Raw genomic sequence first — 72,089 nt, 5'->3', positions numbered from 1 at the left:
AATCAGAAAGAAGTGATTAATCATGATGTAAGACTCGCCAAATTTTATCCTTTTTTTATAAATATCTACCAATAATAAAAAATGTCTTTGAATTTTTATTTTTTTTACAAAAGCTAACTCATATCATATCATTATTAACAACTAAATCAATACAACATGATATCAAATGATAAATGGATGGACTAGCATTTGCAATAGCAGTCCTTGCGATAGAGATTGGGTAACTACATTAGTCTGTGGCGTAATGAACTTAACATTAAAGTTCAAAAAATGAGAAAGAACATCTTGCAATTCTTTAAGATAAATAAGTGTGTTAGAGAATGTTCTTAATATTTTTCATCTACTTAATTATACATACAAAAGTATAAAAAATAAAAAATAATGAAATGAAAGTTTACATAAATTATGTGCTTGGAGAGATTTGAAGGTGATTAATGCTTATTATAAGATTAAATATCACTTTTGATTTATTATGTTATTTATTTTAGTACATTAAATTTTAAAAATTTCATTTTTATCGTTTATATTTTTAAAAGTTTCATTTTAGTATATTAAATTTTAAAAGTTTTATTTTAGTTTTTTATATTTTCAAAAGTTTCATTTTAATTATTTTTTTTAATTTTCATTAAAAATTATTAGTGTTTTGTTAACTTTAAATTTTGAAATAATTAATTTAAAATAATAACGACTAAAAATTGTGTTATGTTCATAAAATGTATTCAATTAGTTGTTTTCTTAACTTCCTTCATTTTCACACGACAACGCAATACAAACATATATAATAAAACTTTTAAAATTTAATATACTAAATAAAACTTTTAAAATTTAATATATTAAATAAAATTTTTAAAATATAAAAAATTAAAATAAACTTTTTAAAACTTAACAAATCATAATAAAAAAAATCCTAAAACATAAAAAAAAGAGTTACATTTAGCCTTACTATAATGGTTGTCCAACTCCAACTCCAACTCATCTAATGTTTGTCCTTATCCAAGTCCAACTCAGCCTCCCACGTCTTTGTTCAGAACTATTCTCATTCATAACATCCATTTTCCTCACAGCTGCAAGCAAGTCTTTGATTTTCCATGGCTATGCATAGGATTCTTCAAAGGGGTCGTCGATTCTTCAATCCTCCACCGCAACTTGTTACTGCTTTCTCAGGTTCTGCTGCTTTTCACGCATTTCCCTCTCATGGGGTTGAATCTCCTCATGTTCGGTAATTCTTCCGGTAACTCGTTTCCTTCTGTTTTCTATGTATTGGTGGTCTACGCGGAAATTGTTTCACGAATGACCCTCTGATTGGAAGATCAGTTTTTTGAGATAATTGCTTGGAGTGAATTGGAATGAGTTTGCTCTTCTCTGGGTTTATTGTTGAAAGTGAAACCATTTGATTGTTTATTGATTTCTGTTTAATTGAATTCTTATTCAGCTGAACTTGAATGTTGTTTTGTTTGGTTGTGAACGCATGCATAGTTCATTCTAGAAGTTGAATTGATGGTTTATTTCGGTGCTTCTGAACAGGGATAGTGAGGATGCACACAGGAAATTTTAGCTTATATTAGTCTATATTAAGTTATGCTGTAATTTGATGTAAAAAAGAAAGAAGTTATGCTGTAATTTGAAGATTTTTCTTGGTAGAAGTAGGATGGGTTGATTATTATGTGAATTTTCGCTAGGTTTGGAGTAAAACCACTCAGATGATGATGAACTATATGTGATCCTCTTTTTCTGCTGTTTACGAGTGTTATGAATGTTGATATATGTGTGGTATTTGGTCACTAGGTAACATACAAATTGATGGGTAGATGGGGGCAAGTTGTATCTTTATGCATGACTTATGTTTGGGAATGATAATGGTATAATGGAATATATACTGCAGAAGGAAATGTTAATGTTGATAAATTAGTGTTTGGGAGAAGTGTAAATGTGTATGTATGCACTGTAGAAAGACTCTAATATAATTATGTATTGTTCAGTTTTACACTTTTACTCCTTGTTGATTTAATTAATTATGAAAGTTTGTTAAATTTTTTTGAGTAATGGCTATTACTTTAAACAATGTTCTTTACTTTCCTAATCTTGAATGCACCAGGGAAATTACAAACACAAGAGAAGTTAAGAATGACTTTGACAAATACCATGTAAAGGGTTTATCTCGATGCCTGAACTGGACTTCAAGGTCAAATGCCAATAGTCAAGCATCCTGCTATGTGGTAAATCGTCATTTTGCATCTGATTGCAATGATATATGCTCAAAGGAGTTCTCAAGTAAGGTGCAGTTGATCTTAAGTATATCATTTTTCCTGTTTGTTATGTATTTTAACTTGAATATGTTGTTAAGCAAGGAAGATAATGCATGCTTAACTTAGTACATCATTATAGCTGTCATGTTGAGCCTATAATTTACATTTCATGAAAAGCCCAAGTCTATTATTTTTCATTTTGATTTCATACATTCAACACTAAAGAAAGTGCAGAAAGCAATAGCCGAACAAGTCTCAGGGCCGGGCCTGACTTCTAACAAGTGATTTATTCGGATTTCGGACAGAACAACATGCACCATGGAATGAATAAAAATTGAAAATAAACGAAGCATGCCAAGCGAAGATTCTAGAACCCCCTTGTATAAACAAAAATAGTATAAAATCAAAAAATTAAAATAGAACCAACATTAACCCTTTGTAAAACCCTAACAAGGGACCTCAAATTTCTCAACAAGAGGCTCTCTGTCAGTGTTCTCTCCCTTCCCTTTGGTGTCGTGTCTTCCAAATGGCGAAGCGTTTGATTCCACTGTTCAATCGGGTTTTGGTGGAGAAAATCGTGCCTCCATCGAAGATCACCACTGGCATTTTGTTACCCGAGAAATCCACCAAGGTTTACTCTCCCAATCCAATTCATTCATACCCTTTTCAATTCCTCCTTTTGGGTCTTCTATTTTCGTCTCAAAATTTCATCTTGGCTTGATTTGTTCATATTTTACTCATTCCATTTTCACTCCTTTTTTTAGGGGTATTTTAGTTGTCCAATTTTCTGTGTGTGATAGTGTGATATGATATCGCACCCAGATGGGTACTAATTAAGCTGATGCATGATGTCCAATTATGAAAGTAATGTGATGTTTTGGTTATTTTGTCTTGTTGAGCATTTCATTTCTTCTTGAACATTTTTTATTCTGAAGATCTCATTCTTGGAGAATTTATGGCTAACAATATATGAAATGCTTCAGCTTCTTACAAGTATTCCAGACTATGTAAAGATAGTGGAAGTTGGTGCAAGGGATGGATTGCAAAATGAGAAGGCCATTATTCCTACTAATGTAAAAGTTGAGTTAATAAAACTGCTAGTTTCTTCTGGGTTGTCAGTTGTTGAGGCGACAAGTTTTGTCTCACCAAAATGGGTACCCCAGGTAAGAGTATATTTATTCTTTATATAAATAATCAATCATTGGTGATTCTCCCTTAATATTGTCATTCTGGCACATTCTTTTGACCCTACTTACATTCTATTTATTACATCTTATATGGCCTGTTATTTGACAATTTAATGTATCCAGAGATATTTGATTAATCTTCTTGCATTTCTCTGATAATTTTGTTTTTTTCCGGGGGGGTGATAAGGAATAATGATTCATCCTTTTCTTTGCTTGACATATGAAGTATTCTTCAATTTTTCTGCAGAAGGTTGTTGGAAAATGAGTGATCATGAAGGTCCATGGCATCAGTTAGTAGCTTAGCTTCTATCAGCTTAAATAAATTTATGAATATAAATTATAAAGTAGGGAAATAAGTGTCTCTCTTTTGTTAATGAGTGTTGTCCTAGTACTGGGTATTTGTTAATGAGTGGTGCTTCCATGAAAATGTGTTTTTTGAGTTTCTGTCTGTTTAAGTTCATGTTTGAGCATTGGTTCTTCAATATCTCTGAGAATGTCAATAAAATTCACATTTTTAGTTACAATGAGCTATTGATTAGCTGGTCCATGAATAGTAAAATGTGCACTTGTAGATAGCGAGCCTTGATGTTGGATTAGATGGCTTGCCTCATACTTGCAAAAGAAACTTTACTGGGTATTGTTGTCATCGTTATACTCGAATATAAGCATGATGTGCATGTTTGAACTTTTAGTAATTAGTGACTTGTTTTTGGAAAGCTTGGAGAAATTGTCAATTTTTCTTCAAAAAAGATTGACCAACTGCACATTCATTCAAACTGATTAATTCAGCTACATAACTGACTAATTGTATGACAAGGAAAAATGTTGATTCTCCAAACTTTTTGCATTCATATGAGGTAATATCTTACAAAGTCACATGTTTTCTTTAATATTTTGAATTGCCTGATTCACCATTCAAATTGCACAATTCAATACAATATGACAAGCTAGCATTTTGTATCAGTATCATGTGATGAATAGCAGATAGCTTTGAGTTGTGTGGCACATGCATGAATTGTTACAATTCCATATCACTAATATAAATTGCTTGATTTAGCAATTTGTTTTTTTTTTCTTTTCTTTTTTCCTTTTCTTGTACCAATTCTCAAATAATAAAATGAAGAGTCAGATAAGCTTAAATGATTAAATTGAAAAGGAAATGAAGGAGCGCTGAACCACCCTATTTGATTATCACATTGCTCTGTTTTTCATCCTTATGGATTAGGGTTTCACTTTCACATACTCACTCATAGTCTTATGACTCTATGCAATCTATATGGTTGTTCCATTGCTTTGTTTTCATTGTTTTGAAAAAGAAGTTTCATACAGTCACTCACTTACTCTATGTGCACCTGGGAGATACGCTGAATTGTGACTTATGAGTTCACTTGATTATTTATGTATTATGGGCTTTGTTATTACTTAGCCTGCATACAAGTATCAAGATTCAGTTGTGACTTATGATTTGTTTTGTGAGATTTATGGTTAAGTTGTTTGCAATTCCTGGTTTAAAATGATTACATTGTGATTTATGATTCACAATTCATTGTGTTTTAGAATCAAGCCATTTTTATATAATTCATTTCAAGCTATTTTACGTTGTGTTTCTGAATCTTACGGTTCTATAAAATTTATGATTCACAATTCAAAAATTAGTTTGGCAATTCATGATTTGAATCACAATTACTTGATGTTTTCCACTTCAATTCTTCACATGGTCTATGGCCCGAGGTTGAAGTGTTGGTCATGATTTCTGTTGTGCTTTCAAAATTGTGTTTCAACTGTACACTTTTTTTTACTCAATATTTAATGAAGAATGGGATCCCCTGACCAACTATTTTCTCATATTTTTTACTGAATCCAGTTGGCAGATGCAAAGGATGTACTGGCAGCAATTCAAAATGTTGAAGGTGCTAGGTTTCCTGTCTTGACTCCAAACCTTAAAGTAAGAATTATATTGAATGGTAAAAATGTGATTTTTTAAGAATTTGTGGATGGACATGGTTATCTGAGCCCTTTCTTCCAGGGCTTTGAGGCAGCTGTTGCTGCTGGAGCTAAAGAAGTGGCTGTTTTTCCTGCAGCTTCTGAATCATTCTCAAAAGCAAATCTGAATTCTAGCATTGAGGATAATCTTGCTCGTTGCCACGATATTGCTTCAGCTGCTAGAAGCCTCTCGATCCCAGTTCGTGGGTATAACTTTCAGTTCATACTTGTCCATCTCTACAGTAAATAATGGATAAATTTTTGTGTTTTCTGAAATTTTATGTGTATATACTTCTAGTTTAAACAGAAAGGATTATTGATATATATGGTTCATTTCTTTTATTGGACACATCCTGATTTGAAGACAAGAAGGGACTTAGAATTAAAATTTTAATAAAAATTTTGAAGCATCAGTTGTTGGCTATCTATTTTTCCACTTTGACCTGGATTTATATGGCAGTGTAATGGTTTGGTAATTTAGATTTCAGTGGAAAAATAACCCTGGAGCTGAAATATATTGGCATGTTGACAGATTCATTTAGCTGTAGGATTTATAATGTTTTAGTGGACTCAGGTCAAATGGTAGGCATTAATTTCTATTTAATTTGAAATTGAAATAGACACTGATTTGTTTTGTTTATGACAATATTTGGTGGTATTCTCATCATCAGATTGTTGTCAACCATAAAATCTCCATATTGAACTTACATTTGATTGGATGAGGTCATAGATTGAAAGATGGTTTTGAGTAGAGAGATGGTTTTGCAGATAGTAGAATGACTCCTTGACTCCTAGTTGTCCTTACTAGAATCTACTATCTTTTCCTTGAAATTATTTGAATAATCTTCAAACAGTATTTTGTTAACCTTCACTTTAAATTTCAAAGTCATAATAGTAAATTATATATGATCAGTTGTGTGACTGATTGCATACTTCAGATATATATCATGTGTTGTCGGATGTCCTCTGGAAGGAAATATTGCTCCAGCAAAAGTTGCATATGTGGCAAAATCGCTTTATGAGATGGGTTGCTCAGAGATTTCACTGGGGGATACAATCGGTGTTGGCACACCTGGTAATGTTTCTTTCATTAGCTGTCTCATGTTTTGCAAAGCTATTTTGGCTTTGGCTGCAGTGCTGGTGTATCTATCTCATTTGTTAAAAGGCAATGGATCTTGTTGATCTGACTGATTCGATAATTATATTATAATGTTGTTTCAACTGTGCATATAGAGGATTCTGATTATTAAAAACAATTCTTTAGTTCCATGAGGTCGTTGTATATGTTTTCTAAAAATAGTTCCTTTTTTCTTATTTGAATTGAGATGTGGTATTTTCTGAATGATATATGAGTATCTAAGGAGATAGAGATATTTGAAGTTTGAACTGATAAAAAGGACTTGTCTCTCCCGAAAAGCCATTATCTTTATTAAATCTTGTAACCTTAATGGAAGTTAATGGTAGTTTCCTATCAGCTTTTGTTATAAACAACACAGAACAGAAGACTAACTGATTGTCTGTTGTCAAAATATATACAGTGAAGCATTGTTTAAAGAGTTCTTGCATATTATCTAATATACTTCACTTTTATGGTCCTATGCTGACAGATTTGGTTTATCTTATTTTCAGAGTTTTGACTTTATCTTTTACTCATATTTACAGGTACTGTCATTTCAATGCTTGAAGCTGTTCTTGATGTTGTTCCAACTGACATGCTTGCTGTCCACTTTCATGATACTTATGGTCAGGCACTTTCAAATATTTTAATTTCACTTCAGGTAAATAACTTTTTTGGATGCTGTTGGAACTTGGAACAGCCTGTATGCTTAGGACTTTTTTTTTTATGTTTTTATAATCCCCTCACAGTCACCTGATTGATTACTTCTTCTAAGCAAGATAATATTGTCTTTGCAGTCTAAAATATAACTTTTTCATACTTCATGCATAAACAAGGAAATGCATGTACAACTATCTTGGTACTGCCTGGTAGAAAGAACTGAGAATTCACAACTGTTGTGTTTGTTTCAGAAACAATTCCTACTTGGTTAAATCTGGTCATTTATTTTATAGATGGGGATCAGCACAGTGGATTCATCTGTTTCTGGTCTTGGAGGTTGTCCATATGCCAAGGGTGCAACTGGGAATGTAGCCACTGAGGATGTCGTTTACATGCTGAATGGACTTGGAGTGAAAACAAATGTGGACCTTGGAAAGCTTATGCTTGCTGGGGATTTCATCTGCAAGCATTTAGGACGTGCATCTGGTTCAAAAGCAGCTACTGCTTTGAGTAAAGTTACAAGTCATGCCTCCAAACTATAAGTTACTATAGCTAGTCATGCACCTGCATGATAGGCACATTGTTTGGCCACTGTAGAATATGTATTTATGTTGGTGTTTACTGTCCCGTGGGCCCTGCCTATAGAAAAGAGAGAGCCAGCAAACACAATTGTAATGCTGTTCACTTCTGCTTGTGTTCTGAGTCAGTTTAGTCGCTTTGATTATTGAGAAAAATCACATGTTGAACATGTACTCCGGAACACACTTATAAAATTGCATAGAATGTCCAAGTTCAACAATTGTCATCTTTGACACATTTGCTATAATAAAGTAGTTGAAAAAATCACTATTTTTCATTTCTGGTTTGACCTTTTCCTTTCCTTCGCGAGTTTTTTGGATACAGAAGGGGCTGTCATCCAAATTTTATTTTCTTATATCCAAGATTTGGAAGCTTCTAATGAAGCTTAGTTGGCACTTATGTTACAATGAACTGAAGTGAACTTTATATTATCCAATTTACTGTATGAGATCACGTTATAAATTTATATGTTCCTAATTGTGGCAGTTGGTTATAGCATGTTGCACCAAAGAATTATCCTTATACTTTTTGTTACTGTGGTGCTGGGTAAATTGTTTCTTCCTTTCTGTCAGTCTGCTTTTTACTAGTTTGTGGTAAAGTGTTTTATACTATTCACTCCGTCTGTAAGATTTTCTAACTGATTCATGTTTTTTTAAGAAAAATAATTAATTATATTAATTATATTAAATTTATCAATTAATTGTATTATTATTTTAAAATTATAATTCTTTTAATTTTTTTTATCTACTTAATTACTTCTCATTAATGTTTAAAGAAAAAATAATTAAATTAAAATATATAAAAAAATAATTAATATATCTAATTTTTTTAAAAAAAATCTTATAAAATAAGACACAGATTTTTGGAAAGGATCTTAGTATTGAGTGAGTATATTGATACTGATATTGATGTCATCTGTACACCTTACTTCTGGAGCACATAAAGAATCTCATTAACAGGACTAGAGCTACTCACAAGCAAAGTACTAAAATTAGTAAGTAACAAACTAGAAAGACGTTCTGTTCTGTGTTGTCTGCTTCCTCCCTTGATTTTCTCCGGAACAAAGGATCTGTGCACTGTGACAACTGAAAAATTATTAGTAGTTGAGAGTTGTTGATGGCATAAGTCAGACAGTTATTGCACTTTTACATTAACTTAAATTTCAATCTATGCTGTTTCATTAAAATGCCTTAAATGCACTGAGGAGTTTGTCTCCTTGGTATGTTTGACTTGGTTAAATATCACCCTCTCAAACGTACATGGTGAAAAATTATCTGGTGAAAGACAATACCCGACCCAATTGGCAATTACAAAAAGGGAGTTGTCAGGGCATTAGAGAAATTTAAGGGTTTTGGCACAATTATTTTTTTGGGCTCATAGTTGAATGAGTTTGAACATTTTAGGAAAATACATTTATCAGAAATAGAAAAGAGGGCCAAAATAGTTTATCATCAAGAGTACCAAAATCAATAAATTTGATTCATAGAATTAGAAAAATTTATTTCACAAAAGGGGAAAAATATAACAATTTTAATGTTACTTTATATGTTATGCCTTCATATATTAGTTCATATTTAGAGTTGTCATTTGAATTGATGACCCAACCTAATGGTTCAATGGGTTGGATTGGGTCAAATTATCAAATTAGAAGCCCAAAAATAATTGAGCCAATTTGATCTGGTATTTTTTATTATATTTTTTCTTTTAAAATTCATATAAATTTAGGCAAAAAATACGGCCAATTTGGCTTGACTTGGTGAGCCAACAAAATTCATATAAAAAATTGGACGAAACCAGATCAATTAACTTTTCATGCTTTGGCCCACTAAGTTAGGTCAGATCCATTTTGATAAACTCTAGTTATATTAAATCTCTAACACCTCTTATGAGAGAATGAGATTATTAAGTTCTAGATAATTTGATCAAATAAACTCTAATAGCATATCATGAATCAATAAACACATTGTTTAAACTGTTAGATGTTAGATAAGGACACATGAATTACTTGAATCACCATTTTTCTAGTGTGATCGCAAGGTTTGGTTAGGCTAAATCTTTCTGGGTCTTGCTTTATAATCTTTTTTACCAAAACATAAAAGGCTTACTCATAGATTACAATTCTAATTCACAAGTGATTTTTCTTTTAAAATAACTATCCCAAACTCGTATACAGCACTCACGTAAATAAAATTATTGTATTATTTTGGTCAAAATAATATTATTTTAGGGTAACAATGGACAGTATATGTCCGTGTATCAAACTGTTTGTAGTACTACCTTCTTTTTAAATGGTCAGAGCCCACGGATCCGATCTAAGGAAAACTAGGAACTTTCCTTAATGAATTGATGGTAAGTTTAATTTCACCATTATTATCATTATAATTTTGTTAATTATTACTTTAGGATATTGGTTAAGAAATTAAAAAATATATTTATTGTAAAAACATAAGAGAACATAAAAAAATTACGAGAAGTACAATTTTACGTATCTTGATAAAAAAATTGTTTAATTTTTTAACTAAAGTTCTAAAAATACTAATTAATATTTGCCTAATCTTATATATTGAATGCTATTCCATTCAGTAAGCCTTGATATCACAAATTAAGCAGTTGTACCTAATTCTCCCCCGTTTCCCATATTTTATTAAATAAAGCTTGTAAGGAATAATTTTCTTCTGCATATATTATATAGGTGTCCAAGTACTTTCCTGTCTCCAGCAACAAATCCAGCATGCAAATGCCATATGGAGAAATTAAAGATATCATTACTATATTTGTGATATAGACAATTAATGGACCCTCCTTTCCTCTCTCTGTGCCAGTGCATTGGGTAAAAATGCTAAATTTTCTCCATCCTAGTTCCACTACTACTACTACTACTAGCATTGCAAATCTTTGCTCTAGTGTGTCCTAGTTGTCCTGAAATGAGTCTCTTTTTTTTACCCAACTTGCCTTATAAAAATGAGAGTGAAATTGAGCTCTAGATTCAAATGAAATGAAAAAAAAATAAAAAAATCTCTTGTCCTCTCAAGTGCCATTAATGCTTGCTGGTTCCATTTCATTAAAGATACTCAAATGAGTCTCTCTGAACGTGGAACCTTACTTTAAATGCCAGCCTTGTCGTGTGCATTTATGCTTACTGTGACATTCTGTTGCCCGGAAAATGACTTGACATGCTCGTGAGGTGATCTAATAATATATTGCCTTGCTGAGAGATTTGTGTTTTTCTTTCTTCTTTTTTTATTTTTCATGCACACTACTCATTAGCAACTGTTAACAAAATTGTCATTTTTTTTCTTCAAGTTTCAACATTTCAAATCTTGCTCTTGTCCCATGCATTCATTTTAGGATATGATCCAGGTCCTATGTGGCCATATGTGCCAATGTTATGTAACGTATATAATTCTAGAATTTTCGAACGAGGGTACGTTTAAAATGATGATGTGTTAATTAATTTAACGCCACAATTATTGTTTGAAAATTCTATAACATCAATTTTATTATTTCAACAACTTGACGCATGCATAGATTTTATATTCATAATTTAAGACTCTAGATTTTAAAATGCGTACATGTATTTAATTTATCATAATTTCAATAATTATTATTTTTAATGAACAATGTGTTATATCTTTTTATTATTTTTTTAAATATTTTATAAAAAAGATAACTATATTTAACATTTGAAAATATTTAAAAAGTAATCAATACATTTTGTTTTTTATTTTTTATTTTTTGGTATCATTGTAATTAAGACCTTAAACTCTCCCATAATACTCTAAGGTGTTTTTACAAATTTTGGTCCTTTGATTCAATTATAAAAACAATTTTTTTAACGAAATTTAGTCACATTTAAAACTTATTATTCCTTTCAAAAGTATATTATTTTAAGGTCAACAAATTATGCTTCCATAAGCTTAAGTGTATGTTGTAAATTAAATTACATCCGGTTGAATTTAATATATATATATTTGAACTACTACGTACTAGGAAGATTAGGAAAGGACTAATTTGAGGTGGCGATGGCTTATAGTCGATTAAAATAATTACTGCTCTCAACAATTTGCTGCTCGAAATTGACAGCGGATTTATTTTAAGTGTGCATTAAATGTCAAATTTGGCTGTTTGTGCAGTCTCCATAATTCTGATGCAATTGGAGCCAAATAGAAATTGTTCACACTGTGCAAAAACAGTTTGAATGATGAAAGACAAAACATCTGTTCTCAAAATAATTGTATGATCTGTACCCAAAAAAATTATTGTATCTTCTATAATATGGCAAGAAGCCAAGAAGGATGTCCTTAAAATGAAAACCTTATCACTATTAATTATTGCACTTATTGATGATTAATTTAAGGTTAAACTCAGATTAAAATGTTTTAAACATTAATTACAAAGGAAAATTGTTTTAGATTATGGATAGCTAATGAAATTAATGATGAAACTTAAATAAATTGAACATGATTAATGTATATATAACCAAAAAAAAATTACGGACTAGTTGAGCCGTAAATATTCACATATGTATGCATTAATTAATTTTATAATTAAGCATGAATTTTATTTTTTTTCTCTTCCAGTAAGTGGATATATGGTTGGCATAGGCAGAATAAAAAAAAAAATATGAAACTTGCGTGGGGCCTGGCTCATAATCACGAAAGAGAAATTAAGATGACTGGACGGCTGTGGACATTTGATTCTTGCTCAGCTTCATGATTAAAAGTGTTATTGTAGGTTGAAAATTTTTATGCAGATCCGTGGCTCAGAATTCATCTCATCACATGCACGGTTGATTTCACAAGAATCACTGTATATAGGACATTAGGACACCTTTAATTTTTTTAACTTTCTCGATGAAATTATATGTTGACTAATTTTCGGGCCCCAATAATACACATATATATATCTACATATTGCCATAAACCTGAGTACTTTGTGAAATTAAGGTTTAATTTTTAGCTGCAGGTAAACTTTATGGTGGTACGTACCAAACCAGCTAGTAGAACTATACATATTCTGGTCATGTAGATCATTGTATAATTAAGATAAATTTAGTGGTTCAAACAGTAAAGTTTTCTTAGTGTATTCATAAAAAAAAAATTAGCGAAGACAAAAAAAAAGGATCAAACTTTGCTGTCACCAACGAAATGGGCATTTTAGCAAAGAGGGTCAAGTTTAAAATAAACTTGTTAGCATTATTCCACATAGAAAAATCAAAGTAATAAAAACACAGACAAACATATAAACTTATGAATAATTGTAATAAGGAAAATGTTTTTTTTTCTTTCTTTTGGAAGAAATTAATTATTTTCGTTCCAGTACAGAAAATTGAATCAAATTAAAAAGGGTTTTGATTACAAGGCAATAAATGTAAGTAAATAAAGTTACTATCACAATATTCATTACTAAATAATGTATTATTATTGTCATTTACATGCGGGCTAGCCAGCCATACACACTTTCTTCTGTAAGCCAGCAAGACCTTAGCTAAATATAGAAAACCTGATGATGTCTGCGATGAGAATCCTGAAGCATGCAAACAAATTAACACATCCATCATCATGGCATTACCTTACCCTTACCTAACCAAAAGCACTTCAATATTCGCTCCAACAACAAGGCACAAAAAAATAATAGTTTTCATATATCTGAAAACTCATCATCATCATCCTATATACGATATCTTCAAAAATAGTTTTAACTATATTCTCTCATCATCACAATATAATCTCAACCCTAAGAATTTTTCATATACATCTGTACTGAACTTAATTACCGGGGAGGAAAAGACTTATAAAGCACCAAAAATGCTTTCAAAATGTAATAATAATATAATGAAAAAGAAAAGGAGAAAAAGAGAAAATTAAGAAAACTAGGATTTGATTTGAGGACACGAAACATTGTGGATATGTCTCTTCAGGTAACTTATCTGTTGTGTAGAGGATTAGGTCCTGTGTACACTTTCCTTTTGTCTGCACCAAAAACTTGGTCTCCATCTTTTTGTGCATTGTTTCCTTGAAGGCCAGCACCATGGAAGTTATTAGAGGGTTTGAATTTGAACTCATCATCAGAAGAAGAACCACCTTTGAGTCTGTCAAATCTGGTTTTTCTTGCTGCTGCGTGACATGGGGTGGTGCTCAATAACAAGAGCAGAAGAAAGAGGATAACACAACTCATTTTTTGTTGGTTGTTTCTCTTTACACAAATCATCGCATAGGGGGAATGTGGTGCTACTACACTACACACTTGTGCTTTTGGTTTTGCTATTTTATGTGTGGAAGAGAGATGAAAATGAAACTAATTAACCACCTTTTGGTTGTGGTTATGTTATCAAGAAAACAAAAAGAAGCCTTTTGGTTTTCTGTAGGAGCCTAGGAGTTTGAAGAGTAGGAAAGTCAATGCAAGGAGAGAGCCAACATAACATGCATAGAACTTGCTGCAAGTCTCCTTAGTATATAGAAAAATGTTTGGTACAGATTTCAGAGCCAAGTTTTTTGTTTTTGCTGAGAAAGAAAGTGAGAAACACTAAAACTCTAGGCTCTAGGCAAAGACAAACACAACACCACAGCACAGCTCAGTGAGAGAAACTAATACAACTCATAGCAAGAGAGAGAGAGAGAGAGAGAGTTGGCTTGGTGGTGTTCAGTACTGTGAGTAGAAGAGGGAATGAGTAAGAGAAGAATGAAAGACGGAGAGAGATATGGGGTTTTGAGTTTCTTAAACTGAGACTCATGTGAGATGAATCATTTTGTTAATCTACTTTTTCAAGAGATCAGCTAAATATTTTTTTTAACACACTTTTTCCTATTGGCTGATTTTTTACTATTATTGTAAAATTATGAGTGAAACGTACTCTTATAAGACATTTGGATATCAATCATATACATTAATAAAAGTAATTAATTCAATTGATTTTATTGAAATTTTAAAAAAATATTATTAATGTATTAATTTTGTTTTTATTAATAATTATTAACTTGTTATGTATGAATGATATGAAAACATTAAGGAGATATTTTTAGGAGAGAAGTTTTTCTTGAAAATCATGATTTACAAAAATTGTGTTTGTTGAAAATAAATAAAATTTATTTGATTAATGAAAGATAAGTTTTTTAGGAATTAAATAGTTATTCAATATTTTTATCATATTAAATAATTTAATAAAAAATACGATGATATTTTTATTGTTGTAAAAGAAAAATTACTAAAAAAGTAAAATTCTCACATTTTTTCATAGAAAAGTTTTTGTTTGAAACTCATTTAAAAACGTTCATAGAAAGCATCATTTCCCATGTATGTTATTTTTTTTAAAAAAAATACTGGGAAACTAAATTTTTTAACCTATAATTTTCAAAAAATTAAAATTTTTTCCCGTATTAAATGTTCCCTAAAGTATAGGAGTACTTCCTATTATGCATCATTATCAATAAAAATTATAAATAGTTAGAATATTTAATAAGAATAACTAATGAAAAGAAAAGATTAAATATCTCATAAAAATTCTAAAATATCTTATAAAAGAGACCATCAATTACAAGTGAATTGATAAAAAAAAAGTTATGATTTCTAATAAATTTTAATAAAAATAGAATATTTAAAAAATATGATTTATAGTAGAGTGTATTTATAAATAGAGTGTGATAAAATTAATAGATAATCTTACTTCTCCAACATGGTTAAATATGAATTCCTACGTCAAACGAGATTAACTCTTCAAAATTCAAATAAATCTCAATGTATCAATAAATTAGTTTTTAACTTTTGGCCAAAAAGATATATACCCTCTGATTGACCAAAAACAGTAGAGTGTATTCGTAACGTTTTCCCTGCTTCTTTCCATTTTTTTCCATTGATATATTCTCTTATGCTGGTCACTCTATTGAGAATGTCTTTTGGCCTCTATTCTCACACTCCTGAACGAAGATATGCCCAAAAAGAAAAAGATACGAGCCTTTACTCAGTAGCGTGCGATATCTTGATTGAAAATTGATGTTGTGCTCATCACGCACTGTTACATATATACTATATTGTTTACTTTTTGTTTTTGTTTTTAAAAAGTGAGCAATCTCTACTTATTTTGAATTATTTAATTAATCATGTTATTTCTTCTTCTTTTGTTGTTACAAAACACGTTATGTGTCACAAAATATAAAAGAGAATATATACATAAAACTGCAAATCCTATTCAAAACATTTTATACCAAATGATCATTAACTAATCTACTATCTGTCACTGATGATGGAGAGCTTGGAAATTCAATGATTTAATTCGTTTAACCAAGATGCAGCCTATCATTATAAACAAGTAAATCACGAGCATTTAACTAATTTTCCAAGACTACTTTCCTCTTTAATTTTTCTTATAAAATAATATTGTAAAGCATGATGCTAATTAAACACAGAAATCTTATGTTATACTAATTTTCCAAGACCACTATGTTAATTGTAGTTTGCGTTTATTTGACTATTTTGAGATGTGCCTACTCTTTGGACCATTAATTATATTTTCTTCTTTAGAAACGATTGAAGGATTAACTATATAGCAAATGTATGTAGACTTAGCAAAGTTAGTGTAAGGACAATGTAGTCTTTTTAGGAAATTCTGTTTGAATAAACTAATTCTTTGAGGTTATAGTTAGAAAAATACAAAGAAAAAATAATTCAATATATGCGCTAAATTAAAAAATAAATATGTATTTAAATTAACTTATTTTGAATTTTATCAATTTCTTTTTTTGCAGCTAATATAATTTTCTTTCTAGATAAAACTTGGATCAGGTATTTAATGTTGGAAAAACATTTAGATTTTATAATATAATTTACAAACATTTGAACTATTAGATTAAATAAATAAAGACTAAGAATCAAGAATCGCTCTTTTAAAGTTACTTGAAGATACTTAATCCCTCTTCATATATATATATTAATATAATCATGGAGATGGAGAAACTCATGAATTAAATTTGGTACATGTCTATTTTTTTAATCCCATTGCTTAAGTGGTGATTATGTGCTATATTAAGTACGAGAGTTTACAAGTTTGGATAATTTGTGAAAAAAAAATAGTTTAGATTCTAATATTGTTTGGGTTGAACTTGACTTGACTTGTTCAAACTTAATGACTTTTGATCTGGGTAATGAGTTTTTATCTTTAATTCCATAAATTTGATGATCCAATTTGTTGATGTAATGTTTCTTAATTATTATTTATATATTTTTTGCTTTTATTTATTTATTATTTATCATTTTTTAGAAAATTAAAAAAATATTTAAGTTTCTTGGACTCGACCTAACTAACTCGTTATTGATTGGGTTCATTTAGTTTAGGTTTAATAGAAAATATACACAAATCTCACTCAAACCCAAACTATGAAGTATTTTGATCAAGTTGAATAATAGGTTTTACAAAGAATATGAGTTTTCAAACCCTTGATTGCCCTTTTAATAAGTGTTTCTAGGGAGTTTTTGAAATATGTTTCAAACTAACTTGTCCAAGATTTTTTTTTATGTAAAATCCGTTTTTCATCTTCCTTGGGGAGTAATCACGTTACATGTTGATTATTTAGCTCCTCAAACTCAATATTATACAAAATTAATATTTCTCTTAGTAGTAAAAATAATTAATAGTCATGTCTTTCCTTTTTACAACGTAAGAATATTTTTTAAAGGAAACATTATATCTATTATTACACAATTAACTTATGTTTAACAAATCATGTTTAATCCTTTTAACAAATAATTTTCAATAGAAGGTAACAAGAATTTACTAACATTACTTATTCCCACTCTCTTTTTTCATTAATTGACTTTAAATGCAATAGTCTCACCTTCAAGTGATTTCAAGTCTAAGAGAAAAAAGACTTTTCTTCCATCATAATGAGCACTTAAAGAGATATACAACAAGAATTATTTCCTATTCAGGTATTCATATCTTCTTAAGTCCTTTTTCGTTAGTTCCATTGATGTTTCAAGAACTTTGTCCTTTCTTGCAAATGCATGCCAAAACTATAAGTCTAGACATTGAAAATAATGAACAAGACCTTCAGGAAAGAGTATACATTTGATAGATTGTCACATGAGGTGTAAATAGGTGTAAGGATCCTTTGTATCGAAATTTTTCCTAATGATAGAGTCCAAGAGGCGTGTCTTATGGCCGTAAAGAGGTGGATCACGAGAATGCAAGGTACTAGAGCATACTGGGAGCAATGGCTAGGCAAGGCTAAGACAACCACGGTTAAGCTCTAAAGGCCACCATTGGATATACTTGTGGATTGAAAATGACTCCGCTTGAGGGGGAAACCAACATGCGGAAGAGATACACACTTGAAGGAGAAATTGTTGGAGAATAAGTGTGAGGTGAAATTCCACATTAGTTAGAAATGAGAAAGTTGTGCACCGTATAAGTGAGAAGAAGACCCATATAAATCTAAGTCTTAAAATTTTGGGTTGAAGTATGATATCAAGTTCACTTATGTGATTTGCTCAAAGCATATTGGTGAAGATCTCCCCGATGTTAATCCTCCTTGGAATTCCCAACAATTGACATCAAAGCTGATGATTCAACGTGGTGAATAACTCAAACAAGTATAATGGAGTTGGTGGTAGATCCATGTGTAAGGATCCTTTGTATAAAAAGTTTTCTTGGCGATGGAGATCAGGCGACGTGCTTCATGGCCATGAAGAGGTGGAGCATGGCGGTGCAAGTGGGGAATTCGAACCCAAGACCTCTCTTCCCTTCACCCCCCCCCCCCCCTCATCACTAAGTCATTATAACCCCTTACAAATATGATGGATGACATTTCACAACTATTGCCATGATTGTTGTCACAACGATTAGAACTAGATGATCCATTAATCTCTTAGTTTTGATGGAAACAGAGATATAAATTTATAATGACTAGTGATTTATGTGTAAATGAACCAAACTTATTAGTTGAAACAAATGTGGTAAAATCTTAAGTGGTCATTATCATTGTCCAGTCTCATTCATTGGAAATTGTTTTTATACTAAATCATTTTTAGTGTCCAATTGTCCTCAATACTTAAAAATAAATTTGATATATTATTTAAGTGTTATCCATTTATTCCATTTTGTATAAGGATATGATTATAAAGAAATTTTTTTGTGAAATTATTATGTTTCCTTTTATAAATGAATGATGTTTCAAATTAGAATATGAATGATATATTTAGAAATAATTGATTCACGGTCATTCTTGCTTAGGAGAACATGTCACACATGTTATGACTACGCTAATTTCATCTCTTCCTCATTGGCACCAAAAGAACAAGATAAACAATAGTAAAAAATTGAATGCACAAGATCCCACAATGATTCGATCATCCTTCTCCTATAAAAAACGCATCAAAGCTTCGCTCAAGACTAACGAACTATATCATATATTGAGAAGAAGTGAGAAAGAATTAAAGAGAAATACTACTGAGTGAAACACAATGCATATTGAGTCTATTCTTTGCGTAACAAAGTCATTGTATTGAGAATTACTCCATTGTAAACATACTTTTTGAGTGATAGAATTTGTGATTCTACTAACTATTTGTTTGTAAAAGCTAGGAGTAATTAGTGACAAAATAATATACTTTGGTGTTCTTAAATTCATGAGGAATTCAAGGGTTGTGCCAATAATGGCCTAGAAAATACTTGTAAAGTCAGGAGTGATATGTGAGAATAGTTGTTGTAATCAAACATTGATTAGTGAAATCCTATACAAAACTGTAAAGAAGAATTGAATGTAGTTCAGGTTGAGTGAACCAGTATAAATTAAGTGTTTCTACTACTCTCCTTTAACTTTTCTAAGTATTTCTTTAGGCTTGTTATTGACACAACTTTATACACAAGTTTTATATTAAATTGTATTTTGAAAACCTGAATTCTATAACTGGCCGATAGTTATCTGAGAACTTGTTTTGCCTATAAAATCATTTTCATCACAAAAAAGATTTCTAAGTTTATCTAACACACTATTCAATCTCTTATTCTAGTATGATTTATTGTATTTCAACAATCATCACCATGATTACTATCATTGTAACCATCATGATCGTCGTTGCCAACATTACTAACAGTGTGTCAGCTTGGACAACAACGGAGATGACAATGACAATCATAATAATAGTGACAAAAATCATGGCAATGGTGATGGTATGTTAAAACCATGACTCTTGTTGTCATTGTCGTCAATCATAATAGTGGTGACAGAGGCAACACCAACAACTACAATTATGACCATAGTGGTAGTGGCAATAAAGGACATGGTGGCGGACACAATGACAACCATAGTTAAAGAAGAATGACATCATACTTAAAATATTTTAGGACGTGATAATTTTGATATTTTAAATATTTGATTTTTGTTAGTGAATTTTTTGGAGATTTATTAGTTAGATGAAATTTTAATTTGAGTTTTTAAATTTAAATCTAAGTCTTTTATTTTAATTTAACAATTAAAATTAATTATTTCATTCTCCCATATGAAAGACATTTTTATAATAATGGTTCTCTCTCTTATATATATTGAAAATTCATCTTTATATAAACAAAAAGTTTCTTATGAGAGTAAAAAGAAATAAATAGTTTGCAAATATTCAAAAGTAACTATCCTTAGCAATGTTATTGATGACCCATATTAAAATTACACGTAAATCTTACGATGGCATGATTTAAGCTTCTTAATTTGGTTCCTTCCAAATGTTAATTTTGCTTTGTTTTGGGGTTTTCCAATTTTGGCGTGTTGTTAAAAGGAGGAAAACATGTACTTCATCCACCGGAAAAACAGAATTAGGGTTACACGTCTTTGATTATATCTGGGAGAAACCTTTTCATATTCAATTGAATCTCATCTTTGGTAGAAATTTCAGCAGACAAACGTGGGTCAGCGACAGCAATGGTAGGAAAGTTAATTTCTTAATTTGACTTCCTTGTCACTGGATTCACCATGATTATACCTTTAGCGGGTAAGAAATTCCTTTAATTCATGTACAAGTGTCAACAATGGTTGGATATAATTTTTTATTTTTACAAAATTTAAGACTAGTCGTCTACCAAAAGAAAAAGATTAGTCTCTAGTTATGTATAACTATCATTGAGTTATCACTTTTTTCCTAAAATTTCTGAATAGCTTTATTTTAGCATGCTTTTTTTCCTTTTCTGGAAGATTTTAAAATTATTTTCTTAATTATTGCAATTAATTAAGATATAAATATTTGACTCTCTAGTAAGATTTTAAAATATTTCTACAAACTTTGATGTTTTGAACTAATTATAAGATTGGTATTTAAGGTTTAAACACACTTCAAATTTCTCATTTTCTTATTCTAAAAAAATGAGTTCAATTCTCCCTTCACAAATTCAGCATATGTGGTAAGGGCAACTAAGTCTCACCCATTAATATTATTTATTTCTTATGCTTAAAAATGAGTGTGTTTTTTATAGGTAAAAGCCTAAAAGGTGAAGGGTCCACAACAGCCTCTCTCGAGAGAAAGTAGAAAAAATGGCCTTGCCCATGTTTAAATTCATGCCTATGGATAGATCAAGTTACTGAGCAACAATCCAACAAAGTCAAATACTTGATTGAGGTTTAATATTGATTCTTAACAATGTGTACTTATGTAACTCAAATAATTGACCACTACTGCATGTTGAATATCGGAGACATTCTTTTTCTTTATTCTAAGGAAGAAGAAAATGAAAAAAAGAAAAATAATTGAGAACATATATGATTAAGTAAAAAAGGAAGAATAAACTTGTGTATTGGATACATTAGTCAATGACATAATCACTCCTACGTAAAGAAAAGTTTATAACAGTGCCACAAATGAATTAATTGATGTATATTACATAAGTGCAGACGTGGTATGAACATGATCAAGTAGCCCCAAAACCTAATTATCGGATACAGTATGATATTTTTAAAAAAAGGTACAATGTAATATAGGTTGGAGACTAAATTACATATCACTCCAATTATAAATTCATTATACAGGTTCCCCATTTTATTAGTTTCACTAGTGAGAGGGAAGAACAACAATATTTATCTAAAAAATAATTTTAACCTTGCAATCCAGATTGTTAATAAATTAAGGTGAAACGGTGGAAGAGACGAAAAAGGAAAGAGGAAGAGGATGCCATGGCTGATAATTGAAAAGAAGAAGAACAAAATAGGAGGAGCTTGATGTGGGGCACGTATTAAAGAGGTGGGGTGAATTTCAGAATGCATGTAGTGGGTACTTTCTTACTGGATATGATTATGTTCTTGCTCACTTTAATTTTAGAAGAAGATCAGAACATGAAAACCATAGAATTAACACTTTGTTGATCAGAACATGAAAGCCATATATATATATATATATATATATATATATACATATATATATCAAGTCACCAATTAAACTACACATGTCGACATGAGGCACCTAAAAGCATGTATTTAGAGGAAGAAAATTTCAAATCCACGTGTATATTTAAACTATTTTTATAACGGTCCTTATAAATTTCTTTTTTTTGGTTTTGGTCTTTATTATTTTGTTTTAATTCTTGTAAAATATTCTTTTTTTTGTCCTTATAATTTTAGCTAATAATAAAAAATGTGTAATATGTTAGAGAATATGTGTTTTATATTTCTCGCGTAATTAAAGGAGCGAGTTTAATTTTGATATATAATTTGTATAAATATTTTTAAACCATCTATTAATTAAAAATGATTTTGAAAACAATTTTTAAAATAACTATTATAAAAATGAATAATTTTATTCTACCTGACAGTTTATGATTAGGTGAAGTATAAAACACATTTACATTCTCAAAACATTCCAAATATAATTAAATTCAAATATCCATACTAGATTCATATATACAAAAATAAAGAAAATCAAAAGAACTTGAATAACAACGCTGCTCTATCTTCATTTCTCTTTTTTTTTTCTTTTCTTGGATTGAGATTTTTTAATATGTTTTAATGTTTAAAAAAAATTGTAACTATATATAAAAGAAATAAGATGTTTTGGTGTACATATCTTTATACCAATTTTATTCCTAGAATTACAATCACAAATTATTATTTTGTTTCTATAATTATATTTATAAATTATCCACTAATTTCTATTATCTTTTTTTATATAAAAAATGGAAAAACAGTTAGACATTTCGTGTCTGTTTTCTCCTAGTTAAATTGTAAAAAAAAAAAACTAATTAATAATTGAAATTTAAATTAAATAAACTGTTGAAATACCTCAATTTTTTTTAAAAAAAGAGTGAACTATAAAAGTTGTCATAAAATTTAACACTAATTCAAATAAAATAAAAATATTAATTTATTTACCAAAGAAATAAAGTTAGGAGGAATTGATGCTCCATTCCTTGAATAAAATAAACGAAGCATACATGCTTTCGTCTGTCTCTTTCCAGCGAAAAGGACACATGTATAAGTCTAATTCCCCCAATTTATTTGTCATATGATTTCCAATATATAGATCATATAATTGAAAATCCAACCTATAATTAGGTTTTTGGATTTTATTCTCTCTCTAAAAAAAGTTTTTGGATTTTATTTGGTCTAACAAAATAAAATTTTAACATAACCTCAGACAATACTAATTAACCATCGATCGATATCTATGCGGCAGAGGGAAAAGGTGACCATGCACGAGGAAGAGAGTGGGACCATAGTCATTCTCAATTTTTTTGGAAGTCTACCTAAATTACTAGAAAAATAATTTTGTGACCTAAAATATATAGAATATTATTTTATTATTTTATTCTATTTTCCATATATTATTTTCGTATTTAGTAAAATTCTTCATCATTCAAATCTTAATTAATTCTTGGGTATGAAATAAACGTGTTGGAAGAGAAAGAGAAATAGTCATCTTCTGTGTTTACGATTTCAAACAAATATTAGTTTCTATTTATAATGAAAACAATTTTATATTAATATCATGATAAAAGAAAAAAAATAGGATACTTCTTTATTTATAAAAAATAAATAAATATTAGTTTTATTGTATCATATCTTTTTTTTTCACTAATAAAGAATACCTTTTTTTTGTTCTTGGCCTAGTTCAAGCTGAAGCATTGGTGCTGAAAAAAAAAAGGCCTAAGTTTAATTTGGCTTTTATCTGTGCATGAAAGTGTAGTGTGTACGGTAGTTTCCAACTCTGGAGCATCATGGTCGCATTGCAGCAGAGAGAAGGGAAAATATGATGCAATAATCGGACTACAGCCAATATATATATATATAATATGAAAGGGCTAATATTTTGTTATTGCCTTATCAAAATCTTTAATAGAAAATCACAATTTTTTATACACATCACATCACTAATGAAATGCTCAATTAAGAATTTTACTTTTATAATTTTTTATTTATGATTTCCTAAATTCTTCAAAAATCCTCTTATGAAAGTTTGGTAGCTTAATGTTTATCAAGCTTAGACAAACATTTTCTATTATACTTAGAATTTAATTATATATAATCTTAATTAGTATAAAAGAATTTTACTTCAACATCCGTCGATAATTTAATATATAATTTTCTGTTATCCTTAACTTATTAATAAAAAAGTGAAGCATAGTAACAATTAATAATAATAATAATAATAATGGGTCTACCCAGGAAAAATAGGAGTTGGAAGGGTTTTACCTTTTTAATTAGATTTATTCAACTTGATCAATATAGGCCATTGATCAATATAAGAAGGAAACACATGTCTGTTGAATACCATTGCCTTTCTTTTCCTTTTTGAAGGAATATTAAATAGCTTACTTTAAACTAACAAGAATGTAAATGATTAGGAAGGTTTATTCTACTACTACTAATGGAATTAAGACATATTAGGAAGATTATGCTGTAATATATATATATATATACACACACACTAATGAAATAGATGAGTCGACAATGCTACAATAACTTGCATTTTAAAATACAATACCTTATTTAATAAATTTTCTAAAATAATTTTAAAATATTATATTAAGAAGTAGTTATCTTTTCCAAAAAAAGTAACTCGTACATAATTTTTGTGGTGGAAAAGTTAATTACACCATTCACCCGTGCACAAGTTGTTTTGATTCCTACGCAGAGGTTCCATCATACATACTGGAACACTGTGCAATATTGAAGGTGGTATATAAAAGATAATGTAAATTAATAAAATACATGAGAGATGAATTTCAGACAAAATTGACACGAAAAAAAAACATTTGACTTCTAAAACCTTCATTTTTTATGTGATTTGAACTAAAAAAATACCAAAATCCGAGCTCCCTAGACTGTGCAACATTCGGCACCGTGGCGTGAAATGAAAGCTAGGAGTAAGATCTCGCCAGAACCGCAATTGAATGAGAGACTAAAAGTTACAGTGATGTTTTTGGACCTTCCTAAGGAATAGACCAGTCCATAGCCTAAGTGTCTACCATAACAATTTTTCTATGCAATGAAGTCAGACTTTTTCATTTGTTTTAGAATTTTGTAACATTGGCCAATTGAATTTCAATATAATTTAAATATATTTTGATGAATATTTTTACTTTTTTCAATAAAAAAATCAAACAATGCCATTTTAATGATTTAATGTATAAAAAAAAATTGTAGATTTTTTCCTAAAATATGATCGACTGCATGTTTCTTTCTCCCCTTTCATCATCACCTTATACAAGCTTCTATTAGAAGTTGATATGAGATCCCATCATGTTAATTATGTGTGTGCGTGTACTTGGAAGAAATCAGATAAAGAGAGACACACAAATATATATGTGATTTCCTGTGTAGGAAGTGGAGAGGAGGAGCTAGAAAAAGGTAATATAGAATGAGGTTTTGAGACTTTGTGTGTGAAAATCAAAGGTAGAATATCATTATATATGATATGCTACCTACATTCCACAGAAGAGTGGAATCATAATGCATGCTAAAGAAAATAAATAAATAAATAAAGCTCCATGCTGCTAGTTTTTATTTGTCAAATCCTAATTAGTTATGTTCCTGACTTCAATTCTATTCTCTACTGTATGCTTTGCATTATAATGTTGCTCTCTATAATTATTCTAACAAAAAAAAAATACTGTTTCTCTCTAAAATATTCAAACCTTGCAGTAAAAAAAAAAAAAATTCAAACCAAGCATTATATTTCATAGACAACTAGTTTTGTGCGTATAGAAAAGTTTGAAGAAGTACATTCTCCTTTTCCCCCTAAATTGAAGAAACGTCATGTGATTAAGCAGCATAGTTTTTCAGTGTTGGTGTTTAATTTTGGGGTGGAGTTGATATCTTTTTTGGTTCTGTTTTTTTATTAACGCTTTAAAAGATGGGGATTGGGAAATGTTATTGAGTGGCATCTGCTTTGGATTAAAAGAAGCAAAGATGAAATGCATAGATGGGGAATGTCGTCATGAGTACAAGCGATATGATTAGAGAAAAGAATTCTTTGCTCCACAAGCAACTAGAATTTCTCACTTTTTGGTGTTACATTTTTACTTTTTAGCTCTATTGCACCTAGCTCTTCAGTCAAAGCCATGGCCCTTTGCCCCTCATACCATCATTGGGACATAACTGCTACATGAAACTTCTCATTATGCACTAAAAAAATACCCAACTTTGGTCTTTGTTAATCAGTAATCATGCTTAAATAGCCCTTATTGCCTCCCTGCCCTTTTCACAAATCACTACATTAATATGGCTAGCTACCACATTAGTTTATCTTACTAAAATGATGAAAATTCATGTCTAAAAATTCACACTGACTAAAGCATAGTTTAGATTTATTGCTTAATTGGTTGGCATTACATAACTGATTGAGCTACAAATTTACAACCATTTATAAGATTGCTAATTCAAGGTTATGTATGTATTATGTAAACCTTTATTAACCGGAAGTCTTGAACAACTGTACTTTGATTAAGAGTAAATTATATTGACAACTCCTTGAAGTTTTTTGAAATTACTCATAAATCTCCTGCTTTTTTTAAGGTTAACAACAACCTCACTTATAAAGGTACCCTAGATAATATTTTTCAAACAATTAAAGAGAACTAATGTAATGTATAAGAGATATCAGAACTAATGTAATGTATAAGAGATATCAGTGTGGTGCTTTAAAAATAATTAAGAGGGTTAATGTAGTAGGTGTAAAAATATTAGGAATATGAAAAGAAATTTCAATAAATCTCAGAAATTTTAGTATGATTTACTCTTTGATTAATGCAGCTTCTCTAACAGTTCTTGGAGGAATATTATAGGATTGGGTGCATTGTATTTGTGCAGATAAGCCAGGGAACCTTTTCACCCCTCCTTTTTCCCCTAAGAATTCATTTTCCCAATTTACAAGGTCTATAATTTAAGTAGAGTTATACACCTGATTCTGTTTAATGAGAATAAAATTACTTACAAGATTATACACGTAATCATTTTACTGTTTCCTCTTCTTGCATAACACAGCAACCAATAACATATGGAACATGAATGATTGAGGCCAAGATGGTATGATGAGAATCGTCATAAAACTTATATTAATGAAAACTAGTTAGGTTTAAGGTGGTCAAATCAACTATGATTATAGCCAACCTGTCTGTGATTTATTCCAATTCCACTTTTCTCTCCGGGTTTCTTTTTGGTCTTTTGATTTGTCTTGCTGAATCATTATTAAGATTTTAAAACATGGTTTGCTCTCATCAATTAGGTTGAAGTTATACATGTTATATAGCAGACATTTTTACTGACAGAAAATTAGTGTATATTATCTGCATCTGATTTTATATATGCTTTTGGAGAATGGCAAAGGAACTTGAGGGTTATTATTAGCCTCATCAAGAAATCATGTATACCATTCCACGCAGGATTAAATAAAGGTTTCTTTGGTAGGAATGGAATTAAAATGAAAACTTCAAATCAAAAACATAAATTGTTAACCTATGTCTATATATATATATCAACATTATTCTTTTCTTTTAGTATAATGATCTTCCTTCCACTTTCCAGTTAGAAAACGGCTAACAAATATGGGCTTCTCAGTGGTCATCTTGGCCTGCAATTCTCGAGGATGGAAACTGTAGTAGTTTTTGCAAAAAGCGGGTTTTTGTCATATTTAAGGAGGATGAGCCCAAAAGAACATTGGTTTGGTTTAGAATTTTAGCCTGGGATCCAACTCAGATGTCTCTTGATCAAAAATAAAATAAATCTACAATGACTTTACCCCTATTTGCATTCATAAATGATACCATTTTTTTTTAATAAACCCTTGTATATTTTAGTTACCATCTATCTTTATTAGCTATTTAGAGGGCGAACCCTGGTGCAGCGGTAAAGTTGTGCCTTGGTGACTTGTTGGTCATGAGTTCGAATCCGGAAACAGCTTCTTTGCATATGCAAGGGTAAGGTTGCGTACAATATTCCTCCTCCATACCTTCGCATAGCAAAGAGCCTCTGGGCAATGAGGTACGAAGTTTTTTTATCTTTATTAGCTGTTTCAAATTCAAGGTAGAATGCTTGGCATTCTGATAATAGATAATAAACTTTAGAAATCTTTTAAACTTGTGGAGAAACTTTTTCTGCTTACGTTATAAAATATTACATAAAATGATAGCTATTGTATCCATAATTTGTTGGAAATTGGTTGACCGTGGAGTCAAATTTCAATTTTGTTCTTTCCAGTATACTTTACCTTATCAATTTGTATGTTTTAACATTGAGAAAGATTAGTGACACTCTGTTTAACATCTTTCTTTTCATATGATTAATTGAAATTTGTTAAATCATTAATTTCAATGGATTTTACTTTTAGATTAAGTGAAAGAGTCTTCAAATGATAAGTAAACTTAAAAAAATTTATAACTTTTAACAAATTTTAACTAGTTACGTTTAGAATATTAGGAGAGTGTTAAAAAAATATTATTAGCGTTCTTTTTAGTAATTTGCATTCAACAACGTTTAAAAGGAGATCTTTCTCCTTTCACTCAACACCAGTTGACATATGGTAAATGTAAAAAGCAAAAGTAATGCAAGTGTCAAGATCTTTTCTTTTTTAATTTATTTTTATATTAGGTCCTAAAACTAATTTATAACAAAAAAGGAAAAGAAAACAGGATTGCATGATTGCATTTCATTATTTTTATACGGTCGAATCCTTAACAGTTTTTCTATTGCATATTCCTCATAAAAAGTGGAATAGACAATTATTCCACCACATTTGTATTACATTTTTTTTTCGTAATAGCTTATTATTATTATTATAATAATAATTATTATAGAAAGACAAGGAAGAAAGAAGCGAAGTTAGACTAGGATTTGTTAATTATGTTCTGAACTGACCTTGGAAAAAATATATGGCTTGAGATTGATCTATTTACTGGTTAGAGATCTTTTTTAGAGCTTGGTCTACATAGAAACCTGGTCCCATCTACAAACATGTTTAACGGCTTAGTTTGTGATAACTCATTTAAAAGTATATTTTACAATAACACATTTAAATAAGATATAAATTTAATTTTCAATTAACTTAACTATAAGCTTTAATTTGACGACTCTTTATATGGACCAACATTATTAATATTTAAAAAGATAAATAAATATAAAATTTTAATATATTATAACAAATTTAATATTATAATAAATATTTATTTTGATTTTTTAAATAAGTTAATCTGTTAAATCTAAAAAAAAAACTTTTTTAATGACTTAGAATCTGATTTGATTATCTAAATAGACTTTTCTAAAAGTCTTCACTTGATATTTTTTTCTAAAAAGACTTGATCTGATGGAGACTCATAAATTCATAGCAACTTATAAATAATTGGCATATTACACTAATTCATGTGGGTGAAGGGGTGGGGTGAGGAGTCAGAAGTCCATCTTTTAAATTAGGCTTTGTTTGATTCAGCAAAGAGAGAAAATGAATAATCCTGGGAAGACAATTTCTTTTTTATTGTTTGGAACTATCCAACCTAAAAGGAAAGAAGAAATAATGCATATGTGCAGTATTGAAGGCTTATCGAGATTGGTTGAAAGTTCTTGATAAAATTAAGATTGGTGATACCTTATCTTGGAATATGGCAGCAAATATAATTAAAAGAACACACACACAAAAATAGTTAAGCATATTGTGGTGTGTGACTCAAAATTTAAAAAAGCATAAAGTGAAAAGGTTTCAAGTGGTGCTCTCGTAACTGAATTTAGTTATCATAATTAAATTAGTTTTGGCACCAAAGTATAGTCTTTGTTCCTAGGACTAGCATCTAGAGTGTATATATATTTGATCATGTTATTTATTGAGAGAGAGGCTGAAAACATAATAGTTGCAGGAAATTCAAATAGTTTAAAAGGGAGATAGTGAGTTAGGTGATTGAGAGATGTTTTGAAAAGAAAGAAATCAAGAGAGATCAAAGCTAGTTGTTGCTTGTATTGAACTTGTAATCTTCATGATCAATGTGATGATGATGAACTGTCATTTCCCGTGGATGTAGGCACATTGTCAAACCACGTAAATCTAGTGTAGATTCTTGTTTGTTGCTTTGCTGTGTTTTTTTTTTCTTTTTTTTGATCTTGTATAGGTTCTATAGCATAAAGAGGTAGAAGAACCAACACATATGATTCCAAATTGATATCATTTAAAGTATTTATACCTTTAAACTGTACAATGCAAGTAAAAGAGTATTAAGAAATACTAAAATGATATGATATCATAGATAATCTTATTTCTTAATGGTTAGAGGTTTGATTTTAGAAATTTAGAGATTAAAAATATAATTTTAAATTTAGATAAAACAATAATGACCTAAATTTGAAGGATAAAAAATATATTTAATACAGGATAAAATATAAACATATGTTACATAAAAGACATGTAATTTAATTGAAATGATATATTTTATTTCATAAAAATATTTTTTCTACTAAAAACCACACAAATACCAAATATTACATGCAAATGAACCTTTAAATTTTTTAAAATTAAAATTATGTTAATTTTAATGCTTGAATAATTTGAAATTAGTAACTGAAAAACTTTTGAAAAAGTCGACAAAATTAAATTATTATTAAAGGGATTAAAACTTTTTTCCCCTCACATTAAATTTTCTTCATTACTTTTTTGGGCCCTTCAATCATGGGCCTAGTGCCATCAGTCCTAAAACAAGCAGACTATTACTTCCTGCACTCCCCAAGTTGCTTCTTACACTTTTTCGAAATATTATTTTATATTCGGATTAGTTATTCCGAAAGCCAAAAATAAATAAAAATTTCAGAATATATTTTATATTCTGGATTGCACAGTCTGGAAGGCAAAACGAAAGTGCAGAAAGCAATAGCCGAACAAGTCTCAGGGCCGGGCCTGACTTCCGATTTGGGACAGAGCAACATGCACCATGGAATGAATAAAAATAAAAGAACCACGCCAAGCGAAGATTCTAGAACCCCCTTGTATAAACAAAAATACTATAAAATCAAAAAATTAAAATAGAATCAACATAAACCCTTTTGTAAAACCCTAACAATTGACCTCAACTTTCTCGACAAGAGGCTCTCTGTCGGTGTTCTCTCCCTTCCCTTTGGTGTCGTGTCTTCCAAATGGCGAAGCGTTTGATTCCTCTGTTCAATCGGGTTTTGGTGGAGAAAATCGTGCCTCCATCGAAGACCACCGCTGGCATTTTGTTACCCGAGAAATCCACCAAGGTTTTTACACCCCCAATCCAATTCATTCGTACCCTTTTCAATTCCTCCTTTTGGGTCTTCTATTTTCATTTCAAAATTTCATCTTGGCTTGATTTCTTCATATTTTACTTATTCCATTTTCACCACTTTTTTTTATGGGTGTTTTAGCTGTCCAATTTTCTGTGTGTGATACTGTGATATGATATCGTACCCAGATGGGTACTAATTAAGCTGATGCATACTGTCCTGTTCTTTTTTTTTTGGATTGTGATCCTATGGTTCTTTGTATTATAGAGTAGTTGTCTTAGTGTATTTACAATAACAATTAAATTTGAAGAGTGAGTTTTCTTTGTTCAAGGTCTTTTCCAAGTTAGTGCTTCAGCTTCTTTCGATTGATAAGTGACAATTTATCACTGCAAATCATACATTTGAGTTACATTCTTGATTTTTTGAAGTGCATTTGCTGAGTTGGAGTATTTTTACGTGTTTTACTTTAGCTGAATTCCGGAAAAGTTATTGCTGTTGGCCCTGGCTTTCACAGTAAGGATGGGAAGCTAATTCCTGTGGCTGTAAAGGAAGGTGACACTGTTCTTTTGCCTGAATATGGGGGAACTGAGGTGAAGCTTGATAACAAAGAGTATGTATATGTTTTTTCTTGTGATATTTTTTATTTATTAGTTTATTTTTTACCCTCGTAGAATTCTTCAACTTAACCCTAAAGTTTAATATGTAGATATAAATGTTTGAATGGACTAGAATTATTCTTGAGGTCCCGCATTTTTCTAAATACATTTTCTTGTTACAAAGTTGATCCCTTCAGGTCTAAATGAGTAAATGTTATTGACTTATTGGAGACTGTTTTCTTTGTGAATCATTAATACAAGGTAGACCCTTATTGAAGAAGGAGATGCTGTGCTTGATATTGTTTGTCCATTATTTAGAATTGCTTTGTTTGATGATTAATTTGAACCAGGCAGATGTTGAAAAGTACATATCTTTTTCTCTATGTTAGAAAAAGACAAGAAGTCACAATCCAAAATTAAGAGGATAGGGAGTGTCTTGATTTTTTATCTGTTAACTTGCCATTCTCAAACCCTCTCAAATTGTGGGATTTGAGTGTGGCAAAGTTAACAGACGAAATATCGACATCAAGGTTTAAGGGATGCTAGTTTTGGAAACATTTTATTGATATTAAACTACTTAGCCACCAATTAATTTCTCTCCTTTTCTTGTACTATGTAAATGAATTATATTGGACGGATTTAGTTGGTTCATCCTAGTTGCAATAGCTGCTATCTATTTCTCAAGTCTTGGCTAATTAAATGCTTTTTGTGTAGGTATCATCTGTTTAGAGACGATGATATACTGGGGACATTGCATGATTGATGTCAAAATCATTCGTGGAAATTTACATGCTAGGTGCTCTGCTACATTTGAGGAGTTTCTTTATGTTCTGATTTTTATGTATGATGTCTAAATCAACATTTTGGTGTGGAGCAAACACTTGGAACTTTTTTTGGGCTTACCATGAATGTTATTTTCTGCAACAACTGGAAAAACTATTTTGTAGCTCATGAAATTTATTGCCTTAACATTTTGTAGTTCTGTTTTTTTTTTGCTTGGTTAAGAGTATTTATTGTTGTCACATTTTCTGTTGCATACTCGTGGATGGGGATTCCAAATATTTTGTAAAGGTGATAATTGTTTTTTAAAATTCTTTCTTACATTTTTTTGATTGGGACGTATCATGCAAGTTCGAGCACAATCAAGAAGAAAGCAGTTTTGTTTGACAACGTTAAGGATTTAAACAACATTCAGTGCACGTTAAATTAAAATTGTTGCTGCATCCATGTCAGCAAATACTATTGATGAATATAATTAAGTTCCATCTGGTTCAAATGTTCATTGATTGTAATAATTTCGTTTTGGTTGATTATATATTGTTCACGTTATTGTGGAATATATTGTTCACGTTTTTGTGGAAACAAGACTACAAGAGATTTTGATGATGTCAACAGTCAAGTGTTTTTCATGGATAGTTCAAGTGAACTTCAAGAAATTCAAGTAATACAAGTTACATCTACAAGTTAGATTCTCAAGTTAGATAAAGATTTGGTCAAGAGGATTTTCTTTCAAAACCTTTTATTTTAAAGATTTCTCTCTGATAATCGATTACTAGAGTGATCAAAATGTTTTCTGAAAAGGTTTTAAGTGTTTTTAAATATTTTTGAAATGATGTAATCGATTATACATTGCTTGTAATCAATTACAAAAGTTCTTGAATGTTTTAAAATAGCTATAAGAAATTTGAATTCAAAATTTTAAATGTGTAATCGACTATATCGATTTCCAGTGTTAGAAATTCAGATTTTAAGTGAAGAGTCACAACTCTTAAAAAAATAAATGTGTAATTGATTACACTAATATGGATAATGAGTAAGAATTTTCGAAAAATATTTTCAACAGTCAGATCTTTTCATTTGAATTTTGAATGATCATCAAAGGCATATATATATATATATATATATATATATATATATATGACTTTGGGCACGAAATTTGTCGAGAGCTTTGCTTGTCCAAAAAGTGTTATCCTCTCAAAAGATTAAGAGAGTTTTCATTGTCCAAAAAGTTTTATCCTCTCAAAAGATTAAGAGAGTTTTCACTAGTAAAAAACATTCTTATCGTCTCAAATACAAATCTTCATATCTTTAAAAAAATTCCTTGACAAAAAGCTTGTGTCATTCAATAAGGAATTGAGTGCTTCATTATAAACATCTATCACTTTCAAGAGACTCTCATCTTCTTCTTCTCTTTTTAATCAAAGGACTAAGAGACTGAGAGTCTCTTGTTGTAAAGCATCTGAACACAAAGAAAGAGTTGTCCTTGTGTGTTTCAGAACTTGTAAAGGATTTGCGAGATAGAGGAACTCCCAAGAGGGTTTCTTGGAGACTGGACGTAAGCAACAGACTTTATCGAACTAGTATAATGCACTATTTTTCCCTCAAACTCTTTTATTTATTGTTGCTTATTATTTTTATTCATTAAGTTTAATTTGAATTATCATTTAGAAATTTATTTTTAAAAAAATCTTGAGACTTGGGTTAAAGTGTATAAAATTTTAACTGTAGAACAATTTATAAAATCTTAATTCAACTCTTCATTCTTAAAATTTCTGAGGCCATTTGTCTAACAATTATTACTTTCTACCTATGCATGCCGTGCTAACTCATTATTTTATCTCGTGATTTTGTAAATTTCATTTTTGAAAGTTGATTACCACACAGTTAAACGAATTTCTAGCATGTTTGCATTGGCATGTCATTGCTTTGGATGCGCATCATTCTGAACGCTTGCAATAATTGGTTTTAAGTCAATTCAGCTATTGGATGTGAATTCTTGTAAAGACGTGGGTGGCCTTTGGATGCCGAAACAAACACAACGTGGGTGGCCTTTGGATGCTGAATCAGATTGCATATTATTTTTATTCTGCTATGAGTAATTATTTTGTATATTAACTAAATCAAACTAATTTGCAAACACTGCTACATATCTAGTTTGATTTACATTTATATATTGGTTCGTGTTAGTTTGGTTATGTGCCAATGCTTTCTTTAATAATATATTTTGCCTTTTCCATTTTTTTTATATATTGGTTCTACTTTTCAATTAATACGATTGAAGTGGATTTTCTCCCCAATACAAAAACTTTTTCGTGTTTCTTCGGTTTCTGTAATTTTCTGGCGGGGGGAGTTGGTGTTGTTCTAAGCATTATTATATATTTGTATATTAACTTGTAAAAATGATCAGTGTAAGTTCAATTCAATTCAGATTAAATCAGTGTATAAACATGCTCTTGGATTACAAATTAGATAGATTCCTTTCATTTCAGTGGATTATAAATGGCTAATCCTAATGCTCACTTTCAACCCCTGCTCCTCTAACTCGCAATTCGAAAGAAAACAAAATCTAGAAACTTAGAAAGTACTAAGATAACAATTAAAGATGATCCAATAGTAGTAATGAGTTTCTGTGAGGATTTTAGAAAAAAATATATTTATTGTGGTGAAAGGAATTAGGAACATCTGTGTAATTAAAACAGTTCATATTTTATTTAACACCAGGTAATGGCTTTCCTTCTAGAAATGCTTTAAGTAGCACGAGTGATCTCTGTGGTTGAGTAAAGGGAGCTTCATGAGATGCTCCTCTTATGGTGGCATATGATAACATGCCCCCATATACTTGTGTCCATCCTGCCACCTGAAATTCATATACCAAATCAAGGTTGAGTCAAATGGCAATGCTTAGATGTATTAAAAAATTTCAAGGTATAATGATACCTTAAAAATTCTTTAGAAATAATATATATATATATATATATATATATATATATATATATATATATATATATATATATATAACTTTTTACTGAAGTTAAATTTTATTAACCCTTTTATTAGATCATATTATATTATCTTGGTGATCATGAATATCAAATTTTGGATAATTCAGAAATTGCTATATGCATAATCAAAATAGCTGAAATTTACTAATATATAAATTTTTGGAGAGTTTTCAACCAATGGTTAAGATTGATATAAAATGTTATTCAAGATGTTATATATTTATAAATTGTATTCCAAGTATTAACCTGTTTTCCCTCAAACCAGGCTCTATAGGCAACTGTTGTATTTAGTCCAAGTTCCTTGGCTAATCCATTCACCAGAGATCTCGATCCCAGTAATGGGATAACTGAATCTTGATCTCCACTGTACCGAAAAAAAGGACTTGGCTTGATTAAAAAATGTTGGTGAATCATGGTAGGTAGGTAATGGGGTTAGGTAAGTAAATGCAGATGATTCAATAAATTCGCTTACCTGTATACCAGAACTCTGATGTTGGAATTAACAAGTGCTCCTAGAATAGAAATGGTTGGTATCTCTAGATTCCGACGGTCATAATGGAGAACTCTATAACACAGGATAGATAGTGTTAAATAGGAGGGATAAGTCTAAAAAAAAGGGGTCCAAGTCAAACTATGGAAACATAAGGAGTAAAAAAAAAAAGAGTTGCTAGAGAATGCTACACCAGGAGTCTAGGTCAATAATTTAAAGATTGAGTAATAAAGGACACTAAAATAAAGATGGAAAAACATATACTTTCTCTTTTTCATAAAAAGTGTCATCCTAAGTTATTTTACAAAGATAAAAAAAACTAATAAATAGATAAAAGAGAGTGATAATTTTACAAAATTAACCTAATTAAATGGATGAAAGAGGATAATATTAATGCTAGATTCAAAAACTAAAGTAACATTTATCAGGGATATAATGAAAAAGAGTAATTAATGTTACATTGAAAAGTCAAATGTAACACTAATTTAAGAATGGAGGTAATAGTATTTTAGGGTAAAATATATTTTTGGTTTTGGACTTTCAAAAAAACTTGATACCTGTTTTGGTACTTTAACTTTAATCAATTTGATTCTGAACTTTAGAAGAAAACATGATTTTCATCCCTCATCTGAAATGGTTTTTATTATAAGAAAAGAAACAAACCATCATGTTTTTTTTTTAAGTTCAGGGATCAAATTGATCATAATTGAAGTTCAAGAACTAAAATCTAAGTTTCACTGAAACTATAGGGAGGACTGAAAACATATATATATATATATATATATATATATATATATATATATATATGCATCTCTAAATCTAAATGCACTAATTATGTCTCATCATTGAAGCAATAAATAAGACTTACCTGCTGCAAGTTGACCATTTTGAGACTCCAACAAGCTTAGCATGGAGAGCCTTCTGCACATCTTTCCTGTTTAAGTATGTGACTGCTTTATCATCCACACAAACATCTATCTTCTGTGTCTCTTGCTACATCATAGACAAAAGCAAGTAAAAGAAAAAATATAGAACAACACCAGCTGGGAGAAAACAATCAAAATAATTAAGATGGGGTATGCATATATAACAGATGAAGCTTACCATTTGATTCAGCTCATAAGCCTGCTGATTTGCTGATGACAGACACACATCAAGAGTGACATCATATTGGTCTATATAGTTGCTAACCTCAGTAAACACCAGTCCATTTATTTTTGCACAAACGTCACTAAGATTCCCATGTATCGTTTGTCTCCTAATAGTGGAATAGTTGCAGACTCTGGTGAAGAGATCGTAAGTTGAATCTGAAATCAGTCCATGGGACCAAAGGAATTCAGCTTTGGAGTTCAAATCAGTATCAAATTCCATAAGAGGATTCCCTATCTGCAAATATCAAAACATGTATATGAACACATTATACTTTTCAAATAAATCAAATGATTTTTTGTTATATATGCATTCAAAATTTCCCTATGTACTCACTGCTATCCCCTTAAGATTAAAGTTGGTCTTTGTTTGAACAATAAGTTGTGCAAGTTGTGGAGCATAGTGGCCTGCAAAAAACAAAACAAGTTTGTATTACCTTATTGCAGTTTCAAAATGAATATATTATTAACTTATTTCAATTATTTCTGTCTACCAGCATAACTCTCCCCTGTAATGAAGAAGTCGTTATTTGAGTACTCAGGGAATTCAGTGAACCAGCGCTGCAGGAAAACAAGATTATCCCTAGCTGTAATTTCATCTGTCACTAACGTATAGAAAGATGCATTGCTAGAGTAGGAAAATCCAACACCAGCCGGTGATTCCAAGTATAGCACATTTGCCACTGAAAAACAAAATGAAAAATCAATAAGAAATTTTGGTTTCAAGAAAGAAGCATATTTGATATTTTGACCCCTATAGAAACAAAGCATTGGATATACAAAGTTGTTGGATTTTTGGTTCACCTTTGTTCCAACTAAAATGATTTTTCACAAGAACATTGCTGTCTGGTTTGAAAGGGCCATGCTCAACTAAAGCTCCAACTCCAATAGATGAACAACCAGGACCTTCATATATCAAAAGAAAGCACCTTTATTTCTTTGATTAGTTTAAATAGTTTAAACCTATGCCAAAATAAATAAATGAACAATATCTTGTATATACCTCCATTCAACCATAGGACTACTGGCTTGGAAGTAGGGTGTTTTTCAGCTTCAACAAAGTAATAAAACAAAGCTCTCTGATTTTGGTTATCCACGGAAAAGTAACCAGAATATTGCTGAAATTTGACATGTGGCTGCCCCGGCAAATTGCTTATTTTATCAGCTTCAGGAAGTGAATTCACCCCCACAAGTGTTTGTGCAAGAACAATGATTATTGTTGCAATCATAGTAAATGGGTGAGGTAGCATGGTCATATTCAGATGTTGTTGGTTTAATTGGGGGATCAAGGTGAAATGCAAAGGTTTACAACAAATAAGGAACAAGTCATTGTCCTATTAATATAACGTTTGTGTTTGTAGTCCACGCCTGAAACAAATGGTGGCTGTTACACCTGTGGAATTAGTTGTTAACCTGCCTGCCTTGAGAATTTGGGTTATATATTCCCTTTTATTGTTTTTTCATGTGTGGATGCACTCTATGTTTGACTTTATAATATGAATAAAAATGCGTTAGGCAAATCAGTGCAATTTAGATTAGAAAAATAGAATTAAATTTCAGTACACCAACCAACAGTGTACAACATTTTTACAGTGTTAACAGGAAGGAACTGTGAAGATTTTTAAGGGGCCTAGGCCCCCCTATTTTTTTAAAAAAATTAAAACTTTTAAAATATACATCAAAGTTATTATTTTTATTAAGGCGATTTGACTATGAAAAAATAATCCTAATTTATTGCAGAGATAATTGCATTGTTTTCTTTTTCTTTTTAGTCAAAATAATTTACTCAATGATTTTCCTTTTATAATCCATTATTTCAATTTTAAATACTACTTTTTCCGTCTAATTATAATTTATGTCCTAGGTTATTTTACACATAGAAAAACTAATAAATAATAAAATAAAATAAAATATTTATAAAATTAACATTATCATCATTAATTTTTTTAACTCATATAATTAATAAGGAACATGTGTAAGTTCAACTCAACCCAGATTAAATCAGTTTATGAATATCACTCATAAAAAAAAAATCAGTTTATAAATAAGCCATTGGCGTCGAGTTAGTGCCTTGGTGGTAAGGAAAATGGATAAATTACATAAACTCAATTGTTTTTAACGAACATAAATTCAAATTTGATTGTCACTATTTGTACTAAAAATATAAATACCCCCTATCAGTTACAAGAAGTTGGTTGCGTTTCAGTGAATTATACATAGCTAATCCTAATCTCACACTTACAACCCTTGCTCCTTTAACTCATTATTCGAAACAAAAACAAAACAAAAAAAATAGAAAGCACTAAGATAACAATTAAAGGCGATCCAATAGCAGTAATAAGTTTCTGTGAGGATTTTAGAAGGATTTATCTTATTGTGGTAAAAGAAATTAGGAACACCTGTGTAACTAAAAGCTGTTCATATTTTATTCTATACTTGGTAGTGGCTTTCCTTCCAGAAAGGCTTTGAGTAGCCCGAGTGATCTCTCTGGTTGAGTATAGGGAGCTTCATGAGATGCTCCTCTTATGGTGGCATATGATAAGATGTCCCCGTATACTTGTGTCCATCCTCCTACCTAGAATATACCAAATCATGGTTGAGTGGAATGGCTTAGATGTGCAGATTTTTTTAATAATATATTTAGTAACATAAGATGTGATAAAATAATACTTTTAATAACTTCTTACTAAAGTTAAATTTCATTAACCAATTTATTAGAATATATATATATATATATATATATATATATATATATATATATATATATGATTAAAATAAAATTTTGGTTCTTTATTTATATTTTAGGTTTCATTTGGTTTCTTAATTTGGATGACACATGATAAATGGTAAAAGATGTTAGGTTAGTCAGAATTAATATCATCAGTATAAAGAGTTGACAAAAGGAGTAATTTAGTCTAATAGAAATATTATAAAAGATCAAAGTGAAATTTTTATACATAAATGATGAAAACCTAAAATATAAATAGGAAACCAAAGTTCTATATATTCCAACTCTTTTTTTTATACAATGGTCACATAAAGATTATAATCTATTATCTTTTCTCCAAAATCAAAAGTTATGAAACTAATCTCCGGAGAAAATAGAGTACTAGTTAAGGAGAAACTTCTCTCTCCACATGTGATTTTCTATTCACATAGCCTCTGGAAAACTAAACTCTTGACATATGCTTAAAAAACTCAAACTACTTGTCACTTGTGCTATAACATATTTAGAACTCCATAGATCTCAATACCAGGATATCTAGTATCCATTTTTTTTAGAATATATTTATGGACTAGCTTGTGGTCACGAGTTCATTTTTGTAAAAATTGTCGATTATAACAATAAATTTAGTTTATTAATTATAAAAATTTTAATTACTCAAATGTATCATCAGATTCATTTTATCATTTTTACTAATGATTCTAAGAAAAATCCTTTTAGGGGTTATAACAATAATTTTTATTCTCAAATAATATTAAGATGTTTTATCATTTTATATTATCTTGATGATTATGAACATCAAATTTTGGATAATTTAGACATTCAAAATGCATCATTTAAACAGATGAAGTATGCTTAAATGTCAAACATCATATTTTATTGCAATGAAGCCTATAAAAAAATAATTTTAATTATTCTATAATTTTAAATTCACGATTTAGATCTTTTCTTTATATAGACGATTGACATGGCACTTATATGTCAAGAGGTTGAATAAAGTAAACTCATAACCTTTTGTTTAAAGACAAAGCAATAAAAAGCTAAAACATTTATTTTGGTTAATTAATTTTATAAACACTATTTTACATGTATCATTAGTCAAGAGTTTTAATTTTTTTAAAATTATAAAAATTTATAAATTAAGTAAAATATTTAATATTGCATGCATTTATTTTTATTATAAACTTTATTTGGATAAAAATTTGTTCTTACTTAATTATAAATTTAAGAGAAATTACAAAAAGTAATATATAGATTATTTAAAAAAAATTATTTTATGTAATTTATACAAATTACGTAAATTTAAAATAATATTTAAATAATCTAAAATTTAAATTTAAAATTTATTAATTTTATAATTAAAATAAAATTTGTATTATTTATATATAAAAATTAATTTACATAATTTATATAAATTACATGAAATAATTTATATAAGTAATTTACATATTAATTTATGTAATTTTCTTGATTTATATAATTGGTATTAAAAAATTATTTACTAAATAATTTTTATAGTTAAAATTAAAATATTAAGATGTAAGTTTCCTAAAGAAATTAAATATTCAAATTTCATTAATTTATATAATTAGAATAAAAATAATTTATCTTAAAATAAATTTACTTAATTTGAATAATTTACATATTAATTGATTAATTGATGAAATTATATTTATTTATATAATTAGAATATAAAAAATATGTATATTAAAATCAATTTATATATTAATTTATGAAATTTAATTATAAATTGGCTAAATAAAAATAAAAATATGAAAACTATTAAGAAAATATATAAGATGATATATAATAAAATTAAAAATATTTATATATTAAATTAATTTTTTAATTCATAAATTTTTATAATTTGAAAAAAATTAATATTTCTTGACTAATTATACATATAAAATAGTGTTTATAAAGTTAAATAAATAAAACAAGTGTGTCACTGATCTATTATCTTTTCTTTGAATCTTTCAATAAAAGGTTATGAGTTTAACTATTAAGATCTTTTTTTATTTTTTATTTCATTTAATCTTTTATCACATAAGCGTCATGTCAAAAGTCTACATAAACGTTATAACAGTATCAATACGTTGAGTTAACTTTGGATAGTCAACTAAGGAGAGGATCAAAATTGCTTATTTTTAAAAAATTAGAGAACTAAATGTCTTGATTTAGAAATAAGGGGACCAAAATTATAAATTTAAAATTATAGGAAGATTAAAATTACAATTTAGTTAAATAATATTATAATGCAATGAAATATCAATTAATTTTTAAATTATATAGAATTTTGTAGTTTGCAACCAATGGTTAAGATTGATATAAAATGTTATTCAAGATGTTCTATATTTATATATTGCATTCTAGGTATTAACCTGCTTTCCCTCAAACCATGCTCTATAAGCTACTGTTGTATTCAGTCCAAGTTGCTTAGCTAATCCGTTCACCAGAGATCGCGATCCCAGTAATGGGATAACTGAATCTTGATCTCCACTGCACAGAGAAAAATGACTTGAGCTTGCTTAAAAAATGTTATGCCTTGATGAATCATGGTAGGTAGGTAAACATGTAATGTACATGGAGTTAGGTAAGTAAATGTAGATGGTTGAATAAATTCGCTTACCTGTATACCAGAACCCTGATACTGGAATTAACAAGTGACCCTAGAATAGAAATTGCTGCTATCTCTAGATTCCGATGGTCATAATGGAGAACACTGTAACACAAGCTACATAGTCTTAACTGGAGGCATATATATAAAGGTGTCATACTATGGAAGCATTTAGGGAGTAGAAAAATGATAGACTTGCTAAAGAATGATAAACTAGGAAATTAATTTAAAGATTGATGAATAAGGACCCTAAACTAAGATGGAAAAACATATATAGAAGTTTGATTAATCTATTCATTTGATTCCCACGGCTTTCTTCTCATTTTAAATTTTAGTCCTTATTGTTGGGAAATATCCAAGTCTCACATCGGCTGCCTCATTCTTTGGAGTGCAATTTATATATCTGTTGGACAACTTCACTTAATGCCAATTGATTTTAAGATGAAATCTAATACCTATATAAGACTAAAACTAATACTTAAAACAAGACTATATGAATAATTTAACCATGAAGTTTGACCACTTTACAAAGTTGTTGGATTGTTGGTTCACCATTGTTCCAACTATAATGATTTTTCACAAGAACATTGTTGTCACCGGTTTGAAAGGGCCATGCTCAACTTTAGCTCCAACTCCAATAGATTTCAAATTAACTCAGCATAGTGATGTACAGTCATACCTGCAAAGCTACTCCTATATAGGTCCAGGACATTACCTTCGTTGTTGATCTTCATGTTTTTCCATTGTGTGGTGCAAACCTTGTGCTAGGTGTACAATGGCTTAAATCACTTGGCCTAGTGTTGATGGACTATAATACTTTATCTATGAAATTTATTTGTGATGGGCGCATTATTGAATTCCAAGGGGACATAGACTCTTCTCTACATCTCATCACCCCACCACAACTTTGTCGGTTGTTTCGCAAAGAGGGAGTCAGTTCGTATTTCCACATCCACATTACCCCGACAAACCTCCCTCCAACCCAAACAAACACTGACCACCTACCATCTCCAATCCAGAACCTCATCGCCCAATTTACACCCTTTTTTTAGTCACCATTGTCATTACCTCCATCGCGACCCACAAATCACCATATCCACCTCCTCCCATACTCTGAACCAGTGAATGTAAGACCATACCCCTATCCTCATTTTCAGAAACAATGAATATAATAAACAAAGGGATGTAAAATTTTAAGGAAGGGGATTGGGTCATGGTGAAATTACATCCCCACCGACAGTCCACCATTTCTGGCACTTACAAAGCTTATTCGAAGCTTGCTAAGAGATATTTGTTAGATATTAATTAGAAAAATAATAATAACAAGTTTTATGAGCCTTAAATTGTGGAAGATGAAAGTTGTAAGGTTGTGAGTTACAAAGTCTTGAATAAGCAATTATGTGAGCATTTAGTATTCTTGAATAAACAAATTATGTGAGTGGTCACTCTATTTTAGTATAAATAGAGGATCATACTCTTGTATTTGGTGTGACAAATGAAATAAAATCTTCTTCTTCCAACAATATTATGGGCCTACCAAATCTTGGAACGCATAGGAAAAACGACTTATAAACTCCAGTTACCTGAGGGTGCATATATCCACCCTGTGTTCCACTATTCGTTGCTTAAATCGTTTCATCATTCCACCACGAACTCCATTGTGCCCTTGCCTTTAGCCGCCATGGCCACTGACAACCAACCTATCATCGTCCCCTTAGTAATTTTGGGTACTCGCTAGGACACTAACTCCAAACTTCAGGTGTTGGTACAATGGGAAGGTCTATTGCCAGAAGAAACTTCATGGAAAGATTGGGATCAGCTAAAGTCAGCTTATCACCTTGAGGACAAGGTGATTTTACAAGTCACAATGGATGTTACGAAGAAGGAGCAAAAGGGTGGACTAAAGGAAAGGCCCAACAGAAAGAGCACCAAACTTGGGTACCTCAAGGACTACCTCTAACGGCCTTGATAGCTGACCTAACAACCTTGTCTCCTGCTTGCCTTCCAATTCCGTTTCCACTACATTATGTTATTATCATGTTTCTGCAAAATTCCAAAATCTGGTATTTATAATTTTGCTATAAATATAGGACTTATGTAATAAGGCAAGCTAATGAAAAATTACCAAGTTATTTCTTCTTTTGGTTGTGGGAGGTTACTGGCCCTCGAAGTCCAGGCTCTAACCCTGTGTTGTAACAATGTATATACCTCCATTCAACCATATGACTACTGGCTTGGAAGTAGGGTGCTTTTCAGCTTCAACAAAGTAATAAAACAAAGCTCTCTGATTTTGGTCTTTCACGGTAATGTAACTAGAATACTGCTGAAATTTGACATGTGGTTGCCCCGGCAAATTGCTTATTGTATCAGCTTGAGGAATTGAATTCACCCCATAGGTGTTTCTGCAAGAATAATAATTAATGTTGCAATCATAGTAAATGAATGAGGTAACATGGTCAATTGGTCATACACAGATGTTGTTTGTTTAATTGGGGGGATTAAGGTGAAATGCAAGGGATTATGACAAACAAGGAACAAGTCATTAATTGTTCTGTTGATATAGTAACATTTATGTTTGTAGTCCACGCCTTAAACAAAATGGTGGCGATTACGCCTATGTGGAATTAGTTGTTAATCCATCTCCTTGAGAATTTGGATTACATATGGTTCTCTTGTTGTCTTTTATGTTTGACTTGGAAGAACAAAAAAATTAAGCAAATTAGTGCAAATTAAATTAAAAAATTGAATTGAATTTAAAATTCGGTGTAAAACTCTTTATAATATTGTCTAATTATAAGTTCCCATGTGATAAGATTTTTACTTTTATAATAATTATATTTTAAAAATCTCACATAACTAACTAAGGTGCTTTTTAATTAATTCACAATATAAAATTCTTTACATTATCAAAATTAAAGTTAAATTAATTTGCAGGTCCTTATTATCACCGAGTGTGTGAACCAGCGTGAGATTATTTAAGTTCAAAAGTCTTGAGTTTGAATTCCTAAATATGTAATTGCATTAAATACTTAAAAGAAAAAATTTTGTGACTCATAATGATCGTGCTTGATTCAAACAAGATTGTTTCATGTTATCTAGACCAACAAAAAATCTAAAATTCTCATAACTATTTGATCATTTTTAGTTAGATCAAAACGTGGAACTAATTAAAAAATAAATGCAACTTCAAGGATTTAATTGAAAAAAATGGTTCACAAACTTAAAGTAAAAATTATCATTCTGCAATTTAATTTAACCAAAATTATGCTAAAAAAATTGTAAAACTGGTCCTCAAATTATTCATTTTGTATGATAGAGATAGTATATGTGAGTTTGTGCATGTGGGGTAATACATTTTTTGATTGAGTTTGTTTACGCTTATTAGTTAGCAAGTTGATAATGGTCCCAACCACATTATTGCTATTAGCCCAACAATAAAAAGGAAAAAGATCTTTTTATCCTTTCCTCCTTCCTTCACCTTCTTCTCACCTAACCCATGATCTGAACTCGCGCAGCCATCATCACCGCCGACAACCTCCGCATCGCGCGACCGTCATACCCCGTCTCCTCCACGACGCGCACCACCACCACTCACCAAATACCAGAACCACGGCGCACAGCCCCACTCCGGCCAGATCCACGTGGGACCTCCTCAACGCGCACACCCCACCCCGGTCCGATCTGACCCCAACGCCACTCTCGGCTCCAGCCCCGCGACTACCGCAAAACCACCCTTGCACCTCCGTCCTCTCCGCCGCGCGTCCTCACTACCACCATGTCCAAACACCACTGTGGCGCTTCTCCTTCTCAATGAGTTCGGTGCAGCGACATTCGTCTTTTTGCAAAAAAAAAAAAAAAAAACATTACATAACAGTAGTACGATTCTGGTGTACAATATGCAATAAAATCATACTTATGCTGTGTTATTTTCTTTTTTCACCCCACTTGTACAAAGAAAGTACGATCCCATTGCACAATGTAGGAATGAATGGTTTTGAATATTTAAAAATGCGGGTGAAGCTAATAACAATGTTGTTGTGGCCAATAGCAACCCCTTCAGTTATACAATGACAATTTGTTAGAATAGTCCATCCATTACAGGTTGCAATTAAGTAAGCGAACCCATGGTCCATATTTTTTTCTAATAAAAATATAGAACAATATCAAATGATTTTGTTTTAAAGTCACCCAAGAAAAAGGTTGAGATTTTCAAAATTGTTATAAACTGCATGACTGAGATCTACTTAAGTTGTTTTCGAGTAGACTATTGCCTTCTAATATCCCATACAATAAATGAAACTTGTGACAAACCTAAACAAGTCATACACATAAACTTGTCTACACACACATTCAAGGCCTTCAACAGATACTTTGGTGCAAACAAGATGGTAAACTTTAGAAAGAGCAAATATTCATAAAAAGAATAAGAAGAAGAAAGATAGAACGAGCAAAGATTAGAAAACATATTCATATGGATTTTTCATTGTCCACTGGTTCAAAACTTTATGCTTGAAATGATTTGTAGATTTCATTTTGTTTCTAAAACAAGCATGGCTAAAGTATGTCTTTTGTGACACCATAGGGTTAGTAAAAGTTAAATTAAGTTTGGACTATTAAATAAGGTATGATAAATTTTTTTGACATTTACAATCATTACCTTAAGTCATACAAACACTGATTTCCAATTGATCTTCAGTGTAAAAGCTGCCGCATTGATGGTGCATGACCATTAAATCCTGTTTAAATTGTTTTAAATTTTTGGATTTTTTTTCACGGCCTACTTTCAGCAAACACGGGTACAATCGGTTAGATTTAGTATGTTTTGGTTATTGTAAATTTCAGTCCTTGTACTTCATCCTGTGAACCTTCAGCACATTGTTCAGAAAGAAAGTAAAGCATAGAATTGTAGAGAGCAGAACATAACAATCATAAGATGATCCAATAGCAATAATCAGTTTCTGTGTGGATTTTGAAAGCATTTCTACTTATTGCGGCAAATAACAACGCCTGGTGTTAATTAAATCTGTTCATATTTTATGCAACACCAGGTAGTGGCTTTCCTTCCAGAAATGCTTTAAGTAGCAGCAGTGATCTCTGTGGTTGAGAAAAGGGAGCTTCATGAGATGCACCTCTTATAGTGGCATATGATAAGATGTTCCCATATACCTTTGTCCATCCTGCCACCTGAAATTTTATATAACAAATCAAAGTTGAGTTAAATGGCAGTGCATAGAGGCATTGAATTTTTCGAAGATATATTGCATTCCAAGTATTAACATTAACCTGTTTTCCCTCAAACCAGGCTCTATAGGCCACTGTTGTATCAAGTCCAATTTCCTTGGCTAATCCATTCACTAGAGATCGCGAACCTATTAATGGAATCACTGAATCTTGATCTCCACTGCATAGAGAAATGATTTTGCTTGCTTCAAAAGTGCTCTTCACTGATGTATGGAGTTAGCAAAATGTCAGTGATTTAACAAATTCAATTACCTGTATACTAGAACCTTGATGCCAGACTTAACAAGTGACCCTAGAATAGGAATTGTTGGTATTTCTAGATTCTGATAGTCATAATGCAGAACTCTGTCACATAAGGAAGATATCATTAGCAGGAGATGTAAGTCTCAGAAATAAAAGGCGACCAATTGTGCTTGAGAAATGAGAATGCAGAGCAGGGAAATTAGATTGAAGATTGGTGGGCAAAGGACCCCAAAATAAGATGGAATATGCATATATATTAGTTTTATATATTTTGTCAAAATCAACTTTCATGTGTTGCTTAATGATCATGCAAATTATTTACCATATTTAGGAAAACTGAAGAAAAGATATATAATGGAAATGTTTTAGTCTTTTAAGTAACAAAATAATGGAGTCTAATAGATATATAATAAAAATCTCACACCTTAATTACTTTTCCTAATTTTGTGAACATGAACATCTTTGTCTCTAAAAGACTCAAGAATGTGTCAACTTTGAAGCAACAAAACTTACGAGCTGCAAGTTGACCATTTGGTGACTCCAACAAGATTAGCATGTAGAGCTTTTTGGACTTGTTTTCTGTTCAAGTATGTGGTTGTTTTATCACCAATACAAACATCTATCTTCTGTGTCTCTTGCTGAACCAGAGATGAAATCAATTAAGCAAAAGAAATGTGAGAATAATATCGAGAGTGAGAATTAACAAGCCTATGCAGAAAGTAGATGAAACTCACCAGTTGATTCAGCACATAAGCCTGTTGATTTACTGATGACAAACAAACATCGAGAGTGACATCATATTTATCTATAAAGTTGCTAATCTCAGTATTCAATAGCTTATTTGCTTTTACACAAACGCCTCTAAGATTCCCATTTTGGATTTGTCTCCTAATTGAGGAAAAGTTGCAGACTCTAGTTAAGACTTCGTATGTTGAATCTGATATCAGTCCATGAGACCAAAAGTACTCAGATCTGGAGTTGAAATCAGTATTAAACTCAAGAAGAGGATTCCCTATCTGCAATTGTCACATATATATGATCCTGTTATATTTTTCAAACAAATCAAATGGTTTTTTTATATTTAAATTGTTCAGATTTTCCCTTCTCTACTCACTGCTATCCCCTTGAGATTGAAGTTGGTCTTGGTTTGAACAATAAGTTGTGAAAGCTGTGGAACATAGTGACCTACAAACAAGTGTGAGATGTGCATTATTTTATTAGTTTCAAAGTGAATATATCATATATAGTTCATTTATATCTGATTCTTACCTCCATAGCTCTCCCCTGTAATGAAGAAGTCGTTGTTTGAGTACTCAGGGAATTTAGTGAACCAACGCTGTAGGAAAACAAGATTATCCCTAGCTGTACAAAACCAAGATCATAGTCAGCTTCTTGAGTAAATGTCTAAAAGACTTAATAAAATCTCAAGCATGTATGGAAACTATGATTCTTCCCTTTCTAATTAAATGCCATTCTACATAAAATGAAGTGAAAAAGAACCTGTAATTTCATCTGTCACTGAGGCATAGAAAGATTTATTGCTGGAGTAAGAGAATCCAACACCAGCTGGTGACTCCAAGTATAGCACATTTGCCACTGTGATATAAGGATGAAATAGGTAAGCAGTTTTGTTTTTTTTTTTTTTTTAGAGAGCATATTTGATCTTTTGATCCTCAATAAATACAAACCATTGGATTTAAGGTTCACCTTTGTTCCAACTATAATCATTTTGCTGAAGAACATTGTTGTCACTTGGTCTGAAAGGACCATGCTCAGCAAAAGCTCCAACTCCAATCGACGAACAACCGGGCCCTTCAAAAATCAAAACCAAGAAAGCATCTTAATTGATTTGTTGAGTCTTAAAAGGTTTAAGCCAGATTCCAAAACAAATAAATAACTGAACAAAATGATGTATATGATATTGATACATAACAAGACATATATACCTCCATTCAACCAGAGGACTAATGGCTTGGAAGCAGGGTCTTCTTCAGCTTCAACAAAGTAGTAAAACAAAGCTCTCTGATGTTGATCATCCACGGTGACATAACCAGAATATTGCTGAAATTCGACCTGTGGCTGGCCCGGCAAATTGCTTATTTTATCAGCTTCAGGAAGTGAAATCACCCCCACAAGTGTTTGAGCAAGAACAATGATTATTATTGTTGCAATCATAGTAAATGACCGAGGCAGCATGGTCATGTATGAAAAGTTGTTGGTTGGTTTAATTAGGATGATAAATCCTTTGCACTAGTGTTTGTTTGCTTATAAAGATTATGATAAAAATTTGAAAGCATAATGGTCTTCTTTGTTGCCTTTTCTAATTCCTTTCACACACTTAAGCATTCATTTAACACTCTAAATTTAATGTTACCAATGTTTCATTAACTAATTACTCTTCTTAGTGAAAATATATTATTTATATATGTAAAATTTAATTTTTACAATTAGCTACAAGATTATTAAATATAAAGCACTAAACAATCCACGAAAAAGTTGATAAAAAATATTATCAATATTTTCTTTGGTTAATATAATAAGTTTACAACAATTACGAGTTTGATCCCCTCTATATATATTACTTTTATTATAAGTTTCTCTTCATTGTCTTTTGCTCAGAGAAGGAACCAGATCATGGCATACTATCCAAACTTCTATGTACGTGTTATTTTTTGCAGTTTTTAAAATCCAACACCTTTCACATGATATTTTTCTATGCTTACAGTGTCATAATAATCAAGCATAATATTATTATATGTATGTGTATGTGTACGTGAAAGTGGAGATTTCGTGTTCATGTGAGGAGAAAAATGATTGAATTTTGAGGATTGGTTAATTAACCTGTTCGGATATTTCTGGTTCTGGTTGTAAATGGTGCTGGCTTTTCTTGTTTACTTTCTTATCGTTGACCGCGTGGTTCTGGTTGTAAATTGTGTTACACATTGTGTCCCTTCAATATGTCTTCTTTATTATAAAGACTCAACAATTTTTAATTAGGTTCTTTGACTATGACAATTTTTAAATACATCTCTGGAGTATGTTTTTTTCCAATTGATCTAATTTAAAAACAAATACAAGGGACACACTAAAAAATAATAGTTCATTAACCTAATTTAAGAACCTATACATTAATTTAACCTAAATTTTATATTACTAAATAAAAATAGTGTAAATTATGATGACGTCCCCTCTTACGTGAAGTGAATTGGAATCAATTCAAATGTCAATATATATTATACCGTGTTGCGATTGTTGTTCAAATAAGTTTGAATGCTGACCTTATCTTTCAAAATAGGGACAGATTTTTCAGTGGATACATGAAAAGAGGTAAATTTTGTTGTGCTTTATGCATAGTGAATTAATGATGTCCTATGAACACGAATTAGCATAGCTAGCTAGACAAACTTGTCCTCACTTCTCTACCCACCACACATGGATTTCAGATTCTTTCCGAGAGCAAGATCATGCATAAACAACATTTGCTCACATTACTATTCTACACCTGATTGCTTTCTTATTATTTATTAATTTATTCTTGTCATGTGAATAAAGTTCGGGTTTAAGTTTATTAAGGGGAAAATACAAAAAAAGACAGCAAAAGCTTAGATGTCCTCCACATAATCAATGGCAATTCAACTCAACCGCATCTTATTTACTTGAGTTCAACTTTGGAAAAGGAAAAACAAAAGGCTTAGAGTTATTTTTTGCTTAATAGAGTGTTCGTTAAAAAAATTATATAAATATCTACTTACATAATGGAATTAAATGGAATTTTGTTTTCTTAAATAAAAATGTCAACAAGAAAATGTAATTATATTTGCTAAGAAATGAGGGCAAAGTATGATTAAATCAATACAGAATATGATTAAAATTAAAGTTTGAAAACAGCTTTTGCAAAAGAAGATAATGTTTGATTTGTTTCATTCATAATACAACTATTAAATAATTTATATTGTTTATGTCTTGTCTTGATCTATATCATTCTCTAAATATGTTATTTTGAATCCTTCTGCATATAAATTATTTGTCAATTCATACCTTTCTTCAATTAACGTGCTAGGACTTTTTTTGGGTTTGAATATATTTATATTCTTTATGTCTTGTCTTGATCTATCATTCTTTAATTATATTAACTCTTCTGTATATAAATTACTATTATTTTATCTATAAAAATGAAAAATAGTATTAAAGATTTATAATAATTTATACGTCATGTTTAATTAACTCACTTACATCCTCGCTATATATAATTTATTTGACATTTTATACCTTTTTTTAATCAATATGTCAGCATATTTTTTCAACTTAAGTATAATTTTTATTTTTTAAAATATATTCTTCTTTAGTTTTATTTTTTATATTTTTAAAATGATAAAATATTAAAATTTCTTAGAAGCAATTTCAAATATCATATTTTTAGAGATTAAATACATATTTAATATTCTTTTATTCATCCTTTATCGTGGATGATATTTGAATTTATAATAAAAGTTTAGGGATCATGCTTGATTCACGTTAGAGTCAACAAAATAGATTATACTTATCGGCTTAGCCCGTTGACCTGTTAGGTTAAGTCGGATTGGACTAAGAAAATATTGACCCAAATAGAATCAGATCTATTTGGGTTGATTCGATGAGTCCGTGAGATCAGACTAAACTAAAAAGTATGCTCGAATTTAATTAAATTTATTTTAATTTGATATTTTTTATTTTTTCTTTTAAATTTGTATAAATTAAAATTAAAAAAAAAAGTAAAAGGGGTCAATATAGGCCAAGCTGACCTGACCATTTTCTATGTTATAATCCACTTCACTTACTTTTAACCCAATATACATTTCCATTGGGGTGTGTTCGTGTGGAAATGATCAAGAGTTTATATTTATTGTTTTTTGTTATAAAGAAAACCCTAAATTACAACTGAAATTAATAATAAACTCATCAATTAAAACATATATAAAATCAGTTTAGAGGCCATAAGTTGGCGCCCCATAAGGCCATAAGTCTCCAAGTTGGACCTTTTTCCACTAGAAGCATCTGCACCTAACATCTTAGGATCTTCTTCTCCCACCTTGGGCTTGAGCTGGTATGTGTTGATTATCTTTAGATGCTTCTTAGGTCTCTTTAATTTTTCCTCATAAGTATTATTAGCCTAATTGTAGACTTTTCCCTTTTAGCTTTTATTTTCTTAAAGTCTGTTGTTGGCTTAATTGAGGGGTTATTTTACTTAGGTCTTTTTCTTCTTCTTGAAAGTTGCTTGATCTTCATCACCAACGAAAGGTCTCATGAAAATACATTGAACTCTTCCATTTATTTTTAGAATAACAGAATAATTAAGAAGATGTGAACTTTCTGTAATAGTTGAGATTATCCAACCAAATCAAGTTTTCCATGGCAAATGCGAGACAACATGAAACAAGAATATGGGACTGTTTTTTCTCAACCTCACATTAGTTGGACCATATATATATATTTTTACATTACACCATTACCATCATAATATCATATCATACTATGGGCAGCATCCGGGAGGATTAGGACACTTCATCATCTTGACTATCTATATAGCAACTTCTAGTATGAAAACGTTCATTGAATCTTTGTTATTATTAACCATAAAATATTCTTCTTCTAGAGACGGACAAAATTAATACTAAAAATGAGGGACCATAAAATGTTCGTGACTGTGCTCTGGCACTGGATGGTCGACGTATTCAAACCACTCATGACTTTTGCAAGCATTATATATGTAACTCTGCCACGTTTGAAGTAATAAATAATTATAGTATGTAACACGATCGCCTACAGACGTTAACAAGTGTTGATTGATGATTGGTTGTGTTAATATGCTCAGGAATACTTTGTGATGTAATAAATCTTACAAATTTCTTTTCTTTTAAGTTTTAAATGTAAATAATACTATTATAAATTTGAATATTCACGTTATTGAGTGGCATTCTCTATTTCTTTTTTCTACTCTCAATTAGCCCATTTTAATATTTTTTTTCTTTTCCCTCATATACAACTCTTTAAATTATTAATATTATTGTATACAGGATACGAATACGAATGCAGTACTTAAATATGTTTTTCGTATTTATAAAACTCGCAGAACTCAGATTTTGTTCTTGTAATATAATAAGTTTAATTTTTACAATTAGCTACAAGATTGTTAAATATAAAACACTAAATAATCCACGAAAAGTTGATAAAAAATATTATCAATATTTTCTTTGGTTAATATAATAAGTTTACAACAATTACAAGTTTGATCCCCCTCTATATATATTACTTTTATTATAAGTTTCTCTTCATTGCCTTTTGCTCAGAGAAGGAACCGGATATGACATATTTTTTCGGATCCAAACTTCTTTGTACGTGTTATTTTTTGCAGTTTTTAAAATCCAACATCTTTCACATGATATTTTTCTATGCTTACAGTGTCATAATAATCAAGCATAACAATGAATAATGTAGGAAAAAAACCATAAGGTTCTTGATTAAGTAAAACCATAATATTATTATATGTATGTGTGTACGTGAAAAAATAAACATTTTTAAGCTTTGATTTTTGTGCAGTTTTTTTTTTTATTAAATGTGCAGCTAAAATTTTAACCGCGTAGAATCTTGATTTCAGTATATATATGGTAGTTAAAAAAAAACAAGAAACTAGTGATTGTTTAAAAAATTAAAAAGATAAAATGTCTCAAAAATGTTATCTCTATAGAAAATTATAGATATTTGATATTATAAAACTCTTGTATTGTTTGACTTGTTAAGACTTAAGAACCATATTGTCCTTGAAAAGGAAAATTCACATTTTGAACCGCATGATATCTAGCGTTAGAATTTAGAAAACGATTGCATTAAACCGGATGTGATGAGGAAATAGGAATGCAATAATGAGTGCACAACAATTCACATTGCAAATTAAAAGGCCAAAATTAAGCACCCTTATGCGATGTTGACTACTGCCATTTTATCTACATATTCGCTTGCGTTAAGGTTGGAATCTGATTTTATTTTGAACTCAATTACTCAATCATTTTTTGGATCACATGTGATGACTGATGGCAACTTCGACGTTGAAGATGCATGATGCCAGAAAATTGTGGACAAAGTGCTTCTTTCACCAGAAAATCCAAGAAAGAGCTGCACTTTGCAAGTGGCCAGACTCCAGAATCAAATCGTGACTTCAGAATAACGCATCAAAGACGTTACGACCAAAATTACCAATTGGTTAACCAGTTTAATATTTATATATTATATATTATTAGAGTACATTATACTAATTATTCTTAACATTTCATAAAATTATGAACTGGTCTATCAACTTTTATTTTATTTGACATAAACTTATCTATCAACTAATCCAATCCAAAATGACATAAGTGATAACGAATTTTATATCTTAATCAAATGCTTTAGATTTGATTCTTGGTTAATATTTGAACATGAGATAAATCATATTAAGAAAAAAATACTCACCTTCTATATGTTTATGGTCTCTAACAAAAATTAATTATCGTACTAAGTGCATCTCAATAGAAATTTTTTAAGTAAATTTTTTAAGTTATTTTTTTGATCCCACAATATCATGTTATTGTAAAAAATTCATATACAATCTTGTTCCAATGATAAGAAAGTTTAAAAAACTTCAAGAAACTTATATTTTTATATATTTTTATTTTCACTTAATTATGATTTAATTATGGTGTTGTTATGTGTCAAATAAATATCTTACAATTCTTTTTAGAAAATACAAATTTTATTTTTAAGAAACTTTTATTATTGTCACATAGGTTTCCTTTGCTTAAGAAATCTTTTAAGAACCCCATTAAAGATGCTTTAATAGTATGATTAGAAAAAAAAAAACTAATTCTATCCAAACCCGACATGTTGGAGAACCACTAATTATAAACATCCCACTAAACCAATAAAGTAGACAAAGGCTAGTTAGCACTTGGACAAGTGCATTAGCGCATAATCCAAGAGCTAATTATGAATGCTCAGACTTGTTTATTTAGCAATAAAGGGAGCTTTGAGCCACATGCAATTGATTTTGCTGTTGTAATTTTACCTATATTTTTAATTAATATGTAACCAGTTTTCTTTATACATTGTTGTACATTGGTCCAAGGAAGCGGGTCCTATACTATAACTTGGCTTTAGTCGGTCCAAATAGTTTCAAGTCCTATTCCTAACGTCAGTCTTTATATAAGAAGACGTTAATTTAGCGAGCTATATTAGGAATCAATTAGCGAAAATTTAGGATGTGACTGGTTGTTATGACCTATATATCAATTTGGGACATGATTTGTGTTTGTCAGTTGAATTCAGTCGGTGATTATTGTAAACACATGCTAAATACTCGATGTGGAGATTAGGCTTAGGGTGTGTTTGGAAGAAAAGATAGAAATGATAGGTTAATTAAGTTTGTAGTTCTTAAAATTTTTTAGATTTTAATTTTTAGTATTTTAAGTTTTTTTTTGACAATTTTTAGTCCTTTATTAATTTTTTGTCAATATTTTTAGTCTCTCTAAATATTTTGTTTATTTTTAATCTTTTGTTTATTTTTATTACTTAAAATTAATCCTTATTTATTCATTTTTAGTTTCTCATTTATTTTATATTTGAGAGACTAAAAATAGATAATAAAAAATTAGAAGGATTAAAAGTGATTACAAAAAATTAATGAAAAATTAAAAGTCGTTAAAAAAATTTAAAAGACTAAAAACTTAATTAACCTAAAATAATATTAAAGAAAAATTTGCACTTTTTTTTAGTAGGGCTGACTTTTTATACTCTACTCTAATTAAAAGTATTTTTTTCTATTTGTATTCTCTAAACCAAATATACCATCATTAGTGTTCTATTTGACCCAAGAGTTCAACATTATGTTAATAGGTTCAATATTACTTTGACTATATTTTTATGATTGCAATCATATTCTAATAGGTCTAATATTATTTTGACTAGATTTTTACAGCGTTCCTTTATTTAGAAAAAAAAAAAAAACTTTATAAACATTTCTAGCTCAATGCGGGAGATATGTGTTTTACCTCAAACAAAAAAATAACGATTTTTTTTTTCACATCCCTTAAGAGACGAGACACAGATAGAAAGGGAAGAGAGGGACAAATGAGATGAGCCATGTAATAGAAAATGAAGATTGGTGCACAACATGAATGTGTTAGAGCTCTGTGCAAGAATGGAACCCAGCTCTTTAAGCTAACTGAAAATTTACTTACAAAGACAGGCCTTCAAATGCGAACTTTAACAATGCAAACACACACAATTTTTTTACATAAACAACTCTCATTATGAATGTTCTTAGTATCATTAGGCTGTTGGCTAAAAAAATGAGTCCTATCTTGTAACGTGCCACCTGGGCCTATTGAGCATTGAACAATGTTAAACTTCATTTTACCCTTTGAACGTGGCATCTCCCCTCACCTGAAATGGTTATGATGTGAACCCAAAGAACTCATGCCAAAGTACTTTGGAGTAAGGATCTAATCTCTTTTGAAGAAGTAAATACAGCAACTTATCTTTGGGTGAGGGAAGAACCCTTCCTTAGTGTTTCTACTTGTACATTTCACCATTAAGCACGAACAAGTTTCCAAGCAGATGTGCAAAAAATTGTAGAACGGTGAAAAAAATTTGTTTAGGTCTGTCAGACAACCGTGCGACCATCCCAGGCAGGTGAGACTGTCTGAGAACGATCCTCTGCAGCCCAAGATGGGACTCCTCCAAAGAGAAGCTCATCAGGCCGATAATCACGCTCTGATCACACGGTCTTGATTCATCCACCAGACGTAGGTTCCTGTCTCCTTAGAACTCAAGGACACAGAGGTACGAGCCTATAGAACAGATCCTGTTCAAGTAAGGTCGTGACCAGAGGTCTCAGCGTTTAGCTATATAAATCCTGTGTTTTACTAAAACTATCCGATGTGGGACTAACAGAGTAACGTGTGTCATGGTTTCTTACACTTAAAGCCACTTCAGTTTATGTAAAAAAATTTCAAACACTTATTGGATGAAAAGGAACAACTCTGGTGCTTGGTAGTGGTACCAATTTCAAGCAAGGGGCCATGTGTCCTTGAGTAACTGGAGTGCCATGTGAAGCTCCTCTTACGGTGGCATACGAGAGGTGATTGCCATAAACTTGTGTCCATCCTCCAACCTGCATGTAAAAATAACGTAAATGTGAGCAAAATGATTCACCACTATATGAAACCCAGTAATTAAACAATGATAGTAAGAGCATGAATATTGACCTGCTTGTCCACAAACCAGGAACTGTAAGGCACGGTTGTTTTAAGTCCTAGTGTCTTTGCTAGTCTATCAACCAATCTTCTCGTGCCCATGCATGGAATCACAGAGTCTTGATCCCCAGTATAGACTTCATTCAAATTTATTATCACAACCAACACCTTTTGTGATTAATTACCTCATTATATATGTGAAACATGGATTAATCAATAAAATACAAACTTCCTTAATCAAGGAATCATTTATATATGAAAAAATCTAACTAGTATGTTTGGGATATTGATTAAGAAATTTTTTAAAAAAATTATTGTGATATATAAAATTATATCATTCATAACTTTTTTTTCATTTTTTTATAATTTTTACAATAAATATATTTTTTTAATTTCTTAATTAATACGTTAAAAACACTTGTTAGCCATACCTTTATGTATTCCCTATATGTATTATCACCTGTAAACGATGACTCGAAGACCTGATTTTACAAAGAAGCCGACAACATTAATTGTTGGTATCTCTCTGTTCAATGGGTCATAATCCTGACATGGGAAGAAGTGTCAGCAGGATCATATATGATTCCTCTACATGTCCATTATCTCACAGTGTCTGCCTCCAATTATAAAAGAATTTAATTAATATGTTCTGAGATAATTGGTGGTTCCCACCAGCCGGGCATGGAGAGCCTTCTGCACATCTTTCCTGTTCAAGTACATCTCTGAATATTTCAAATTACACTCATCAACTTGCTGCACCATCCAAATTGAAAAGCAAAATTCCGATTAACAACACTACCCAGATTCAACCAGAATAAAAGATAAACATTTTAATACTAAAGGCATATTTCATATATGCATGGCTTGAATATATTTTTAACCCACGAAAATTTGTAGTATTTTGGTTTGTCCCAATTCTTTTTTTTTTAGTACTTTAAAATTATAAAATAAAATTCTGGATTTTTAAATTTTAATCCCTATTAAGGGATTGTAGAGACTAAAAAGATACCATTTGATTTAAATGCAGGAACAGAGAATGAAGAAAATTTAAATAAAGAATGAATCAAAATACTATATTTTTCAGAGACATCTCACCTGGTCAGGTTCTTCGGTTTGAAGCACATTATGGGATTTCTTAAACTGAAACATTCCTGAATTTAGCATCTCCCTAAGAAAACCTGCCTGAGATACATTGTAAGAAATACATTTCTCCCCAACAACATACTATGGGTCAATGAAAGTTGTAAAAGAATACACTTCTGAGACTTTTTGAGCTGCAACAAGACACAATCTTTGGAAATTTGGCCACTGAAGTATTCTCTTAATACTCTAGACGAGTTACATAGAGAGGTCATGATTTTGTATGCATAATCAGTTATAATTCCATGAGACCAGTAATATTCATCAACTGCATTCATATCAGTGTCGAAATCCAGAAGAGGATTTCCTATCTGCAATGCAAATGCAAAGTTAACTTAGAAAATGCAACAGCATGAAACCAACAGAAAACAAAAAGTGGAAATATTTTACTCACTGTTATTCCCTTTATGTTGAAATTCACTTTACTCTTGATAATGAGTTAAGCAAGTTGAGGTACATAATGACCTGCCACCAAAACCAACATTGTCAGTGTTAGCAATCTAAGGATTTTTTATGCAAAGTTCAAGGTAAATAAATTATTGTGACTTTACCTCCATAACTCTCCCCCATTATATAAAAATCTCTATTCTTGTATTCTGGGAACTTGGCAAACCAGCGCTGCAGGAAAACCAGACTGTCTCGGGCTAAAAAAGACAATTAACGTTAACACACAAAATATTAATTTTATATCCAGCTTCTGAAGGGAATCTAAGAAAACCAGAATAAACACAAAGGTAATCCAAAACAGAAAATAAAGATAAGAACAAATTGATTAAGTGTGTTGCATAGGGATAAGAAAGTGAACCAACCCGTGACTTCATTATTCAGTGTTTTATAAAATGGCAAATTGAGAGAGTAAGAGAATCCAACACCTGCCGGTGACTCTAGGTACAAAATGTTTGCCTCTGCAAAAAGAAAGGACTCAAAGAAGCTCAAGGGGTGATCTTAGTTTAGTTTGTGGAAAAGAGATAAAGGTTTTTGAAATTTGTAGCACCTTTGTTCCAACTATACTGATTTTTCTCAATAGCCTCTCCTTGATTTGTAACAAAAGGACCATGTTCTGTGAAGGCTCCAACTCCAACGGATGTACAGACAGGCCCAGCAGAGGCAACAAGGCAATTGAAACTTGAAAAAATGACACATAAATAACTTTCTCTTTTTCACATCTCTAACATGATATTAGGACTCTTACTCTACCTACCAGAACATGCTAATAATAAAAGAGAAATGTTTGATAGACAAAGTTGAAGTAACAAAGAGATATGGATTTACCTCCATTAAGCCAGAGAACTAGAGGTGACTGTTCAGGCAAGGATTTCACCTTATCAGCTTCTGGAAATGACTCAACCAGTGAGGACATGAACACTGAAGTTGCAAAGATTGTAGCTATCAAGAAAATCCATGGCTGGGGAAACATGGTGTAGTGGGTGAGTAAGTGTAGTGAAAAATGTGAGAAAAACGAGTAGGGCAATGAGGGCCTTTTCTTATACTAGGTAGCTAGATTGGTTAGACAGTTGCATGAATTGTTATAAAGTTTTTCATTTTTACGGATAAAAAAAATACTAACTAGCTGAGTAGCTTTAACAGGTTCTTGTTAATCATGGGTGTCCTACATAAACCGCACTTCCCGTTTGCTAATGGTGTCGGCATTCCACAACCATCGTAAAAGCATTCTTTGATTAACTTTGATGTTTTGTCAATTGTCATCACAAGAAAAAAGAAGTCTAATGAGGTCGTCTTAAGTCAATTGGTATATATAGATTGTTGAGTACTTGTGACTTGTGTTATGAGCTATGTTTTCTTTATAAAATAAAAAGGCAAACACGTCTTTTTATGTTTATAGTAATTCTCATTTCTCACTTTGGTTTTTTTTTTATTTTGGCTTAACTATATCAGATTTTTTTATCTTAATAATTTTTTAATTTTATATATTTCTCTAATAATTTTTTTTTTTAGTTTCTAAAGTGTTATTTAAATGATTTTATTTCACTTTTTAAAATACCATCTAAACAAATTTAGAGACTAAAATAAAATAAATAAATTTATTAAAAATAAAAAATTTAAAAAGTTAATTAAAAATTAAAAAAAAAATAAAAAATTTTGCAATAACTCATGCATCTTTCTAAATTAATTAAATTAATCTCCCCTGATTGATACTAGCACCCTTTAAATTGGAAGGTTAAATATTTAAATTTAAACATTCCGTTAATATTACCCATAATAAATATGAAAAAAAGTAATTATTAAGAATAGTAATTATCTTTTTTCTCCTTCAAAAATAAAATTATTTTTATTAGTCCCTCAAATTTATGAAAAATTACTTTTAGTTCCTTTTTATTTATTGTTTATGATTTCACAATTTACAATTTGTGATTGTTTCCAAAATAAATATTTTTAATTTAATTTTTTAAAAATAAATTTTTAGATATTTTAAATTGTCAAAATATTTGAATCATATGAATTGATGGCCTTCTTCTTCTTCTTTTTTTACATATTTTGACAATTTTTAAGAAGATAAATAAAAACATAGATATGATGTTGAATTGTGATTATTTTTATTATGATGAATTTAAACCGTCATAAATTACTTTTAAAGAAATTAAATTAAAAAAATTGTAGTGATAAGAAAGCGTCACAAATTTGTGACACTACTTGGGAAAAGAAATAAAAGGATTAAAAGTAATTTTTTTAAAATTTGAGGGATTAATAAAAATATTTTTTAAAGGAGTAAAAATATATTTAATTGTTACAAAAAAATGCACGAGAGTTCGTTTTTAAGTGATATTTTTTTATAAAAAAAGTTCGTTTTTTTAACTGATAAAAAGCGAGAGTTCGATTTTAAGTGACATATTTCAGAAGTTATATATTCAAATTCGAATATTTCATTTATAATAGAAAATTATTGTTATGGGTAGTCGATATTTATTACGCGTATTTATGAAAGTTTAATTTTTTTAAGTGATAATTCAAAGATTAATTATTCAAGTTCAAATATTTTATTTATATTACCCATAATAAATATATATATATATATATATATATATATATATATAATTATTAGGAATAGTCGACAATTATTACAGATATATCTATGGGATAAATTTCGTCATTATTATAAATTTTTAATTAAATTTATTATTATTATTATTAGATACGAAAGTCTTTGAATTTTTCTAACTCAATAAATCAATATGTATTATATTTTTATTTTTTTAAGACATCATCATAAAACAATAAAACATATATCGTTCTTCTTATTATTATTATATGCATGAAACATCATTCTTTTTTTCTTCTTTTCCTACTTCATATTTTTGGCATCTTTTTATAATGACATTTAGATATATAGAAATACCAAATTTCAATTTTTGAGAGAAAAAGTAAGAAGGAAATGATGTTATGGTTTCCAAATATATATTTTTCCCCTAAATGAGACATCTAATGGAGAGAGAGAGAGAATAGCAATCTTTTTTTTTTGTTCTGTTTTTAAATAATAATAAGTTTATGTCAATTACGAAAAAATAGTGAAAAGTATAATTTCTCTAAGTTAAATTTGCTTCTTTAATTAATATAAAATTATAAAATTTATTTATTTATACTATTTTTATCCATATAAATAAGTAGAGAGAATTTTTCCTACCTTTTTCTCTTTATCTTGTCTTTCCTTTATTTATTTTTTCCTCTCCATTTCTTTGTTAGTCCACTATTAAGCATTATAGAAAGCTCATTCAGGCAATGATTGCGTCTACAAGGCGAACAAAAACTTTGTGCAGTACTTACTATAAAACCATTGTCTTAAAAAAAAAATTCATGTTACTGCAGTACTTTTGTTGTCTAAAAGGAATGACAAACTTTGGTTACTATAATCAAGTTTTTATTTTCAAGCTTAACCCTTCAAATCAAATTTTCCCGCCTCCTTGATCATTTTGGGTTCTAAATTCTAATGGCTATGGTTTCATAGAGTTCATGCATGAGTAATTCCAGTTCTATAATAATGTTCCTATTATGAAAAAACCAAGATCAGAACAGTGACTTATTAATAGCCTACTAGTAAAAAGTTTAGCGTGTCTCTTTTTCTTGATAATTATTTTACCAGCAGTTATTGATTCTTTATATCACTGGGATTATTAAGATTCCTGTAGGGAAGTAATTGATCTGTGTTATTCAAGAATAAGGTAACTGATGTACGTTGTGATAATAAAGTTACCTATAAAAAAATAAACGTTATGATAATAAGCATATTATAAAATTATAAATTTATTTAGGACGAGGAACTGAAACAGTCGTTAACTCTTCAAGCTAGAGGCAGCTTCAACGACAAGAAAGTACAAGATGGAATCACGGGACATATGATTCTTATGATGACTAATATAGCCTAAGATGCTATTGCACTAGCAATTATGTGTGACATAACACCACGTAGTACTACCAGGGATGCTGAAAATTAAACATGTTGGTTGATGAAAATTAGAAAATCAGTTTGTTGTTCTTGATGGGGGGATGGGGGGTGGGGGGGTCACTGGAGGTTCAAATTCAAATTCCTCAGCCTGAAAAAAATAAGGAAAATGAAATATTAGAGTCATGAAGATCAAACAAATTTGTTGGCTGCATAGTTGGTAGGTGTAATTTTAACTATTGCATAAACTTCTGCTTTCTTGTTTAAATAAGATTATTCTGGGGAGAGATAGCAGCATTGTTTGAAACCAACATGTAGGAATACCAAGCTATTCATGTATAAATTATAAAGATTCAAATGGGTATAATTCAATTGGTTGAATGAGGTGTGTGACTCATTACAAACCTTCTTCTATACCTGTTTTCGATTTCTATGAATAATATATATATATATATATATATATATATATATATATATATATATATATATATATATATATATATGTATAGAGGGAAGAATGATACCTTTTTTCCTCCTGATCAGTTGACTCTGAAGTAGTTTTCTTGTAATTTGGGAATGGAACACGTCCTGACTCAATATGCTTAACATCCTGAACAAGGAGTTCGTAGTGCCTCTTCACTTCCTCTGGAGTTTTGCCGCCAACAGCATGAGCAACATTGTACCAACGGTCAGGGGTGTCCTTGTCATAAACAGCTAGAGCCTTTTCAAAGGCCTTGTTGTCCTTAACACTCCATGAGCCTGAGGCTGAGATTGAACAAGATGCCATTTTCTTTCAGGAATTAAGGAACAGAAAGTGTTGTGTGAAATGGTTCTAAGGTTACGTTTCAAACTCAGGTAGAACAAGCAAAGAGACTGAATTGGTTTGGTAGCAAAGGGTGATATGAAAAGGCTGAAGAGTAGTGTGTAGTGATCAGACTCAAGGAAGAGCTGATGTGTTGGAAGGTAGCATTGCCTACTCCTTTTATAAGCACAAATGGAAGGTGTATTAGGTGGGGTAGTGCCAGTTGGCATCAAAATCTTGCTAAAATGAAATAAAATTATTACGATTTGTCTTCTTAGGAACCATGGAATTGAGAAGGCCCAAGAAATTGGGCAGCAGCGACGTTGGAGAATCAGTATCTTCATACAGTAAAAACGAGTGGATGTTTTTATAAGACTAACCAAGAGCTTTTTAAAACTTTTTTTTGTGTTTTCCTCTTACATATCATATGAGTGAACATTTTATTTCCTTTAAGTTTGAAGCTTGTATATTTAGGGCCCGCTCGAATAAACAACTTAATTAAAGTCTTACAGAATAAGTAGAAATAGGATTGACCTATTTTTTCTGTAAGTTATAAGCTGTTTTTATAAACTGTCTAGGAAAGTTTATTGAAACTACTTTTGTAAAGTCTCTCAAATACTTACACAAGTACTTATGACATAAAGTTAGTCCAAATAAATTGTAAATAAGCTCTTCCAAACGAGACTTTAGAACCTAATTAAAACTCTGTAGAAGATGACAAACTGTTGTACAATCTAAAATCTGTAAACTATTTGGAAGATATATTAATTGTAATTAGTTTTAGTTTAGCAAATATCAAGTAGTTCAGCAAATATAGACACAAACTTGGGTTGTGGTTCAAAACATAAGAACGTATGCAGAACAACACTCTATCTGATAGGTCAGCTAATGCTTATCTTTATTTTATTCTCTTACTTGCAGGGTCTTCTATGGGTCCAAGCTCAAATCCACTGAATCCAAAGCAGGTACAAAAGCGAAACAAACTATGTGAGATATGTGCATAATTTGGACCACTTGAAAGGAAAAAAAAAAAAAAAAAAGTGGGACCAAGTGCTATCCAACGGCTTGCATGTGAATTATGCGAGGACTATGTAAGTCTGTGCATGATAATTAATCGGTGTAAAAACTTCCACGCATACCACAAACACAAACAACCACAACATATCTTGCTCAGAACAGTTCGATTGCATATGAAAGAGCTCTTGGGTTTTCATGTTGCTTGGTGGTGATCTTGTGTACTTTGTCCTGAACAACATTCCAACACTCCTGCTTGGCCACTTGTGTTCGTACAATTATTGTTGTTTTTTTGTTTCTTTTTTACTCCGAGGAAAGGTTATTATTCAATAGGTTACTGTTGAGTCCCCTCTTCCCCCTTAATTGATTCATAGTTTATGACCAAGTTAATTTGCTTGATTTTAGTTATAGATGCACTAAAAATATGTAAATAAGCACGTGAACATGTTTTTTATAACAACAACTACATAAGTTGTAGCTTAAGCATTGTGTTCTTTTGATTTCCTAAGAGGAATAACCTTGGAGCATGGTCATGGCCATGTAGGAAACAGATAAGCATATCATTATATGCAACAAGTAGTCTGAAAATCATATAACATGCAAGTGGTCAAATAATTCAAATCATTACAACATTTATAGGAACCTGCATGTGAGGAAGAAATTAAAGAGAAAGCCATAAATTTGATACGGAAATAAATAATAATATCTTATTATTCTTCCATTGTTCTTGAGTCAAAAATAGTTTTATCACTTTCATGGATTACATCACCACATCAAATACCAACAAAATGCACCATTGCTGCATATTACGTATAAAATATCTCCCATGATATTTTGCTTTGTCTTTTGTTGTTCCGTACCTTAGGCCATTGAAATGAAGCAAAACTAATTAAAAACAAGTTGTAGAATAGAGATAATTATCTTTAGCTTCTAAGTTCTGTCAAGCCTCATCATAACAGGAACACTTTGGAGTTTTACCCCCTTCTGGATTAGCACGTGGGTTGAGCCTAGCTGGCCTTTTCATTTGTTTGGCTTTTATATTTGTTAAGTAAAAAACATCCACGATCATATCTTTTTAACTCATATATGGTTGATCTTGGGCTAGAGAAAGACAATAAGGTGACAGATACCATCATTAGCCTAGTTTCTAAAAATGGTTATGAACTCTGCATGTCAAGATGACTAATCCAGAACCTTGTTCTTGAAAGCCTAATTTGTATGCCATGATACAGAAAGATAATCATAAGTTTTTTTTGGTCACTTATTTGTTGAGTAGGAGAAAACATAAAAATGTAGCCTTTTGATAATAGAGATTTAAAAAAAAAAATCATATGATGATTGAGGAGTAAACACTCATTTTAGTACATGATATATTGTATAAGTGTTGGTCACTCTAATCCTTATCTTTACAAAATCCCTACTTTACTTCATGACTTTGTAAAATAATTTATTTTAATTTTCTCTACTTCATTTTTTAAAAAATAAAAATAAAGTGAACGTTATTTTGAAAAGTCAGAGAGTAAATTTAAAATTATACAAGGTATGAACTTTAACCGTACGTCACTTATAAGTTACAAGCTTAAGGACTAGATTGAGCCAAAGCATTATGTGTTGCTAAATTTAATTAATTACAGCTAATCCTTCCCCCAAATTTTACAAAGTAATTGTTGCTTTAATTTATTTTTACATCCAGCTTTTGCAATTTCTTTTACCACCCTTATGGCATACACTCATCATATTTTTCTCTGTTTCTTGTAAGCAATTACAAGATACCTTACCATTATTTTTCCCGTAGTTGTAATTGTTGTGGTTTTCAATTTCTTGTATTGGAGTATTCTCTCTCTCTTTTTTTTAATAATCCCCACTTCTTTTTTTGTTACACAGACTACTACAGAGACTTGGAGTAGAGAAAATTGAAAAATCACAATCACTCTACACCACACTATTCATAGTGCTACGTGCAATGAATGTGATTAGTAACGTTCTACACCACAATTTTGAGCATACTTCATTTAGGTTTATTACTATTTAAATAAATAAATAAAAATGTATATATATGTAACTAAAATGACTGAATTATTGTGAAAGGCTAAAATGTCAGTTTGAATTTTGGAATTTGGAATAACAGTAAAAGCATAGAAAAGCACCATATATTTAATTAAGGGGTCGGTGTAGCGATGCTATGGCTACAGGTATCAATTTAGTTTTAGACTGCCCCCGCCCTATGGAATTGTTTTTGTTTCCAACATCTTGCAAGTAGGCTTAGGGCCTCAGTGTAGTATATTCGCCAGAAGAACCCAAAATTGATGCTTCATATTTAGGAATTGCCTGCAATAATGGTTTATATAGGAAATTTGTACTTAACTTTATATAGCTCATAATTCTTTTGAATATCTTTTCGATGCTGTAATGATAAGGATGGTTACCCGTTGAAAATGATAAGACATTTATGTGTCCAAGACTTTTAGGTGTAATTTTGGAAAATATTTTGATATTTAGTACAACTAAGTGTAAATTGTAGGAATTGAGTTAAGTTTATCTTTTGTTGTTAAATCTATCAATCAGTAATAAATGAATTGGTTTAAATTGAGTGAATTGAGGTTTAATATTTAAATTTATTTTAATTTTTTTTAAATTATTTTTTTATTACCAAACATTAAGCATTACTAACTTGAATGTAGATTTGTATTTCCAATTATGATATCAGCTATAGTCAAAGAGAATAAAACGTTTGTCAAGCTCATGCTAATGTTATAGTAAAATATCATATAGGTCGTAATTACTATAACATTTTTTTCGGATAAAAAAAATGTTTTGCATAGCATGCCAATAAATAACAGCAGCAACAATAAAAATCTCGTCCAAGAAATAATTGGTATATAATATCATATACAGGCTAAACTGATTGCATTACAATAATAAACAAAAGTCTAAATCTTTTCATTTCAATCCTAAGTTCCTAACATGTAGTTCTTGTAATGATAGGCTACACGAAAATTTGACTTCGTGTTTTTTATAGGATGAGAAAAGACGTTTTTGAATGTTTGTTATTTATAATATTTGATTTTTTGTAATTTAATATATAGAGAGAAGGAGGGATTAAGTTAGACAGATATAAATTTGATAATTATTATATTGTTTTTATAACTTAATATAGAATATAGAATACAATTTTTATTGATCCAATTGTTGAATAGTATCTACATCATCTGTGTCAAATTTTATCAAAATTGAACAATAACAAAACTCTACATATTATAAAATGCGACTTTGACAATCATGATTAATACTAATATATAAAATATCATTGACTTGGGTTCAGGGTTTAAGAAATAAAATTCATGATGTAACTCGTACATTAACAAGTTAAGTAGGATTTAATTAGAGTCGTTAAGATAAGTTTAAATCCGTATACTAACCTGACCCACCTTAATTGAACTTGTGGTGCTAAAAGTTAAAATATAATTATATAACTCACTCCAAAGTTTTACACTTTTAATATTTTGTTATATTATTTTAAGACTTCAAAATTTTAGACTTCTAGTATTTTGTAATATTATTTTAGGACTTTAAGATTTAAAGTTTTAGACTTTAATTTTGTTTATTTAGTGTCTTGTTGAAGACTATTTTATTTAGTATTTTGTTTAAGATTATTTTCTAAAATTTTGTTATTATAGTTTTAACTTGTGATAATATGTTTTATAGTAGCTTTGGTGTGTAAACACTGAAAGATTTAATTTAATTAATATTTTTTTAATTTATTCAAATTATTTTAAAAAAAATTATTTTTTGTTGAATTTTCTTTCTTTTTTTTAAATTTTAAGTAGATTGATGGGTTAACTCGTGTTGGATCGGACTGGATATTTTTTTCAAGACTCAATCTTTAGTGAGTCAGATCGAATTAATCTATTTATAAGGTGGATTGACAGCTTTAAATTTGACTCAAACATTCAAAAAATTTAATTCAAAGTATTTGGATTGATTTAAATCAATTCGAATATTTATATAAAAACAAAATTCTTATTATTTCAATTCTCTCTATTGATTCATTTTATATTTTTTCTTTTTAGTTACAGAGTCATCTTCATACATAATTTTTAAATATGAGGTTACTTTTTAAGTTTTTTTTTTCAAATTTAAATTAATATGAGTATGAGTATACTATTATATTTAAATTTAAATTATATTAATTATATATCTTATCATGAGAATGCCATCATTTTTTAATTTGAGTTAAATTAAATAATATTTTATATTTCTTTGATTCATTGAAATTAGAATATGATAAATTTATTTTAGTTTATATAATTAAAGAATTATTTATAAAAAAATATTTATCCATGCATTTGCATGCGTTAAAAGGTTAGTATAAATTTAGAGTGATTATTAATTCAATTAGGGAATTGGTTCAACACTAAACTAGTTAATCAGTACTCATTGAATTACATGAACTATTTTTTTTTTTCAAAAAATCATAACGTCAAATTTCATACTTTAAAAATTTATTAAAAAAATCATACTATATCTAAATTTTTTATATAAAAAAATCACAATATAGCCGGTTTACTTAAAAACCCACCAAATCATTGACGACTCTCCCAGACCAATTTCATAACACCCCTGTTCAAGAATAAGAATTCTATTGAAGTCCAAAAATTATAAAGATATTCGATAATTTATTAAGCTAGATTTATACTAACAATTATGAGCTTAATTTCTAGAGGGGTCAAGACATTTTTAGGTTTACGTAGTCTCACTGTCAAGTTGCATCAATCATGGTCACTGAGGATCCGAGCCACAAAGATAGGCAATGAGGTTAGCCGTGATCATTGGCTTAAAGTTACTCCATTCAAAGAATCTTTGAGAAAAAGAGATATATGGTTGAAGATCTGCCTCATCCTCAGTACAGTATATAGAATCCTTATCACCCATTCTATCTTTAGTACACTGTAACATAAGGACACTTCTTCCATTACTGGACGATTCCTTGCGCAGTAGTGGTCCTTTATTATCATCAAAACTTGTCCCGGTCGAACCTCTTTGTTCGGCTTCTTGCTAGCTAATCAATAAACTTTTGCAGTAGATTAATGTCAATTAGATTTGATAAATTAACTAACAAACTAGGAGCAACATGATATAGCATAATTGGCATTTGGTATGATAGTTGAATTCATTATTCTTTAAATTGTTAGGAGTTTCACTTATGGATTTGAAAATAATTAGTCTCTTACTATTGTCTTAATTTTTTGGCTTAATTTTTTTGTCTTAAACTTTTAATTAAAATTTAGTAATTCTAATTTACTATTAGTTTGTTGTCAAACATGTTGGCATGTTTACATGAAATATGATCTCATACTTTGACACTTACCAATGTGATAATAATAGTATACTAACATGACATAAGATCCAAATTTAAACTATTAATGTCATATTGAAATGTGTGTTAAATTATCACATCACTTACTTGACTATCATATTATTATGTTATCATTTAAATGTTTCATTAATAATTTCTATTAAAAAATTAACATAGACTAATAATGAACTGAAATTATTAAATTTTAAGAACAATGACCAAATGTTCAATAAAAAATTTTGAGGGAGTAAATTTAAGTCATTAAAAAAATCTTTATCTTTTAAGTTTCCTCAATTACATAGTCTTAATATTTTTTTTCCTCTTCTCTTTTCCTAAAGATGTATTTTACATACTATTATTCCTACGGGTAAAATAAAACTATTTTACATACTATTATTCTAATTGGTTAAAAAAGCTTTCTCAGTCATTCAAAATTACTCACATTATATATATATATATATATATATATATATATATATATATATATATATATATATATAATCTCCTTAACCATTAATTATCTTTCTTAGTATACAATATTTTTTAGCTTTATCTCTAAATTAAATTTCAAAATTGTTTTAAAAGACATAATTCACTTTTGTTTCCCTAGGTATTGCAACTGTTCAATTTTGATCCATCTGGGTTCCAATTACATGAATTAGATCTTTTATGTATAGTAATTATGCGATTTTAGTTTACCCTTCAGTTTTTCGTTAAATATTTAACCAACGTTGCTAATGTGACAATAAATAATTACCAACGTTCCTAATGTGAATTGTCACATCAGCCCATGGGTTGAGCAATCATGATACTGATAG

The 72,089-nt window shown here is 30.0% G+C and overlaps 6 protein-coding genes, 1 long non-coding RNA gene, 1 other non-coding gene and 1 pseudogene across 9 annotated transcripts; 3 read left to right on the top strand and 6 right to left on the bottom strand.

Moving 5' to 3' along the window:
* The first annotated feature begins 968 nt into the window (after window positions 1-968).
* LOC100801507 (hydroxymethylglutaryl-CoA lyase, mitochondrial) lies at window positions 969-8,049 on the top strand. Of its 2 annotated transcripts, XM_003554065.5 has the most exons (8): window positions 969-1,219; window positions 2,096-2,276; window positions 3,230-3,409; window positions 5,298-5,378; window positions 5,460-5,623; window positions 6,355-6,491; window positions 7,079-7,194; window positions 7,487-8,049. In XM_003554065.5, the coding sequence occupies exons 1-8, from the start codon at window positions 1,089-1,091 to the stop codon at window positions 7,733-7,735; spliced, it is 1,239 nt and encodes a 412-aa protein (XP_003554113.1). In that variant the 5' UTR covers window positions 969-1,088; the 3' UTR covers window positions 7,736-8,049. The 2 variants fall into 2 exon arrangements, with proteins under 2 accessions (XP_003554113.1, XP_006604320.1); XM_006604257.4 differs by lacking the exons at window positions 969-1,219; window positions 2,096-2,276 and adding an exon at window positions 2,283-2,877.
* Window positions 8,050-31,245: 23,196 nt separating this feature from the next.
* Window positions 31,246-32,988, top strand: LOC100800967 (10 kDa chaperonin-like). The gene is made up of 3 exons (NM_001254400.2): window positions 31,246-31,450; window positions 31,927-32,066; window positions 32,767-32,988. Exons 1-3 carry the CDS (start codon window positions 31,346-31,348, stop codon window positions 32,813-32,815), a joined length of 294 nt encoding a protein of 97 aa, NP_001241329.1. The 5' UTR covers window positions 31,246-31,345; the 3' UTR covers window positions 32,816-32,988.
* Window positions 32,989-35,238: 2,250 nt separating this feature from the next.
* LOC100800430 (serine carboxypeptidase-like 45) lies at window positions 35,239-38,860 on the bottom strand. Its single transcript, XM_003554063.5, has 9 exons — window positions 38,476-38,860; window positions 38,277-38,378; window positions 37,967-38,155; window positions 37,810-37,880; window positions 37,429-37,710; window positions 37,193-37,317; window positions 36,307-36,399; window positions 36,081-36,198; window positions 35,239-35,689 (listed from the first exon to the last, which is right to left on the bottom strand). The coding sequence occupies exons 1-9, from the start codon at window positions 38,726-38,728 to the stop codon at window positions 35,540-35,542; spliced, it is 1,383 nt and encodes a 460-aa protein (XP_003554111.1). The 5' UTR covers window positions 38,729-38,860; the 3' UTR covers window positions 35,239-35,539.
* Window positions 38,861-39,897: 1,037 nt separating this feature from the next.
* On the bottom strand, window positions 39,898-46,591 carry LOC106797390 (serine carboxypeptidase-like 45). The gene is made up of 7 exons (XM_014771669.1): window positions 46,536-46,591; window positions 45,023-45,216; window positions 44,757-44,833; window positions 43,883-43,927; window positions 42,827-42,945; window positions 42,579-42,696; window positions 39,898-40,047 (listed from the first exon to the last, which is right to left on the bottom strand). The coding sequence occupies exons 1-7, from the start codon at window positions 46,589-46,591 to the stop codon at window positions 39,898-39,900; spliced, it is 759 nt and encodes a 252-aa protein (XP_014627155.1).
* A 1,074-nt stretch (window positions 46,592-47,665) lies between these two features.
* LOC100799900 (serine carboxypeptidase-like 45) lies at window positions 47,666-50,846 on the bottom strand. Its single transcript, XM_026126970.2, has 10 exons — window positions 50,245-50,846; window positions 50,006-50,110; window positions 49,799-49,894; window positions 49,568-49,660; window positions 49,413-49,483; window positions 49,033-49,314; window positions 48,812-48,936; window positions 48,308-48,400; window positions 48,098-48,215; window positions 47,666-47,998 (listed from the first exon to the last, which is right to left on the bottom strand). Exons 1-10 carry the CDS (start codon window positions 50,498-50,500, stop codon window positions 47,849-47,851), a joined length of 1,389 nt encoding a protein of 462 aa, XP_025982755.1. The 5' UTR covers window positions 50,501-50,846; the 3' UTR covers window positions 47,666-47,848.
* Window positions 50,847-53,063: 2,217 nt separating this feature from the next.
* On the top strand, window positions 53,064-54,195 carry LOC121174107 (uncharacterized). Its single transcript, XR_005889887.1, has 2 exons — window positions 53,064-53,381; window positions 53,931-54,195. It is a non-coding gene; the product is annotated as an uncharacterized lncRNA (long non-coding RNA).
* A 3,770-nt stretch (window positions 54,196-57,965) lies between these two features.
* On the bottom strand, window positions 57,966-58,190 carry LOC112997706 (small nucleolar RNA U3). The gene has a single exon (XR_003265943.1). It is a non-coding gene; the product is annotated as a small nucleolar RNA U3 (small nucleolar RNA).
* On the bottom strand, window positions 58,075-60,980 carry LOC100812346 (serine carboxypeptidase-like 45; annotated as a pseudogene).
* A 2,984-nt stretch (window positions 60,981-63,964) lies between these two features.
* MYB142 (MYB transcription factor MYB142) lies at window positions 63,965-65,000 on the bottom strand. Its single transcript, NM_001249151.2, has 2 exons — window positions 64,624-65,000; window positions 63,965-64,250 (listed from the first exon to the last, which is right to left on the bottom strand). Exons 1-2 carry the CDS (start codon window positions 64,884-64,886, stop codon window positions 64,220-64,222), a joined length of 294 nt encoding a protein of 97 aa, NP_001236080.2. The 5' UTR covers window positions 64,887-65,000; the 3' UTR covers window positions 63,965-64,219.
* Window positions 65,001-72,089: the final 7,089 nt, after the last annotated feature.

The sequence above is a fragment of the Glycine max genome, chromosome 19 (genome assembly GCF_000004515.6).
Source record: "Glycine max cultivar Williams 82 chromosome 19, Glycine_max_v4.0, whole genome shotgun sequence".
NCBI classification, from domain to species: Eukaryota; Viridiplantae; Streptophyta; class Magnoliopsida; order Fabales; family Fabaceae; genus Glycine; species Glycine max.
This window is presented reverse-complemented; position numbering and strand designations above follow the sequence as displayed.

Bases quoted from the DNA above. Each gene is read 5' to 3' on its own strand.
- MYB142 (NM_001249151.2), bottom strand. From the start codon at position 64,886: ATGGCATCTTGTTCAATCTCAGCCTCAGGCTCATGGAGTGTTAAGGAC. The intron at 64,251-64,623 runs GTATCATTCTTC...TATTTTTTTCAG, and splicing joins ACTGATCAGGAGGAAAAAAG to GCTGAGGAATTTGAATTTGA.
- LOC106797390 (XM_014771669.1), bottom strand. From the start codon at position 46,591: ATGGTGGTAGTGAGGACGCGCGGCGGAGAGGACGGAGGTGCAAGGGTG. The intron at 44,834-45,022 runs GTATATACATTG...AACATAATGTAG, and splicing joins AGTCATATGGTTGAATGGAG to TGGAAACGGAATTGGAAGGC. The intron at 40,048-42,578 runs GTTAATACCTAG...GGTATATTCTAG, and splicing joins CATGGTTTGAGGGAAAGCAG to GTAGGAGGATGGACACAAGT.
- LOC100800967 (NM_001254400.2), top strand. From the start codon at position 31,346: ATGGCGAAGCGTTTGATTCCTCTGTTCAATCGGGTTTTGGTGGAGAAA. The intron at 31,451-31,926 runs GTTTTTACACCC...GTTTTACTTTAG, and splicing joins TACCCGAGAAATCCACCAAG to CTGAATTCCGGAAAAGTTAT. The intron at 32,067-32,766 runs GTATGTATATGT...CTTTTTGTGTAG, and splicing joins GTGAAGCTTGATAACAAAGA to GTATCATCTGTTTAGAGACG.
- LOC100800430 (XM_003554063.5), bottom strand. From the start codon at position 38,728: ATGACCATGCTACCTCACCCATTTACTATGATTGCAACAATAATCATT. The intron at 38,379-38,475 runs GTATATACAAGA...TGATATATGAAG, and splicing joins AGTCCTATGGTTGAATGGAG to GTCCTGGTTGTTCATCTATT. The intron at 37,881-37,966 runs GTAGACAGAAAT...TGTTTTTTGCAG, and splicing joins TACAGGGGAGAGTTATGCTG to GCCACTATGCTCCACAACTT.
- LOC100799900 (XM_026126970.2), bottom strand. From the start codon at position 50,500: ATGACCATGCTGCCTCGGTCATTTACTATGATTGCAACAATAATAATC. The intron at 49,661-49,798 runs GTTCTTTTTCAC...GGTTTTGTACAG, and splicing joins AGTGACAGATGAAATTACAG to CTAGGGATAATCTTGTTTTC. The intron at 48,216-48,307 runs GTAATTGAATTT...TTCTCTATGCAG, and splicing joins ATCAAGGTTCTAGTATACAG to TGGAGATCAAGATTCAGTGA.
- LOC100801507 (XM_003554065.5), top strand. From the start codon at position 1,089: ATGGCTATGCATAGGATTCTTCAAAGGGGTCGTCGATTCTTCAATCCT. The intron at 1,220-2,095 runs GTAATTCTTCCG...TGAATGCACCAG, and splicing joins GTTGAATCTCCTCATGTTCG to GGAAATTACAAACACAAGAG. The intron at 5,379-5,459 runs GTAAGAATTATA...CCTTTCTTCCAG, and splicing joins TCTTGACTCCAAACCTTAAA to GGCTTTGAGGCAGCTGTTGC.